We start from the raw sequence: 56,950 nt of genomic DNA on the forward strand, positions 1-56,950 counted from the left end.
CAGAGCCTTTATTTTATGGCTTAAAATTAAAAGGCACTTTCACATTTACTATTTCACGTGATAGTTTTTGTTCTAAAAGATACGTACAGAGTACATTGTAAACTGACCTCACAATTGCCACCAAAACTGTTAAATTTGTTTTTTATAACACTGTAAAATTGGTTTTAAATTATGTCTTTATATTGCATGCTTTACTGTCTTTGCATCTAGTGATGTTCACATCCTTACCATTTCAACCTCCACTCCCATAGCCACACCCTGAATCATGCAGAATTACTTCACTACTGATATCTTAAATTGAAGTAATCCTGCTTAATCAACAGAAATTCATTTTCTTACAATTCTGAAGGCTAAACATCTAAGATTAATTTTGCTGGTAGATCTGGTTTCTTCTTCCTTTTTTTTTTTTTTTTTTTTTTTGAGACACAGTCTTACTCTGTCAACCAGGCTGGAGTGCATTGGCACCCTGTCAGTTCACTGCAACCTCAGTCTTCTGGGTTCAAGCAATTCTCCTGCTTCAGCCTCCCAAGTAGCTGGGATTACAGGTGCCCACCACCATGTCCTGATAATTTTTTTATATTTTTAGTAGAGACAGATTTCACCATGTTGGCCAGGCTAGTCTCAAACTCCTGACCTCAGGTTATCCGCCTGCCTCAGCCTCCCAAAGTGCTGGGATTACAGGTGTGAGCCACCATGCCTGGCCCCAGATCTGGTTTCTTCTAAGACCTCTCTCCTTGGCTTATAGCTGGCCATCCTCTCTGTGTCCTCTCACGATCTTTCCTCTGTGTCTTAATTTCCTCTTCTTATTAAGATACTAGTCAGTCCAAATTAGAACCCACCCTAATGAACTCATTTAATCATAGTTACCCCTTTAAAGACCCTATCTCCAAACGCAGTCATCTTCTGCTGTACTAGGGGTTAGGACTTCAACATGGGAGTTTGGTGGGGAGCACAGGTCAGCTCATGACACCTTCATTCCTATCATATCTCATCTTTCACTTTACTGGGAAGATTCAGACCCTTAAACCCTGTTCTCAAATCTTCATTGCCTTCTTTTCACAGCTTAGGACTCTTGTCTTTCACTTCAGCTGCCACCCTCAGAGCAAAAGCTGCTACCCCACCATCCCCCTTCCTTTGAACCTATCTAGGAAAACCGTAACCTTAGACGAATTCACCTATTTTACTTTCTTCTCTGCTCCTAGATTACACTGCTCCCCGAGATACGTTACATGTGCATGTAGAATGCTGCTATTGCCCATGAAGAAGTTGTGGTCTATTAGAAATCTGTGTTCCTCAACCGCAACCAGACTTTGATACCCCAGGCAAGCCTTATAGGTAGTTCCTGCCTTTATTTAACACTCCTGAAATCTACTACTTGACCACTTACTCACTCATTCTCAACAGATGACTTTGCTCCCTACATTATAGACAAAAATAGAAGCCATCATCCAGGAAATTCCTCAACTCCACCATGCCTCTTTCTTTGAACCCAGCCCACCCATATTTGCCTCTACTCCCTTTCTTACTACCTATTCTATCAGACTGGAGATCTATTTGATTACAAAATTCATGTGTTCTATTTATATTGGGAATGGATATGGCAGAGGCAGCAGGAAATGGGGAGAAAGGGGAAGCTAGCAAGATAATTCTTTCTGATACGTAGTCAAGCATAAAAATTACATAAAATGTTGTTATTTTAACTCAAAGTCTGAATGATATGGTTTTGCTGTGTCGCCACCCGGATCTCAACTTGAATTCCCATGTGTTGTGGGAGTGACCCAGTAGGAGGTAATTGAATCATGGGGGGCAGGTCTTTCCCATGCTGTCCTCACTATAGTGAATAAATCCCATGAGATCTGATGGTTCTCTAAGGGGAAGTTACCCTGCACAAGCTCTCTCTTTGCCTAGTGCCATGATTAGGAGGCTTCCTCAGCCACGTGGAAGTCTATTAAACGTCTTTCTTTTGTAAATTGCCCAGTCTCAGGTATGTCTTTATCAGCAACATGAAAACAGGCTAATACACTTGTATTTATTAATTTTGCTTTATAAAATTTTAGTATAAAATTATATCCCATCAAGCTTTATTAAAATATGTAGGTTTCTTCTTTCCTAAGAGGCTATCAGAAGTTCTTACAAAAGTTACCAGTGAAATTAAAAAACCAAGGCGTATCTTAAGGAGTTGAGCAATGTGAGGCAGCGGGGGATCGGGGGAGGGGCATAAGTTATCCATCATATGCACTTGAAACAGATGTCTACTTGGTGGCTGCCCTAGAAGAATCATTTTCAGTTCCAAGGTCCAAGCCTATTAGACTAAGTATCAACTGTGCGAAGCTTGGATGAAGATTCAAGGCCTTCCTAGCATATTCTTTAAGGCCCTTCCTTTTTCAACTCTTTATCCAGTTCCTAACTTTTCTTAAAACTTATAAAAATAATTCATTCTTATATTCAACAGTTCCTTGTACTCAATTTTTCTCAGTAGTGATCACATATGAATCACATTTTATCTGCAGTATAGACAGCAGCTTAAGGATGTAGACATGAAATAATTTAACTGAACCATTATGTTAGAAAATTTTAAAATCAGAAGTTTAGCTGCAACCGTGGAGGAGTTTTTAGATTACATGTGTGGTGTTTTATCAATCTCTTATATGTATTTGTAATGCAAAAATCTTCACAACCAAAAATTATATTCATTTTTAAATAGTAATTATACATTATTGCAGATCTTTGTATCACTAACCTATGAAAAATCTGGCATGCTTTCTGAGGTCAATGTCAATATCCCTTAGATGTTTACATTTTTTATTGATTTTTTCATCCTGAAAGTTCTTTCTATTCATTTCTCTTCAACATGGACATATTCTGTGTTTATTTTCAAGGCTGCAGCCCTATCAAAGAGTATTAAAAACCCAGAATAAATATCTCAAATGGCTCTTCCACACCTTTCACAGTTATCCCAGGACCCCACATGCAGATTCCTCAGGCTAATACCACCGCACTGCCCCTAGTGCCTTTCCATTTTAAATACCTTACATGTGATATCTTATTTTATTCTTACAACATTAGCCTGAGGCACATTGAAATTGAGGAGGAACCTGAATCTAGAGATTCCAAGTGACTTGTTCATGATTAGCAAAATAGCCAGTGGGGAGAGTTAGGTCTTTCAACTCTAACTTCCAGTATTCGGTCAACTACATTAATATATCTCTAATTTGAAATGTATTATAATTATTATTTTTCATTGGGGTGATATCTTTAACTGGCACATTGTTAAATAATAAAGGGTAGCACAGTTCTAGACTCTAAGCCCCCAATGGAATATCTGGAGCAGGCTACCGTTTATTCTTATAAGTTAGAAAGTCAACAATTGTGGTTGGAGAGAAGTTTTATTTCGATATCCCAGAAATGGGTTAGGACCAGAGATGTGAGAACCAGAGAAGGCCAGAAAATAGAAATACCAACCAAGCATTATGTATACTAACCTGATACTTTTTTTTTTTCTTTTCAGCTATCTGTTGTGGTAGTCTGACTAAAACAAAAAGACATTTCAAAAATTAAAATTCTTAGCCATAAGTCTACTTATTCTTTACAATCCAATTTCATACACAAATTTTATCAGAGTCATGGTCTCCCTCTATTTCTGAAACAAGGTATTTGATTCAGCTCCCTTATACACTTTTATGGCACTCAATTGCTGGGGGATATTGAGAGGTATCTACTAGTCTATACACCCTAGGTCCAATCTGTGTAGCTTACTTTTAGCTTCAAATATGTATCACTTAAAAATATTTTCATTATATAAATTCTTTCCAAATACACATTCAAAAATATATATATACATTCAAATTATGATATAAACGATGTTTGAGTAACGAAGATGGGATGTCACAGAAGCCAAAACCCAACTGTGAGGGAGACTAAACATCCCTAGCATTAGTGCTACTCTATATTTCATTAACTCTGCCCACCATAAACTCCCATCTCTTCTCTTCATCAATCTTTTAGTATTTCCACCCTCAATCAATTGAAATTTTTATTGAGCACTTTTATCTGATTGGCACTAGGAATGCTCCATGCTTGGCATTAGGAATAGTACCATGAATGTAGGATGTATTTGCTTTCTCCAAAGAGTTTAAAAGGCAATTGGAAAAACAAGGAACACATAGAAAATTAAGTAATAATACAAGAGATCATAATAATGCAATGCGAAATAACAAGCAAGGTAAGTACATAAAAAGTGGCCATAAGTTAGGGAGAGAGAAAGAAAAAAACTGGCATTTCTGAGAACCTATTTTATGACAAGTTCTGTAAAAGTGGTTTTATAGATTATTGCATTTCTAGATGGAAACAGGCTTTGTTAATCAGCATTATATAAATGTTGTTTCCCTGAGTTTTGTCTATTTGAGATTTCTGGATCCTGAGTGTAATAGAAAGGATTCATTTAATGTAGGAATTTACTACTACAACACAATCATATTAATATCTTCATTTTATGAAAGAGAAAATTGAAGCTCAGAAAGATTAAATAATTTACCTAAGGTCAAACATCCAGTAGGTGGCAGAAGCAACTTTCAAATTCTAAACTTCATGCAAGTCACACAAGTTTTTAAGAGTATCTCAAACACACGCTCTGGGATAAAAACCAGATGGCCTTCACTATAGCTAAGTTAAGATAAATATAAGTAGCATTGGCCTAAAAAACGTGAAGCAGGACGCTGATATAAATGTCCAGTTACTCTTTGTTGAGGAATTGACCAGTGTAGTCTAAACCCCTAGCCCATGTGATCAAGGGTACCAAATCTGGTATAATTTGGTCTAGTTTGCACACTGGGCTCTCTTCATTTGTAAACTCAGCAATTCTCACAGTGAGGGAAGTTTGTTGCTTTCTTTGAGTGGTGGTAGGTGGGGAGAGTGTTTCAGGGGAAGTGACTCCTTTCTAGGCTTCACCCTTCATTTTTGACCCAGTAGGCTCAGGATGAGGCCTGATAATCTGTTTTATTTTGATTTGTAATCCATTCACATTAGCTTGCTGTCCACTATTTAAGAACCACTGCTCTCAAGCATGTTTCAGGGCAATACAGATGTGGTTTAGCTTAGTTTAAGTGACTGAACAAAGTCCACTTTAAGTAATTCATCTCTTATTTTCTGGAGCCGCTATGCTTACCTCTGCTAAAAGCTGCAAAACGTACCGCTTTAACCTACAAAAGCTTCTCTGAAACAGAAGTGTATATTTCTGTACCAATATTTTTCTTACCAGCTGTGCTTTCTTCCAGGGAGATGGTGCTTTGCCACTAAATGAGCCCGTGTGCAAAAATACTCTCTGTCAAGTAGAAACTTGCTGTTTCATATTCATCAGCTAATTTATTCCTGTGACTACCTTTTACAGTATCCCTATTTTACAGATTTTTTAAAAAAGCAAATTTAAGAAAGGAGATAACTTTCTCAAGTTCATGCAGCTGATACTCACTGGAGGTTGAGTTTCAAATTAGGTCTGCCTGATGCTAAATTTTTCTCCTTTGACTTTTCTCTGTCTTCATTTTCTCTCCTGCCTTATCCCTTGCCCATGTATTAAGTCCCATCTTGTTACCCACAAGCATACCTCAGTCTTATTCCTGGCTCTTAGTATTGAGGAAGTTGTCAACCTTGGCACTAGATAGGTTTTAAACTGGATGTTCTGTTCATGTATGAATTTTCTGAATAATTCACTGGTTTGGTGCCCACTAAAAGGACCAACAAGATTATTTTCTGATAATTTCAAGTTTCATTGTGAAGATTACACATAAATTTTTTCTACTCCTTATTCATTCATCTCATTGTTTAATGCCTGTGTTTTATTGTCAAGGTCGATTTATTTACCAGGAATATGAGGTCTCTACTTGAAAAGAAAATAGTTTTGTTATCATTTTTTTCCAGATCTCATCATAATCCCAGCAAAGATATACTGGTTAATGTTACCAATCAGTAAAGGTCAATGAGAAGCAGTAAAACAGTATTTGTCAATGTTTTATGAATTTAAGTGGGCTTAACTGTGGAGAAACTACTAAAAACCATAGTCTTCTCCTCTGTACTAGGCTTCCTATTCTAAAATAGGCTCATTTTTAAAACTTCTGACCATTCAGTAAATAATTTTGTGATAAACTATGTATGCGTAGGGCATCATGCTGAGTGCTGAGGAAAATCCAAGTTAGACTGTAAGATATGACTCCTACACTCTGTAAGAACTATCATCCATCTTCAGAAAGAAAAAATTATGCAATGATAATGATAACCAAGGAATTGTAGCTAATGGATAAAGTGAAAGTTCAGATGCCAAAGTAAACAGGGACTTGAGTTGAAGTAATTCCTAAGAATAAAGGAGAAAAATACCATTTTACTATAAAGTAGAGATTATATAACAACTTTAATATTCATCACAACAGAAAATACTAAGTTATGTGCTTGAACAAGTTTTTTGTTGTTGTTCTCTGGTGAAAAGATCAAAGAACATTTGAATCTCTTCCAGCACCTCATAGGTCAAGCCAACAAAACTAACTTACAAATATTCCAGGTCTCCTATAAACAAACATACGCTGCTTTTCTCCAACATGGCCAAGCTCAAAGGAAGCGTTGTGCAAGTCTCCATGACAGTTTTCTGGCTCTAGAGTGGAGAGGGTAGCGAAGAACAAAGCACTTGCAGGGTGAGAATCTGAATCCAGCCTGAGCTGAAGAGGAGAGGCTAGTTGTTGCCAATGGTGGTTTAGGTAATGGTGTGAGTAGAAACCAACTACTCCCAGTTTTAGAGAAATGTGGACTGGTGGATGCTCTCTTAATACCACCTAACAAGCCCTTCTCATTTGAAAGATACAAAACTACAGAAGAATCTAAGAGAGCCTATGTTACCCTCAATGGGAAAGAAATAGTGGATGATTTAGGACAAAAGATTATTCTGTATTTGAATTTTGTGGAAAAAGCACAATGGAAGGAATTGGGGCCTCAAGCCTTACTACCAGGCCTCATAGTAGTAGAAGAAATAATTTCTTCTGAGGATGAGAAAATTCTTTTGGAAAGTGTTGATTGAACAAAAGATATGGACCATCAAAATTTTCAAAAATGCTTGAAACACAGAAGAGTAAAGCATTTTGGTTATGAGTTCCACTGTGAGAACAACAACGTAGATAAAGATAAGCCTTTGCCTGGGGGTCTTCCTGATGTTTGTGATAGCTTTTTGGAAAAATAGCTGAGGGAGGGTAACATTAAACATAAACCTGAACAACTGACCATAAATCAATATTAAGCTGGGCATGACTGTCATGGATTTTAAGTACGCAGATGGTATCACAGTGCCAGTTATGTTGCCTTGTTGGAGTTGGCTGGTGATGACAGGAGAATCTAGATACCTTCGGACCCATGGGTTACCCTTTGGCTTATGATAGCCAGAGGAAAGAGACTCCTCCCTCATTTCCAGAAAGTGACAAAGAAACCTGATAACTAGAGCAAGAGTACGTCCATCAAGTTTATGAATAGGTTGCTGGGCACTTCAGCAGCATGAGACATACTGCTTGGCCACACATCATTGAGTTTTTGAAGGCTTTGCCAAGTGGTTTAATAGTGGCTCATACTGAATATGGTAATGGAGAAAGCACCTTGGCATCAATAAGGAGTTAGATTTGATTGGTTGTGATCAGAGTCAAAACCTTGTGAACATTTGTAGACTGAGACAATTCCAGGCCCTTGTTTGTGATGTATTGTCAGTACCAGTCCACAGTGGGTTTGGTATGCCTGAATCTCCATTGCTGTTATTCCCCATTTTGCAACAACAGAACATAGAGTGACAACTCTTCAAGAAGATGTTGGACTCCTGAAACCTAGTGGGAAGGCACTCATTTACGTCTGGGCAATGAAACAAAAATATATCATAATAAACAGAAGTCCAAGTAGCTTACAGGAAACAGAACTAGCCAAGGAAAGAGAGAGGAGATAAGCAGTTATACCTCAGTGCAGGGGATGCTTGTGAAGCAAATGCCTAATGTGGGCAGTCAAGACTCAGCATCTTCTGTCCCCTCCATTAATGACTCTTAGGAGGGAGGATATAATTCAAGGCAAGTTACTAATTCCGAGCTGCCTATTCATATTAACAGGACTTCTTTTTGTTCTCGGGTACTGTATTGGTTCCCTGGTACTTTACGGGAAACCCTGATAAAGATGAACCTGTTGAGCCATTTGGTCCCATATGATCGCATGGCCCAAGTCCGGTGTTTCATCCTTAGTTACATGTTCTGTGAGGGAGAATAGGAAGTCGCCTGCAGGACTGTGAGTGATGTCAGCATTCTGCAAAGCTACTATGTTCAAGAAAATGTGTGTGTGATTCTTCAAAAGGTTTGATTATTTACCTGAACATATCATATATAAAAAAGAAATGCTCATTTTCTTTCAAAAAAAGAATAAATTAATTATCATTTTAATTAAAAGCTTATAAGAAACTACCAAAGGAGAGCCCTTGAGAAAAATTTGGAAGTAGAGATTCATTAGGAAACATTCAGTCGGCTGCTGTTGGCTGACCTCATAAATGTAGGCTCCTACAACTTTCCTGCAAGAGAAGGTTTCTAAAAGCGATTAAAGTAATTTGTGCAGTGCTTGTAATTCTTGGGTAAGAGTCCACTGTTTCGAAGATAATCTTTTGTTATAAAGTGTTACTGAATGTACTAAATTATGTAGGATCTTAGTGAAGTAATTCTATCATATTTTAATAAAGGAAATATACCTGGTTAATAAAAAACAAATACATGCTAATCTTCAAATTAACTTGATTAATCTATCTATGAAAGCTATACTACTCATCACTGTAATTTTTTTATTGTAATATGTAACATTTTCATAAACTCTAAGGCAGACATGAATATCACACTAACATCAGCCATAGGGTGCCTGTTTTGCTGCCTCTTTTGCCTTCCTGTGTGTTCCTGGGTGGTCCATCACTCTCAGGTGCAGTATGTGGACTCTAAGAATGAAATGGTCAGATTCTGTGGTGTGAAACTCAAACTACTACCCTCATTCCTCATTTTTTCATTATACTGTCTCAGTGGCTTCTATATTACTTATGGGCCAATAAATGATGGGTATCCTCCTCTTGATGGTATTCTGAAGTCGGGAGAGTCGGGAGGGTGCAGTGAGCCATGATCACACCACAGCATTCCAGGCTGGGTGACAGAACAAGACTCCAACTCAAAAAATAAAGAAAGAAAAAGAAAAATTGCCTGGCCCAAAATGTCATAGTGAGATCATTCATAAATTTAATCCTTAAAGTTCTTTCAAGTTCTAAAATTATATGATTCTAAGTGGAAAGTACATTTTGAAAATTATTGTTTTACAATGCAGACATGAGTATCGGGCTAACATCAGCCAATAGAGTTTCTGTTTTGCTTCTTCTTTGGCCTTCATGTGTGTTCCTGGCTGGCCCATCACTCTCAGGTGCGGTATGTGGGCTCTACGAATGAAATGGTCAGATTCTCTGGTGTGAAACTCAGACTACTGTCCTTGTTTGTCATGGGTCCAAAACTAGCCTGGAAAGTCTTTTTGGCCCTTATACAGCAACCCAGTTCCAGCTGATAGAATACGAGAAATGGAATGGAGCCTAAAAGGCTATCTTGTCCCCTCACCTCTACTCGCTCACAATTACCAAAGCAACCAACACAAGGGTTCTTCCTCTAATGAGCCTTAAAAGTGATCTTTCTTATTCCATAAGGCTCCTGCTCTGGAAGGCTCTGGTAATGGCTGCCATTTTCCTGGTAACTTAGGGTTATTTATAACATCAGCAGCTGCCACGGAAGGCTCTCAGATGGGAACTCAGAGTTGTAAGATAAGCTCTCCTTCATTTATTTTCCTTAATCATGGCTCTCTTGGTTTTCCTGCCCCTGGGGCAATAGTGGCAATGTGAGGAGCAGAGACCTTGCCCCTTTGTAAAGGAACAAGTGGGGTGACCACTCTGGACCTATCATTGGACCTGACTTGAACTTGGTGTTTCTCAACAGGGCAACCAAATGTGAAAAACCACAGTGGTCACAGAGAAACACTGTTTGCACTTGCTTGTTAGTTCCAGGATTAAATAGACAGTCTTTTATTACCTAAGTTCTAAAATGTTTTGGTTTTATTTTTTTCCCATTACAATTTTTTTAGTTTAGTTTTCCTATTTACTTAGTCTAAGCTCTTTCATCTACTCACATATGACAACCCCCAAAGGTAAGGCATACTAACAACTGCTTATATATACATTCATATTTTTCTCCCTGATCAAAATCCATTACAGATCATATGTCTATGTGTGTTTGTGTTCACATTTATACAGAATTTTTAAAAATCAACATTCATTTTTGAAAAAAGGATCACATTATAAGCACTTTTTTGCATGTTGCTTTTTTCCTTTCCAGTACTTTAATGGGGTATTTCTCCAAGCTATCTGTTAGCTCTAATTTACACAGAATGATTTATTCATTTCTCTAACAAAAAGCATTCATTCTGTCTCATTTTTGATACTTTGAACAAAACTGAAATAAACTTTTTTATACAATTTGTTCAAGCATGCTTATATTTGTATTTTTATAAAATGTATTCCCAAGAGTAAAATCACCTGATCAAACAGCATATATTTTTTATCTCAAGAAAAACTGAAAGTACTTTATTTTCATCATCACCATCATCATTATTGAAGTTAACAATTGACAAGCCCATTAAAGAAAACATTTTACATAATTTAACATCACTGACTTAGAGCCCACACATACCTGACAAAGATAGCTAAAAACATAGAAAAAAATATATATCTTTGGAAATAAACACAGAATTCCTCTGGCTGTGAAACTAAAAAAGTTTGAGACACTTTTTGAACTTGTAGCAGAAGGTGCAACAGACTGTCAGCTTCATTTAGCACTGCCTGCACTAATTGTTGTTCACTCGACTCTTTACGAGATATTAGCTTCAGAATATGGACCCTAAAGAATCCACATCTTTGGAATGTTCCATCATAGCTTTGATGATCAAGTCTGGGTCTCCAAAAGCCACTGTCATTTTATAGAAATCTTTCAACCATTATGCATCATCAGACATGACAACATGTGTCACAAGACATACATGTCTTGCCTCCAGTAAGTCAATTAGAATAAAACAAAAATTTCTTTAAAATATAAAGAAAATGTAGAGCAAGACAGCAAAATGTGAAGTCTTCCACTCATATCCTCCAACTGCAACAATAATCTAGTAACCATCCAGGGATGAAAGTTTCTTCTTAGCAGTTTTGTGATTCAGAGGGGACAATAGAGAATGTCCACTCCCCCAACCAGAGCCTGGGCATCTGAGATTCTGAAGATTTAAAAAGGGCTCCAGGCTGGGCATGGTGGCTCACGTCTGTAATCCCAGCACTTTGGGAGGCCGAGGCGAGTGGATCACGAGGCCAGGAGTTCAAGACCAGCCTGGCCAAGATGGTGAAACCCCGTCTCTACTAAAAATACAAAAAATTAGCTGGGTGCAGTGGCAGGCGCCTGTAATCCCAGCTACTCGGGAGTCTGAGACAGAAGAATCGCTTGAACCCGGGGGACAGAGGTTGCAGTGAGCTGAGATATCGCCACTGTACTCCAGCCTGGGTGACAGAACGGGACTCTCTCTCTAAAAAAAATAATAATAATAAAAAGGGGCTCTGCGGAAAGCTGTGGCAAGCAAAGGATAGGCTAAAGAGAGACAGGACTAATAAATGTGTCTACTATAGATATATTCTTGTGAAGGACAGCAAAGAATAGGTGGCCTTTTCACCTCCTAGAGAGATGAAACATCGGAAGCCAAGGTGGAATTGGGTGTGTTCTGCCTGTCTTTAAATGAATAAGGCTGTAGGAATCGTACTGCTTCCTAAAGTATTCACAATCTTTTCTTTGCATTATTTTGATGCTATTTGTGTAGCATTAAAAACTGAAAAGGAGTTCTATGTAAAATGAGAGCAGAGAAAATCATGTCATCTGAATTGCAGTCCTAGAAAACTTCATAGACCTATGGCTTGTTTTTAATTTTTATCTACAAGTCAATTTGCTCATTTTTAACTACATGTCACATTTTATATGTACATATGTATAAACATATTTATGTGTACATGCCCTTTAATCCTCTAATTCTTGTTTTTTAAAAAAAAAAGCCAGACAGATAGTAATAGTATATTTATCCCTATTTTATTAATGAGTAAACCAAGAATTGGAAAGGTTAAGTGACTTGCCCAAGGCCACAGAGCTATACAATTCAGAGATGAAGATTACTGTCTTCAAAAGGCATGAAGGGTAATTCCTCAAAATTAGACATATACCAGTTTATGCTAAGTATCGCTTGCTTAATGAAGGGGTTAACTAGATAAAATGAGTGAGATGTTATAATTCTAAGTGACATCGAAATATAGTTGATAGGAAAACTGTTTTTTGAAATTTTACTATATTTCATGACTGGGAGTTAAGTGCAGTTTATTTTGTCTTACTGCCAACATAATTTTACCCAGTACTAATTTTACCTGGTTCCTGGTACTAATAGATCAATTTGTGGAATTTTGATCTTTTCTGTGACCACACACTGTACTCAGAAACAAGTAAATACAAGTTTGAGAAATACAGGCCTTTGACCCCAAAATTCCAAGACAGGACATGAAAAGAGAGCAAAGTCATCCTCCTTACTGGGCTATCTTAATTAAGTAGCTAAGTTTCTACAGTATTTGGAGGACTACTATGAGGTACCCACAAAAGAACTAGGAATAAGGAAAACAAGGTAAGCTTTGAAATAACACATAATGAAATGGAGTAGAGAACTGCAAAGTCACCTGGGAGAAACTGCTTGACTCCCAGGCCAAGGGTCCAAGAGTATAACCAGGAGCTTGTGTTTACTATAATCAAAGGAAAAGCAGAAACTGGGTGGCCATGGGAGACTGGCCTAGAGTCCCACCCATCACAGAGCTGGTGTGTGCTCACCCATTCAAGGACCAAGAAATGACTATCTCTTTAAGAGCAGCTCCTCCCATTTTCCAACAATCTTCCTAATATCTGGGCTCACTAGAACATTTTCTCTTTCAAACTGCCCAGACAGTTGGACAGGACATAGACATACAGAAGAAGAGAAGACAAAGAACAAGTAGAAAAATTAAAAAGGTAGGAGGCCAAGGCGGGTGGATCATCTGAGGTCAGGAGTTTGAGACCAGCCTGGCCAATATGGTGAAACCCAATCTCTACTAAAAATACAAAAATTAGCCAGGCATAGTGGTGCATGCCTATAATCCCAGCTACTTGGGAGGCTGAGGCAGGAGAATCACTTGAACCCAGGAGGCAGAGACTGCAATGAGCTGAGACTGCGCCATTGCACTCCAACCTGGACAAGAGCGAAACTCCGTTTCAAAGAAAACAAAAAAGAAAAGAAAAGAAAAAAAAGGGTAATATGGTAAAGGGTTGAGGGTGGGATGGGTAAATGAAGAAGGAGCATGCTGTAGTTTTATACCAAATATGGCTAGAATGAGAATGATATAATTCAGGCAGTTTGTTTCTAGAAATCACGGATCATGATTTTTATCATCCAAGTCTCTTTCCCTGCATAGCTATGTGATTTTGTCTAAAAAGAAAAAAAAAATAGTGAAAGAAGTAGTGGTAGAGCCTAAAGACAGTGTCAGGAACAGAAAAAAAAAAAGTTACGAAATGTACTTTTCTTAGAGGAGAATGGAGGTTGAAGATAGTGGGAAAAAACTGTAGGTAAGAACATGACTTTTATATCCCCCCCTCCTCCTCCCTGAGAGAAGGTCTCACTCTGTCACCTAGGCTAGAGTGCAGTGCTGCAACCATAGGTCACTGCAGCCTCAAACTCTTGGGCTCAAGCGGTATCCCTGCTCAACAGGAATATACAGTCCCAGAGTAGCTGGGACTATAGGTATGCACCATTTACTTGTCTTTTTAATTGAGAAGGTGAAGAACATTGTTGGTGGGGAGAAGGGGTGACTACCTGGCACACTGAAATACAGACATCTTCAGACTTTGTTCCTCATTATCTGTATCAAAGTAGAAAGAGGATACAGATTGTGTGTGTGTATACATATACATATGTTTCTTCATTCCCATATACAGGCATATGTATGTGGGTGGGTAGGTGGATATATCTACATGTGTTTTAGTTGTGAATCTTTTATTTCTTCTGCTTACCCTTTTTGGCAGACAGTAAATTACAAAGTCCAAAAGCAAAAAAGACAAATATGTATGCTGGGTCATCAGTCTCTTACTTTTGGAGAGTTGATGACTAAAAACAAAGTGTTTATTATTTTTTTTTTTTCAGAAGAAAATTTTCTCTTTAGAAATTAGAGAGAAATGAAAATGTAGTTAGATCACTAAAAGGAATTTGTTTTCTAGAGACAAGGTCTTACTCTGTCACCCACGCTGGGGTGCAGTGGTACAATCATGGCTCACTGCAGCCTGGAACTCCTGAACTCTCCCACCTCAGCCTCCTGAGTAGCTGGGAGTACAGGCACGCGCCACCACATCCAGCTGATTTTTTTTTTTTTTTTGGTTTGTTTTGTAGAGACAGGGTCTCACTCTGTTACCCAGGCTGGACTCAAACTCCTGGGCTCAAGTGATCCTCCCACCTCAGCCTCCCAAAGTGCTGGGATTACAGGCACGAGCTACCATACTCAGCCAGTGTTTCTTCAAAAGTAAGTTTTTATTAAGCCAAAGAGTGAAATCAAAATAAATAGATAAATAAGTAAATACATTTTCAGCAATGTTGTTACTGGAAATGTTCTCTGGGCCTTTGCACAGGTGACCATGGGGAAGAAAGTGGCCATCATTGGAGCTGGTGTGAGTGGCTTGGCCTCCATCAGGAGCTGTCTGGAAGAGGGGCTGGAACCCACCTGCTTTGAGAAGAGCAATGACATTGGGGGCCTGTGGAAATTTTCAGTGAGTAGCATGTTGTTGTAATAGACAGGGAAATAGGTTGGGAAGTGTATAAGAACATGCTCTGTGCACACAGGTTTCTAAACCTGCTACCATGGTAGTTATCATATCTGTTAGAATTGGAATCCACTAAGTAGTGTCAAGAGCAAGTTGGAAAGTAACCTCCTTGCAAGTCAGAAGTAAATTAGACAATGGCTTTGAAATTCTCCATTACAGAATTCTCCCTTGATAGATCATTAATAAGAGCCACTTGGACATAAAATTTGTGGTAAATATTTGTTAGGTTTGTGTAGTTATAATCAAGTTATTTACTTGTTTAAAACACAACAACTTTTCACTTTTTTCTTCCAGATTTAGGGGGTACAAGCGCAGTTTTATTACATTATAATGTGTAGCAGTTAAGTCTGGGCTTTTTGTGTAGCCATCACTCAAATAATGTACATTGTACCCATTAAGTAATTTCTCATACCTCAACCCCCTCCCACTCTCCTACCCTTTCAAGTTTCCAATGTCTATTACTCCCACACTCTATGTCAATGTGTATACATTATGTAGCTCCCAATCATAAGTGAGAGAACATGTGGTATTTGACTTTCTGTTTCTGAGTTATTTCACTTAAGATAATGGCCTCCAGTTCCATCCATGTTGCTGCAGAAGACATGATTTCACTCTGTATTATTGCTGGATAATATTCCATGGTGTGTGCATATATACATACATATATATGTATATGTAACTGTGTGTATGCATACATGTATGTATGAATATACCACATTTTCTTTTTTTAATCATCCTTGTTGGACAAGGTGGATTCTATTTCTTTGCTACTGTGAATGGTGCTGTGATAAACATATGGATGCAGGAATCTTTTATATAATGACTTCTTTTCCTTTGGATAGATATCTAGTAGGGGCATTGTTGGATCAAATGGTAGATCTATTTTTAATTCTTTGAGAAATCTCCATACTACTTTCTATAGTTTACATTCCGACCAACAGTGTTTTTTTTTTCTCTACATACTCACCAATATCTGTTTTTTTTTACTTTTTTTTTTTTTTGAGTTGGAGTCTCAATCTGTCTCCCAGGCTGGAGTGCAGTCGCACCATCTCAGTTCACTGCAACCCCCACCTCCTGGATTCAAACAATTCTCCTACCTTAGCCTCCAGAGTAGCTGGGATTACAGGCACCCGCCACCACACCCAGCTAGTTTTTGTATTTTTAGTAGAGACAGAGTTTCACCATGTTGGTCAGGCTGGTCTCAAACTCCTGACCTTAGGTAATCCTCTGGCCTCGGACTCCCAAAGAGCCAGGATTACAGGCATGAGCCACCGTGCCTGGCCTTTTTGACTTTGTAATAACAGCCATTCTCACTGGTGTAAGAGTATTTTACTGTGGTGTAAGATAGTATTTTACTTTTAATTTGCATTTTTCTCTGTAATTCATGATGTTAAGCATTTTCCCATATGTTTATTGGCCATTGGTATGTCTTTTTTTGAAAAATGCTTATTTATCTCCTTTACCCACTTTTTAATGGTGCTATCTGTGCTTCTTTAAAAATTGAGTTGCTTGAGTTCCTTATAAGTTATGGATATTTGTCCTTTGTTAGATGCATAGTTCGCAAATATTTTCTCCCATTCTGAAGGTAGTCTGTTCACTCTGTTAATTATTTCTTTTTATGTGAAAAATATTTTTAGATTGTCTATTTTTGTTTTCATTACATTTGCTTTTGAGGCCTTAGTCATAAATTCTTAGTCATTGCCTAGGTGAAAGAGTTTTACCTGTTTTTTTTCTAGAATTTTTGTAGTTTCGGGTCTTACATTTAAGTCTTTAATCTATGTTGAGTTAATTTTTGTATATGGTAAGAGATAGGGGTCCACTTTTGTTCTGCATGTGGCAATTCATTTTCCAAACACAATTACTGAATAGGGTGTCCTTTCCCCAGTGAATGCTGTTGTCAACTTTGCTGAAGATCAGTTGGCTGTAGGGATGAGGCTTTCTTTCTTAGTTATCTATTCTGTTCCACTGATCTATGTGTCTATTTTTATACCAGTACCATGCTATTTGAATTACTATAGTCTTGTACTGTAATTTGAAGTCAGGTAATATGATGCCTCTAGCTTCGTTCTTTTTGCTTAGAATTGCTTAGGTTATTTGGGGTTTTTTTTGGTTTTTTTTTGTGTTTTTTTTTGTTTTTTTTTTTGGTTTCATATGAATTTTTAGAATTGTTCTAATTCTGTAAAAATAACATTGATATTTTGTTAGGAATTGCATTAAGTCTTTTGGGCATATGGTTATTTTAATGATATTGGACCTTCCAATCCATGAGCATGAGATGTTTTACCATTTTTTTATGTCAGCTACAATTTATTTTATTCATGTTTTGTGGTTTTCCCCATAGAGATCTTTCACCTCTGGTTAAATGGGTTCCTAGATAATTTTTTATTGTTGTTGGCTTTTTCCATTCATTTGGTGAGGTTACCAAAGTGAGTTGGACCACGGATTTTAGAGTTTCAGGTGCTGACTTTGGTCTTGTGAAACTACATAATTGAGAATTGCTTTGAAGTGCTTCAATGCCCCTTTGTCCCATGCATTTATAATAAGGGTTCTACAGCAGACATGAATGTATGCACTCATTAAATCACTTCATGTGCTGCCAAACAGCATCAGGAATGGGGCTTCCCTATGTTCTCCACTCAATCAGTACAGTCTTCCAGCCTTATTGCCTAAGTCTTATTTTTCTTCTCCTGATAAACCCATTAGTATATATGCAAATTTAGGAAGATCAATAACCCTTTTAAACCACTATTTCCTCCTCAAATGCAAAATCAGTATTATATCATTTACCTCAATGAAGAAGTTGTATTTAATGAAACAGTGTCTGTAATGGCTCTTTAAATATTATAAAGACATGAGATATAATTCTTATTAATATAGATATTTTGCAAACTGCAAAAATCTCTTGAAACTACCCAGCATCTTATACAATGTTGTGGAGCCTACTATATGTTATTGGAATGTGTTGACAGGGCTACAGATTAACACACTGGTGATTCTTAGGGCTTTTTGGTTGTTGTTATTTTTGTTTCTTTGTGGTCAAACTTAGGGCTATTTTATCAAGCACGTTCTATATGATACATGACTTTTTCTATTTAATTAAATATTTATAATAATCCTATAAGCTAAGTATATTTTTTTCCTTTTACAAATGAATTTCAGGCTTAAAAAGAAAAGAAAAAAAATCATACAGCTGATAATGTTGGAGAAAAGATCCCAATTCAAGCTTGCCTTTCTCTCCATCCTATTCTTGACTCCTTTGTAAATTGCTGGTTGCCATTTCACCAAGTGGTCTATTGAGCTGACCATGTCTTTTTTTTTGAAATGGAGTTTCTCTCTTGTTGCCCAGGCTGGAGTGCAATGGCACAATCTCAGCTCACTACAACCTCCGCCTCCTGGGATCAAGGGATTCTCCTTCCTCAGCCTCCCGAGTAGTTGGGATTACATGTGTGCACCACCACAACCCACTAATTTTTGTATTTTTAGTAGAGATGGGGTTTCGCCATGTTGGCCAGGATGGTCTCGAACTCCTGACCTCAGGTGATCCACCCACCTCAGCCTCCCAAAGCGCTGGAATTACAGGCATGAGCCGCCGTGTCTGGCCTGCCATATTTTATACACAGTGATCTTAACCAAAGTCTCATACGCAAACTTACTTTGCAAGATGTTGCTGAAGATAGAACACACTGCTGATATGGCTATTGAGAGGAACACAGCTAAAGACAGCTAATTTGCCTTTCTTGCTGCTCAAGGAAGACTTTAAAATTTGAAGCTGGCATCATACATTGATAAAACTGAACTGCAACGTGTGCTACCCGTCAAGAAAAAGAAAGGATAGCCCAGAGGGTAGAGCCTCAGGCCCTGAGGGCAGAGGCTTAAGCCACAGCCTTCAAGCCTAATGGAATTTGTCCTGCTGGATTTCAAATTGTTTGGGATTCATGATTCTTTTCTTTCCTCCTTTTTCCTCCCTGGTTAAATGGGAATGTCTATAAGTGTTACCCATGCTTGTCCCAACATTGTATTTTGGAAGAAGATAACTTGTTTTCTAGTTTCACAGATTCACAGATAGAAATTTTGCCTCATCCTGGTCCATACCCAGAGTCTCATTTATACCTGATTTGGATAATTTATATGATGATAATATTTGGGACTTTTGAATTGAAAATATATAAATGAGAGTTGAAAGTTGATTTCATGCTGCTATGGGTTGAGACTTAGAGGATGCTGGGATTGGGTTAATGTATTTTGCAGATGGGATGGATGTGAATCCTTGGAACCAGAGGATGGCCTGTAATAGGCTGAACAATTGAACAATGCCCCCCCTCAAAGATATCGCATCCAAATTCCTGGAACTGTAAATGTTATCTTACTTACCTTATAAGAGAAAAGGATGTCAGCAAATATAATCAAGTTAAAAATCTTAAGATGGAGAGATTTTTCTGTATTATGTGGGTGAGCCCCAAATACTATAACAAATGCATCCTTAAAAGAGAGAGGCAAAGGGAGATTTAACACAAAGAGAAGAGAGAAGGTGATGTGATGACCTCAACAGAAAGAGAGAAATTTGAAGATGCTATGCTCTATCTTTGAAGATGGCCACAGTGACCATGAATGAAGGCATATAAGTGGGCTCTTGCCACTGAAAAAAAAATAAGAAGCCAGAAGAGGCAAGGAATGGATTCTCTCCTGGAGTCTTTTGAAATTAACCTGGCATTATCACACCTTGTTTTCAGCCCACTTATAGTGATTCCCGATTGCTGACTTCTAGAACTGTGAATCAATTGCTATTATTTTAAGCCATTAAGTTTGCAGTAATTTATTACAGCAGCCATAAGAAACAAATATCTTTGGTTTTTCAGTGTTTCCTATTTTACTACTGTGAGGGGGCGTATGGATTGCAAATGATGGAGTAAACAAGCAGTGCTTCTCAGATCACTAGAAGTATGCAGCAACAGGCTGAGTATTCACATTATGAGATTGTTTTAAAATTGTGTTAATTTTGTATTTGCCTTACCTTTGGTTTCTAACATCATCATTTTACATTACCTTTTTTTAAATTTCAGAGAGATCCAAACATTGGTTAAAACTTAACTAACACTAAGGGTGCATATAGTTGAAACTTTTGGAGCTGTTTACTACAGCACTTTCCTATGCCCTTCTAGTTCTGACTTCTAACCCTGATCTAGAACCACAATGATATATTTCTCTCACCTTCTTTGGTCACAGAAGGAAGACATTTCACCCAGATCTGTGGCCTAATCACAGGCCACATTTCTGATTAGGCCACAGATCTGGGTAAAATGTCCTCTTTTCTGAGGAACTCCCCAAACAATAAATCAGTAAATTATATGAAATTTTGCATGAAGTTTTTAGGAATAGAGGCTTTCATCTGGGCATACCACCCTTTTTTAACTTCTGATTTTTTTCTAGACTATATATCAATTTTTTCCTTTAATGTTTCTTCTCTCTTTATGCTGATTATCATCTCTTTAAACTTACCCAACTCACAGAAAGCTACAAATTCTTTCACTTCCCCATCCCACTTGCCTATAGCAGGGTCAACAAACCGTGTGAGCAGCAGAAAACTCATGCCCTATTTCAAGAACACACTGCTTTCTGAAGTGAACATGGCAACTAATCTGCCAATTAATTACTTGTCAATAATGAAACTGAAGCCACATTGGCCTTTGATGTGATTGTAATATTCCAATATTATACTAAAATTTCCTGTTCTGGGGGCCCTGACAACTTTGAGTTATATAAGCTCTAATTAGAAATTTCTAGTGTTCAGTACTTTCCACTATGAACTAGCAACTACACATAGTGATCTACAATCTGATCTTTCATCATGAAACTTGAGATGTGAATACCTTGGTGCTTCAACAGAGCTAAACTAAGGCTCCACCTCTTTCAAATCATGCTCCTACCAGTACCTTTTTTTAAACGTAATGCCTTTTATTCACTCACCAGCTTGCTTTGCAGAGCTCACAGCTGTAGCAGATATGTCCTATGGTAAGCTCTTCCACAGTAACTGTAGCTTGTTGGTCATGAGCTTCTATTTGTTGAACTCTACATTGTGACTGCAAACTTGGCTGCACCTTAGGATTACCTGAAGAGCTTTTAAAACTTCTTGTCAATTAAATTGAATTCTCTGAGAGTGGGACCTAATGCTCAGTGTTTTTTTTAAAAGCTCCCAGTTTGTTTCAGTGTGTGGCTAAAGAACCACAACACAATGTCCTAACCTTCTCATTGCTGATCATTCTTCTTTCAATGTCCTTTTTCTTTATTCATCATCACTTAACATTTCCTCTGAGGCTTTATTAGCATGGTTCTATAGTTCCTTAGAGTTAAAGCAAATTCAGATATTTTTACATCATTGAAAGCTAAAACTTTGTTACTTACATAAGTACTCAAAAGGCATGTGATACCCATAAATTCTGTGTAAGATTCAAAATAGTTAACCTTATTTTATACATTATAGAAATTCTAAGGTTAATTTTTTAAATATTAAATCTTAAGATTTACAAATCTGATCAATAGTTGCAACCTCCTGTTACTGTTTGCTTTTGTAAACTGACCATCAGATGCTCGTGCTCATGAGTTGACACACCAAAATTACGCAAAGTTGAATTTTGAAAAATCTCCGTCACCACATTAAATGGTTCAAGGGAATGAAAGGATTCTAGTTACATAGGCCTAAAGGACATAATGAAATTTAAAATTTGTTTCCCTTAGAAAAGATTAAGATTTATTTTCTTAAAGGATATTAAGAAAGGTATTCTTCCATATCCTAAGTTCATTTAATAAGTTTCCATGACTAGCAACAATTGTTGAAGTGAAGTTAATTTATGTGTGTCTTACTGAATTTACTGTGAATAAAGTATGACTCAAATAAGTATACAGTTGGCCATCTGTTTTTGCAAGTTCTGTATCCACAGATTCAACCAACCATTGATAAAAAAAATCCAAAAAAACTAATAAAAAATAAAAATAAAAATAAAATTACACTACAACTATTCATTTAGCATTTACCTTGCATTAGGTCTTATAAGTAACCTAGAGATGATTCAAAGTTTATGTATATAGGTTATATGAAAATACTATATCATTTTATATAAGAGACTTGAGCAATCGCAGATTTTGATAACCACAGAGGTCCTGGAACCCTCCATAGATACCAAGGGATGACTGTAATTACTTGGAACTAACCCTGACCATGATCAGTATACTCATTTACCAGTTCTCTTCCATTTGAAACTATACATTCACAGGACCATGCAGAGGAGGGCAGGGCTAGCATTTACAAATCAGTCTTTACCAACTCTTCCAAAGAGATGATGTGTTTCCCAGACTTCCCATATCCTGATGACTTCCCCAACTTTATGCACAACAGCAAGATCCAGGAATATCTCACTGCATTCGCCAAAGAAAAGAACCTCCTGAAGTACATACAATTTAAGGTAAGATGTTGTCAACAATTTGGCTCTTGTCATAATGCTGAAGAAGTCTATGTCTGCTACTGGATTCTCACTTGTTCCTTTCAGTATCCCTTACTAATTTGTCAACGTTTTTAACAGTGTGGCCTCTCTAACTCTAGGTTTACAGAATTATCTTCTTCTCAAGGATACATGGAAAATTCACAAAATTTGACCACCTATAGTTCTTAGACCAATTGACTACTAATTTAGAAATCAATACCAAAGAAATAAATGTAAAATACCTGTGAATTTGAAAATTAAAAACTCTTTTTTTCTAAACAACATATAGGTCAAAGAAGAAATTTCAATGGGAATTTGAAAATATCTATAACTGAATGTTAATTTAGTCTATGTATCAATACTTGTGGGAAACAGGAAGCTATATTTTCATGAAAATTAGAAATGTAAATGTTTATATTAGAAAATGAAAAAGTTTAAAAATAAGGTAAGAAAGTTTAAGAAATTAGTGAAAGAAAGGCAGAATAAACTCAAAGAACATAGAATGAAGGGGATATAAGAAGAAATTTATGAAATATAAAATGAAGCATATGTACAAAATTGAAAGTTAATTATTTGAAAAGACTAATAAAATAAAGAACAGTGGCCAAGTGCAATGGCCCATGCTTATAGTCTCAGCACTTTGGGAGGACAAGGCAAGCAGATCGCTTGAGTCCAGGAGTTGGAAACTAGCCTGGATGACATGGAGAAACCTCGTCTCTACAAAAAATCTGAAAATTAGCTAGATGTGGTGGCGCATGCCTGTGGTCCCAGCTACTCAGGAGGCTGAGGTGGGAGGATTGCTTGAGCTTAGGAGGTGGAGGTTGCAGTGAGCTGAGATCACGCCACTGCACTCCAGCCTGGGTGACAGAGTGAGACCCTGTCTCAAAAAATAAATAAAAAATAGATAAATAGTTGGCAGTTTAAAGAAAAAAAAATCAAAGGCACAAATAAATAATATTGAGAAGGAAAGGGTAGACAAAATGGATACAGATGAAATAAAAAATATAACAAGAATACCATAAAAGTGTTTGCCAAGTAATATTTTAAGTTAGTTAAATTTTCTCAATTTTTTAACAAAATCTTTTCAAAACTCACTCAATGATAAGTAGAAAGCCTGAATTGTCATTTGGTGATTTATAGTTCTTTTGACCTAGAAATTAAAAATCTTCCCATAAAGAAAATAAGCAGTTCCATGGGTGAGTACTTCCAAATTTGCAGTGAACAAATTACTTCAAAGTTTTATAAACTTTCAGAGATTTGAAAATGAGATATGATTTCCAAAGTTATTTTATGCCATTATTACCTTTACATCAAAGGTGGACCAGATCATACGAAATAGGAAAATTACAGTTCAATCTCCTTCATGAAAATCAATGCAAAAATTCTTCAAAAATCAATTTAACAGCTATTTGTGCTTGAAAGAAAAAAAAAGAAAATCAAGACTCTTGCCAAACTTAGAGCAGGATTGTCTTGAACCAGCAAAACATACACAAATATTATCTTAATCTTTATCTTAATTTATCTTAAATCTGCACTGTTCAGCATAGTAGCCACTAGTCACAAAACTGAGATGTGGAATAAGTATAAAATATACACTAACTTTCCAAGCCTTATTATTGAAAAGGAAAGCAAAATACCTTATTAATAAATTTTAATTACATTTTGAAATGCTAACATAACAGACAGATTTAAATTATACATTTCTTTCACTTTTTAATGTGACTATTAGAATTTTTTTTTTTTTTTTTTGAGACGGAGTTTTGTTCTTGCTGCCCAGGCTGGAGTGCAATGGTGTGATCTCGGCTCACCGCAACCTCCGCCTCCCAGGTTCAAATGATTCTCCTGCCTCAACCTCCCAAGTAGCTGAGAATACAGGCATGCACCATCATGCCCGACTAATTTTGTATTTTTAGTAGAGATAGGGTTTCTCCATGTTGGTCAGGCTGTTCTCGAACTCCCCATCTCAGGTGATCTACCCGCCTTGGCCTGCCAAAGTGCTGGGATTATAGGCGTGAGCCACCTTGCCCGGTCTTAAAAATTTTTAAATTGCGTACGTTGCTCATACTATATTGGTACTGATCAGTGCTGTGCTAAAGAATGAAAAGTTAGAAGCATTCACTGTAAAGTTTCAGAACAAGATAAGAATTCCTAATCACTATTTTCAATAGTAATTACTTCTTTTCAATAGTCTTAAGAAATTTAAGAAACAGTGCAGTAAGTAAAGAAAAATAAATGGAATGACAACTCAAAGGAAAGTAAAACACAGTTATTGAAGATAATGTGATTGTCTATATATTCTAAAAGAATAGATAAATTACTAGAATTAATAGCAATACAAAAAAGTTAGGCAAGATGGTGGTATATAAGATCAATATGTAAAAATAGATTGCATTTCTGTAAACCAGCAGCAAACAGAAACCCATACAAAAAAAGTTGACATATGCAATAGCGTAACTAATTAACTAAATAATCCCAGAGTTATTCTAAACAAATGATGTATTAGGTCTTATGGATCCATAAGTTCTCATTATAGTTCATAACTAACAAAAATGTCATATATGTGTTTGTGTGTGTATTCTTCTATATGTATGAAATAGTATATAATAAACTTTTTAAGAACAATGAATACCAAATAGAGATTCTTTTTCCAATATAATCAGAAGAATTGAAAGATTTTTTTAAAACAGGGAGCACACCAACAGGCAGCCATTTAACTGTGAACAAATATTTATTGATAATCTAGTCAAAGCTACTCAGTGTATAGTCCAAGTGACATCAGCATCATCTAGGAACGTGTTAGAAATTTGAATTTAATAGTTTTAATTTTAACTTCACAAATTTAATAATTTTTTGGATATTTTCATACGTTCTGGTTCAGTACATCTATCTTTGAGCTATCTTTGATGTACTGAACCAGAACATATGGGAATGTGATCCAGAACATTACTGGCCATCAGATTTTCTAGTATACGTGACGTATACCTCTTGTAAATTGTAATTGAAGTCACTGCCATATCTCCAAAGGGGTGTCACTCTTGTACTCCAGAAAATACTGGTTATGCACAAGAAATCATGCAGGGACAAATAGATAGACAGATACCATTTAGTGTTTTGATTTATTCTGAGGGAATTTTACATTTGTAATATGTATCTTAATAATTAGTTAAATATTTTTGCTAACCCACTTTCTCTTTTTTCATACTATTTCTGCCTAATCCATTTGCTAGCATAGAAAAAGGGGGTTTCTTTCTGTATTTCTCTTAGACATTTGTATCCAGTGTAAATAAACGTCCTGATTTTGCAACTACTGGCCAATGGGATGTTACCACTGAAAGGGATGGTAAAAGAGAATCGGCTGTCTTTGATGCTGTGATGATTTGTTCTGGACATCATGTCTATCCCAACCTACCAAAAGAGTCCTTTCCAGGTAAGGCCACAATTTAAGCTGCTAGCCACGTAACTGACAAAAATGAATATCTCCATAATGTCTTCTTTTTTCTAAAGGTACAAGCAGGTTAAATTAAAATATACTTCTGTTATATCTAATACGCTTGGTGTGTTAAAATAGCACATTATTGTGACTGCATCTATTCACAAGGTTGCTTCTGTTAAAGTCTTTGTTTAAATATATGACTCAAATTGTCATATATATCTCGCTTTTCACTCAGGACTAAACCACTTTAAAGGCAAATGCTTCCACAGCAGGGACTACAAAGAACCAGGTGTATTCAATGGAAAGCGTGTCCTGGTGATTGGCCTGGGGAATTCGGGCTGTGACATTGCCGCAGAACTCAGCCACACAGCAGAACAGGTACTACTAACCGGGTACTCAGGCGACTCTCCTTACTGACAGAAGAGTTATTATCATTGGAAAGGTGTGATAGGAAATGTGGGGGAGGAAGGAAGGGTATCTGATGTAAAGACTGAGTGGTATTTCACATAGCTGAGCTTCCCCAAGTAACAGCTGAGGTTTTAAATCACTTCAGAGACAAAGGCAGAACATCAGCAAGGAGTAATACTGTCATTCAACAATCTCCTTCTTCAGGACATTTAGTGCCTAGTGTCTCTGATCAATTTCTCTAAAACTAGCACAGATTTAGGGTTAAGGTTACGATTCTGAGACTCAGGCAAGTCCTTCAATCTCTCTGGGGCAGTTTTCTCAGTGGTGAAACAGATAAAAATAGAACCTGCTTCTGGGGCTTGTGATAAAGTTAAAGCTTTTGAACAGGATTTAAGCAATATAGAGTGGCTCATTTATTCATTCATTTATGCATGCATGCATACATTTATTCCATGACTACTTATTGAGAGCCTACTGTGTGCCAGGCACTGGCTTGGGTGCTGAAGAGAGTGGTGAACATAACAGGCATGACCCCTGCTCTGGAATAAGAGCTGTCACTGGAATAAAGGATAAACGAGTGATTCAGGCACTAAATGCTATGATTCCAAAACTGGATGCTTCACAAAGGAGGTAGAACTGAGCCAGTCCTTGAACAATAAATATAAATCATGTGACTGAAGAGGCGACAGAGGCTGTTCTTAGAATTGGAAATGCCTTGAGCAGAGGCATGAAGATAAGAAAATGAGCGCTGTATATTTGACTATTGTAGGTTATCGTTTCATCTTGCTGTAATGGAGGTTGTTTTTTGGGGTTTTTGTTGTTTTTCCCCCTTTTTTTTTCTTTTGTCTTTCTTTTTTGAGAAGGAATCTCGCTCTGTCGCCCAGGCTGGAGTGCAGTGGCGCGATCTCGGCTCGCTACAATCTCCACCTCCCCGGTTCACGCCATTCTCCTGCCTCAGCCTCCGGAGTAGCTGGGACTACAGGCGCCCGCCACCACGCCTGGCTAATTTTTTGTATTTTTAGTAGAGACGGGGTTTCACCATGTTAGCCAGGATGGTCTCCATCTCCTGACCTTGTGATCCGCCCACCTTGGCCTCCCAAAGTGCTGGGATGACAGGCGTGAGCCACCGCCCCTGGCTGAATGGGGGTTCTTAATGCTAACAATTTGTATGATGCATTATGGTACTCAAATACCTTCCTGTAAATGAGCTCCTTTGCTTTTGGGAAGAAGGTAGTTTTATTACAGAAAGGATAAATGAGGACCAGAAATGTCAATTGTCTTCTTGAAAGTCATCAAGAAAATTAACGTTTGAGCCACTGAAGGGTTACAGAACTGAAAGCCAACGCTTCTGAATTCAAGGAACAGTAGATATAGGATTGAGTTACAGGAAAGAAAGATTGGAATCAGGTTATATCACATGTTTTAAGAACTTGAATGACAGGATAAAATAATTAGATTTCTGCATAAATAAAGGTAAATCATTATTTCAGCTTCTTGGGTTCAGGAAATTTATGATGAACTCACAGTTTTAAGAGATTTGTATTTGAATATGTGATTATTTACGTATGTGATAAATTAGAGGGAAGACCAATTTCAGAGGCTATTTAATTAATTGATCCTTTAGTCTCTTTTTTTTTTTTTTTTTTTCAGGCAGAGTCTCACTCTGTTGCCTAGGCTGGAGTGCAGTGGCACAATCTTGGCTCACTGTAGCCTCCATCTCCCAGGTTCAAGCAATCCTCCCGTCTCAGCCCAAGTAGCTGGGATTACAGGCACCTGCCACCACACCCCACACCCACCTAATTTTTGTATTTTTAGTACAGATGGGGTTTCACTATGTTGGCCAGGCTGGTCTCAAACTCCTGACCTCAGATGATCTGCCCGCCTCGGCCTCCCAAAGTGCTGGGATTATAGGCGTGAGCCACCACGCTCAGACTCCTTTAGTCTCTTCTTATTTGTCTAGTTCCTCCTATAACAAATGCCTTGAAGTGATACGGTATATAAAAATTGGTTTTAAAAAAGACAAAACCTGAAAACTACACTATTAGGGATTAGCATAACAGAAGGGGAAGGAGAGGAAACTGACATTTACTGAGCACATACTATCTGCCAGGTAACGTTAGCCATGTGACATAGTTTATCACATCGAATTAACCCTTACACAAATTTCATGAGGCAAATTTGATTCTCTCCATTTTAGGAATGAGGGAACAAGATTAGAGAAGTTAAAGGAATTTTTTCAAATCCCATCATTAATAAGTAGGAGAGTCAGTGTTTGAGTGTGTGGTTTTCTGATTCCAAATTTCTCACCTTATTTCCAGATAGTAGCAGGCATTTTGTTTTAAAACGCCTATTTTGAGATCATAATTGCTTATTTGTAGACAGTAATAGCTAGATAAGCACTAGGGAAAACGTGACTAGAATTAAGTTATTAGTCACCTGTAGCAGAGATTGATTAAAATATGAAAATTTGCCTGCAGCACTATGACAGGGTGGCTGACCCTAAGATGCAGATGTCAAGTTGAGAAGTTTATTTGGGAGCAGTCTCAGGATCAATACTTCTGCAGGAAGGGAAGAAAGCTTCTGTTTACTTTGAAGCTGGGATGGTCCTTGGGCATTGCCCCAATTTGAGGTGAGGGACTGGGCCTTTATATGCCTGCATTGACCAGTCACTAGATGGAGGAAACTCAGAAAGAATAGAAGATGTTGGGTGAGGCCCCTCTCTTCAACCAAAACAACTGTCAAAGAGGACTGACAGATGAGAGATGCCTTCTGACACCACTTTCTGCAGCTGGGGTAATAGATCCATTCCTCAAGAAGGATCTGGGGAGCTCATCAGAATATCCACTACAAATGGTCACTAATTTCATGGTTGAATTGGTGTTTTTTAAGGTCGTGATCAGCTCCAGAAGTGGCTCCTGGGTGATAAGCCGCGTCTGGGACAATGGTTATCCCTGGGACATGGTGCTTATCACTCGATTTGGAACCTTTCTCAAGAACAATTTACCGACAGCCATCTCTGACTGGTTGTACATGAAGCAGATGAATGCAAGATTCAAGCATGAAAACTATGGCTTGATGCCTTTAAATGGGTAATGCAGAGTTAAACATGATATGCCTGCTGGCCTTTAGTTCAGTGTCAACAACCCTTAAGGTCCTGTAACTCCAAAACAAAAAAAAAATTAGCAATCACATCTCATCTATTAGAAGATAAAGAACTGCAAAAATTAAGAGTGAGTTCCTATTTTACAATCCTTGCTATATTGACACAGCTGGAAAATTATATAATGCCTCAAGAATTAGTCCTAGGAGTAATGATCATCAAAGTTAATCTCTTTTAAGCATTTTATACATGTCAGAGATTTAGCAAGACTCTGCTAAGGCTCTGGCATATATTATTTGGTTTTATCCTTACAACAATTATGAAGAGAGCTCTATTAGTATCTCCATTTTAGAGATGAGATAACTGAGTTTCAGTGTAGTTAATAACTTTACTAAGGTCCCACAGCTAGAAAGTAGAAGCAGCATTCAAAACAAACCCAGATCTGCTGATTCCAGAGCCTCTCACTCTTGGCCACTTGCTCTACTGCCTGTTATTTAATGGCAAAGTTAAGCACAGCAAGAGAACTTTTCCTGTCCTACCTTTCCCTTTCCATTTCATTACCCACTCCTTAATGGACCCTTCTCACTAAACACATACATGCCAATGCTTGCATCTTCAGTCTCCTTCCCATCTTCTCCTATAAGATCCTCCAAGCCAGCAAGATAACAAGAAATGACTTTGACACGAGTTGAAAAACCCAAGTTATGAGCTGTTTACAACAAAGTGAATTCATTAATTTGACAAACATTTATTACACGTTTATTATATGTCAGATCCTGTGTTTAGCCCTGAGGATACAGCAGTGAACAAAACAGGCAAAAATCCCTGTCCTCATGGAACCTACATCCTAAGTAGTGGGAAACAGACAACAAACAATAGCATAAGATCATATGGCGATGTGTGCTTTGGGGAAGAAAACAAAGCAGATAAAGGTAATGGCAAGTGCTGTCAGGACAATTTCCAATAGAGTCATCAGAGTATGTCTCAGAGAGGAGGAGACTTTTAAGAAAACCTCTGAAGGAGTTGAGGGAATGAGTCATGAGGGTCTCTGGGGAAGGATATTCCAGACTGAGGACACAGCCAGGGCATTGTCTCTTCACAGGTGGAGCTGGCATGATCAACAAACAACAATGGGGCTTCTCTTCCTGAGAAAAGAGAAGAGGGGAGAGTGCCAGGAGATAAAACCAGAGACATAAAAATTGTTGGATGGCATGGGCCTTGTAGATCATTGTAAGGACTCTGGCTTTTATGCTGAAAGCAACAGGAAACCACAGCAGGCATCTGAGCAAATGAATGACAAGACCTAAGTTAGCCTTGCAGAGATTGATCAGCTGCTGTGGTCATCATTCAGTGTAAGGGCAGGGCAAGGAAGGAAACGAAATGACCAGCTGAAAAGCTACTCTCAAAAACCTGCATAAGAGGGGATGTTGGTCTGGACCAAAATTGTTAGCAGTAAGTGGTCAGAATAGGACAGACTTCTGGATAGCTTGAAAGTAGACCCAAATAGGATTTTCTGTGGACTGGATAGAGGATGAGAGAGCAAGGAGGGGGTAAGAATGTCTGTCAAGACACTTGAAAAAGGATGACATTGACATATACTAAAATGTGAAAAACTACAGGAGGAACAGAAGTTCAGTTTTAGCCATATTAAAATTGGAATGCCTATTAGACATTCAGGTAGAAGAATGTTGACCAGCAGTGGGAAACACTGACTTTGAGGCTCAAACCAGAAGTTAAAACTTTGGAGTCATGCGAAAATTTTTCCTGAAGAAATGAAACTAAATGACATCTCTTGAATGCGTGTAAATGGAGGAGACTAAAGATCTGAGGGCTGAGTCCTGAGGTATGCCATTGTCAGAAGTCAGGAAGAGGAGAAGAAGAGAAGACATCTGTGGGAGACAGAGAAAGAACAGCCAGGAAAGTAGGAAAGGAACTGAGAGAGAGTGATGACCTGGAAACAAAATGAATACAGTGTTTCAAGAAAGAGAAAACCATCAACTGTGTTAAATGCTAAGTTGAGTAAAAGGGAAAGTGAGAGCGGACCACTGGATCTGGGAGCCTGATTCTGACGGCCTTGACAAGAGCTGTTTCAGTGTGGTGGTGGTGGAGGTGAAAACCTGAGGGCCACAGGTTTAACATACATGGCAGGTAATAAGTGCAAGTGAGTCAAGCCTTCTTCTAAGGTTCCAACCAATCTCGTTGTCCAACTCAGTTTGTTCTCCAGTAGAATCTGCCTGTAGCAGTCTCTCACAGCTCCCACAGCCATACAAGAACAGCACTCTTTCCTTCAACTGTATTGACATTCATCCCCGAGTTCAGATTTCTCTGCTCCCACTACAGATATTATTCAATAAAAAGTAGTCCAAAGCTCTCTCTTTGCAGATTTGCAGTCGCCAAAACCTCAAACTGGCACCCTCCCTCTGGCCTTATTTAAATTCCTGGGTGCTCCCTCCTTCACCTGACTGGTGCCTCTGTCTGCACAGGGCTCATACTTCATCCCTCAAGAGCCCAGCTGCAGCTTTCACACCTTTGACTTTCCTCCTCCTATTTGATCTTCTCCACATTATGATGACCACCTTAGAGTATACAGAATTAAGAACAGCAGTTAACATTTTCAAGCTCTATGTGCATGCTAGAGACTGTACAAAACTCTTTATATAATTTAGGGAACTTCTGAGGTAGTACAAACATTACTGACATTCCAGATGAGAAATGTGAGACACCAAGAATTTAAAAAACATAATCTTATCAAGGTTCCCACTGAATAAGTAGCAAATTAAAAAATGTAAACACTGAAGTACCCTCACTTCCGAGTTTTTCCTGAAACAGGCTTTAACAGGGAACTGGGCATAAGTCTTTATTCCGGGATTTGGAAAAAGGTCCATGGAAGAGAAGGATCACAGAAAATAGAGATGGAGCCAGCAAATGGCAACTTCTCTTACTTCTCAATGTTGCCTCCCATCAATTTTGTTCTTCAGCCATATTGGAGATAATCTATGGCTCAATAAAAAACTACTGGGCCATTTTTTCCTTATCAATTTATATATGGACCAATAAAACAAGAGGGAAATATTACACTTCTAATAATTATCTCTGTTTTCCATACAGAGTCCTGAGGAAAGAGCCTGTATTTAATGATGAGCTCCCAGCTTGCATTCTGTGTGGCATTGTGTCCGTAAAGCCTAATGTGAAGAAATTCACAGAGACTTCGGCCATTTTTGAGGATGGGACCACATTTGAGGGCATTGACTGTGTAATCTTTGCAACAGGCTATAGTTATGCCTACACGTTCCTTGATGAGTCTATCATCAAAAACAGAAACAATGAGATCATTTTATTTAAAGGAGTCTTTCCTCCTCTACTTGAGAAGTCAACCATAGCAGTGATTGGCTTTGTCCAGTCCCTTGGGGCTGCCATTCCCACAGTTGACCTCCAGTCCCGCTGGGCAGCACAAGTAATAAAGGGTAAGTCAATAAAAAGGCTCATGGATTGGGAAGATGAATGCCAGTGACAATAACTTTGTATCTTTGTGAAAACAATAATCCTAGTTACAAGGTCCCCTTCAGTTTTAAAAATTTACAATTCTACATTCTTTGGTGCCATATTTTATAAGCAATTTAAAGCATACCAGTTTGGATTATTATATGCAATAGTACAAGATATTATTAGAGGAGGTATTTTGTGACTTATAACTTCTTACAGCTGATAATTACCCAAGATCATTCATTAGATTTGAGACCACCAAAGCTTGCATCCACTTAAGACTAAGTGAATGACAACTTTAAAAAATTATGATTGCAAAACTCAGTAGAATTACATTGCTTGAAAAGTTCATAAGAAAATATGTTTACAAGCCAATATCCAGCCAACTTCAAAAGTCCACAGTCATGGAAAATATGATTGCTGGAAGGCAATGGCTTTTCTACTACTGTTTCTTCCCTGACAAAATAAGGACAAACAGTGGATCAATAGAGGCAGAAAGTGCTAAGTGTGGTAGATGATCAGTCTGTAATACATAAGAATGCTAAGTCCTTATATTTTACAAAGGAAACAACAAACTTGATTGGGGTCAGGCAAGAAAGGCAGGCAGCATCCCCCAGCAGCAGGTTAGAATATGGTTGTGGGAAGATGCAGATCATATGACCAGGTAGCCAGAAAGGTAAAGGCATGAAATTTCACTCAGGGTTCCACTTAGAGTTCAGACCCACAGGGGCTGGCATTAAAGGAACCTTTAATGGACCCTTACTCTATCTGAGGACAAGAGTTGTAACTTGGGCTCTGAAGAAAGGAAACAAGGCAATTTATGGGGAAAATTGATGTACAAGGCACAGGCTGTCTTAAGGGAAATGAGAGACAAGGCAAACAACCTAGATTTGGAAAACCAAAGTACCAAGACAAGAGGGGCTAGTTACAACAACCCAATGGCAATAGTTGGTGGGCTAAAAGACAGTCTCTTTCTTTTCAATCTCTTCCCCTGAAAAGCATGACAAGTTCCAAGGCCTGGAACCAGGCCACATCTATAAAAGCTGTTCAAGTGACCCTCCCTATAAGAAGTGTAGAAATGGGAAATTAAGCAAGCCATTATAGGTCTTGAGCAATCATATCTGGGCTGAGAGTTTTATTCTCTTTCAAGTTAATTCCAAGACTACCAAAGAAATCATCCTAAATATGAAGAATTTCTGGACACAAAAGCCTGTTTTGGTCTGGGTTTCAGAGAACTCTGCAAACCTATGTAAACCTGGATCCTGGGGCAGCCCCAAGTCAGAGCTAGTCTCCTGGGTCTCCCTTATGTCCTTGCTGACTTGTGGACAGTCTATATCCTCAGTCACATTCAAGAACTATTGGCTTTCCATAGAAAAACTTAGCCCTTCACCAAATTCTCTATCTTCTGGAAATTCCATTTTCTGGCAAAGCAGGATTAATGTCTATGAAGTTTTTTCTTCATAAATCTTGGAAAAGTGATGCCAATTCATCTCTGGCTATAATTTAAAATATAACATTCTTAAAACTGAGAATTTAAGAGAGACTGAGAGATTAAAATATATCTATGAAATTGAGTTTAAACATCTTGTAACCAGTTTAAGAGCAAAGCTATTTAGGTAACATTTTTTAATTATTATGACAAACATGAGTTCTGAGAAGACTAGAACTAAATTTGATGTCTGTCTGAAAATGATCAATTAATGTGATTCATAACTATTATTAAAAAGGGAAAATTGTAGGCCCCTCCTATGGCAGACTCATTTAACTACCATCATGTCTTTCCTTCTTTTTCAGGAACTTGTACTTTGCCTTCTATGGAAGACATGATGAATGATATTAATGAGAAAATGGAGAGAAAGCGCAAATGGTAAGAGTACCTATTGTAATAGGAGTGTAGAATTTCCATAGAAAAGTGAGAATCTGTGAAAAGCATAAAAGGAGAATTTGTGAAAAGCATAAAAGGAACTGTTTTAATCTTAAATGATCCAGAATGACGTCATTGGAATCACAGCTACAAGCTATATTTATCCATTCAACAAATATTAATTGAAGATCTACATTGCTTCTGACATTGTATTAAGTTCTTTTTAGTGCAAGGCACAGAGTGATTAATAGGATTGAGAATCTACATTACATAGTCAGTTTTAGCCCTCCATGCCTCCTGTAATATATCATAGAAAGAAGACCCAGAAAGGATTTGAAATCAGAAGAGTTTGGGAATACATGGATGTGGACTTCCATTCTCTAGCCCATAAATCCTCTAAGATGTAGAGGATATTTCAAAGGTATACCTCTAATGAAAATGACTTAGAAAAGTGAGAATGAATCTGGAGAACTGGCCTTCATTTCCAGTTGCCACTAATTAGCTCAGTGGCCATGAACTATTATAGAAGCATCACTTGAGCAAGAGACAATCTATCCATTTGTAAATAAGGATAAAAAATGTCTTTCTCAGGTACATTGCAGTGTTGGGGTATTTCCAAATGAGATCAATATGAAAGTTCTTTAAAAAACTACAAAGTACAGGATAAACAAATGATATTCTCCTTACACAAGAAATTGATGTTTTATGTCAGGGTAGTGTGGGAAGTTTTTTTAAAGAGAGAGAGAGACTGATGTTAATTCTTACTGATATAAAGTTGTGAGCCATTTTGTCTGTTCTGTTTCTACATAGAGTTTGGGTATCCACATGGTGTTTTCTCTCCCATCTCTAGGTATGGCAAAAGCGAGACCTTAGAGACAGATTACATTGTTTATATGGATGAACTCTCCTCCTTCATTGGGGTAAAGCCCAACATCCCATGGCTGTTTCTCACAGATCCCAAACTGGCTATGGAAGTTTATTTTGGCCCTTGTAGTTCCTACCAGTTTAGGCTGGTAGGCCCAGGGAAGTGGCCAGGAGCCAGAAATGCCATCCTGACCCAGTGGGACCGGTCGTTGAAACCCTTGCAGACACGAGTTGTCGGGAGTCTTCAGAAGCCTCGCTTCTTTTTCCATTGGCTGAAGCTCTTTGCAGTTCCTGTTCTGTTAATTGCTGTTTTCCTTGTGTTGACCTAATCATCATTTTATCTAGGATTTCTGAAAGTTACTGACAATACCCAGACAATGGCTTTGCTATTTAAAAATTAAAATTTTCACACCATCTACTTTTCTATTCAGCATCTTTTGCAGTACTCTGTAGACGTTAGTCAGTAGCACAGTGTTATTTCTAGGCTTTGAAATAGCTACTTTAAGAATCATATCATAATCTTAAGAGAGCACTAATCATTTCTGTTTGGGTTCCACTAACACTTCAAAATCAGAACTATGTTCTTTATATCTAACTTAAATCATTTCCTGAAACATTTTGACATGATTCCTTTTTCCCTTTAAACAATGTTTGAAAGATGTATTTTAAATCTAAACAAAGAGCAAATTAAGCAGAATAATTATAATATGATATTCTCAGGCTACTTCTATAAGCTATTTGCAGGGTCAAGGGGGGAGTTTGGCTATTATATGATTTTTCGTTTGTTTGTTTTGTGCAACATAATCCAGGTAAGACCTCCTCTCCCCTGCCCAAGAAACACAACATAAGGACCTGGTCGATACTGAAAGTTAACACAAAGTAATTTGTTTTATTTATATTCTCAATAAGGAAACAAACTTTTCAACTTCTAGCAGCAAAAGAATAACAACAATGAGTTTAGTACCAAATACACCTTTTTAGCTAAATCTTTTAAAAAATTAAATATTTAGCCAAAACCGTGATCAAAATCTAATGCTTATACAGACTTATAGTCTTATATAGTCTATCCCAATAGATTAAACTTCTGAGGTACCAGAATAAATCTAAAATTATATTTTATAATGTATTACATTTTATAATTAAAATTTTCATAATTATAATTTTTAAATTTTGACATCATAGGCAGATAAAACCATCTGTCAGAATCATCAGTCGTCAGAGGGCTCCACCAGTTATTATATTACGTATTTCTTACTAAACCTTCACTTCCAACTTAGATCAATGGAGCAAATATATATGTGTGTGTATATATATTCCTCTTAAAGGTCTGCCAGTCCCATTCCTGTGATAATCCATTAATTCATTAATCCATAAATGATGCTTCCATTTATTTAGGCAGAGTCCTCATAACCCAATCACCTCTTAAAGGCCTCTCCTTTCAACACTGCTACAATGGGGATTAGTTTTCAACATGAGATCTGGAGAGAAAAAACATTCAAACCACTGCATCATACAAAAAAAGGATATTAAAAATTGGATTATAGCAACTTAATCTTCCATTTTTTGTACTGGCATTTATAACATGAAGTAAAAAAAATTTTATGGGCTGTGTTTAATTTTTAGTTACTTCATTCCATTTAGGGCACAAGTTTTCAAGAAAAGTTTTGCTTCATTTGGGAATATTTGGGAATATTTCACATCTGGTAAGAAGACCTTAAAAGCAGAATGTTACTTTGCTACCATAAACAATTAGGAAAAGGAAAATATTTAAAATTGTATATAACATTTATGATAAATCTGAGCTTCAAAGATAAAAATATAAAGAAAGTAACAATAGAAAAGAAGAAAGCATTAGATAAAAAACGTGATCTTCTTCCTTTCTTCCATTTCTATATCCCCCATATGTGTGTGTGTGTGTGTATGTGAGTGTATATGTATTGCTATATATCATATTGAAAGGAAAGCAATATGAAGAGACATCTGCACTCCCATGGTTATTGCAGTACTATTCACAATGGCCAAGTTATGGAATCAACCTAAGTGTTCATCAATGGACAAATGCATACAGCACATTTTCTTTATCCATGTACAAAGAAATGACAAATGGTTGAGGTGATGGATATGCTAGTTACCCTGATTTGATCACTATTCATGATATACATGCATCAAAATATCACATGTACCCCATAAATTGTACAATTATTATGTGTCCATTCAAAATAATAAATGCAGTAAAAAGATATTATAGGTCAGTGGTTCTCAACACAACACAATTTGGTTCAATGCCCCCTTTTAATAGCTAGAATTTTGTAACACTTTATCTACAGTCCTGAAGTAAAATTAATGCACAAATGTGTTAAATGTGTATTTATGTGTGTATGTGTGTGTGTGTGTGACTGTAGCCCAATTGTAAAGTATAGAATCTTTTCAAGTTGTGCAACTGTAAGGACACATCCAAGAGGACTTTGTGTCCAATTATTTTGCAGGACTTCACAGAGCTTCTAATAACTAGAACTTCTCAATCATGCAACAACAAAAACTGACCCTGAAAATTCCAAAGATACCCTAAATCAAGTGAAGTACCCCAATGAGATTCACCATAAAATGAATGAAAAATCTAAGTCTCCGAGATTGTGATCCAAGAACACTAATCTAAAAAGAGTAGAGTTTGAACCCAAAGCCATATCTCTTGATATATACTGTAGTAAATTTGTTTAGAATGTCACAACCGCCTCCTAATTTAGAGTGGTTTTTCAGGGTGACATTGTCTGTCCAAGGTCTGTTGACTTTTAGAGACACAGAAATCATCAGCACGTAGTTCTACTCAATACAAAATAATGGACAATCTAACTTACTGACATTGATATATGATGCTAGCCCCATATAACCAGCCCTTTTTGTTGAAATCCAGAAGGGATTGAGAATGGACGAGAGGGTTCAAATTTATTTTTTTTTTATTTTTTTTTTTTTATTATACTTTAAGTTCTAGGGTACATGTGCATAACGTGCAGGTTTGTTACATATGTATACTTGTGCCATGTTGGTGTGCTGCACCCATCAACTCGTCAGCACCCATCAATTCATCATTTATATCAGGTATAACTCCCCAATGCAATCCCTCCCCCCTCCCACCTCCCAATGCAATCCCTCCCCCCTCCCCCCTCCCCATGATAGGCCCAGTGTGTGATGTTCCAATGGTGCTGGGAAAATTGGCTAGCCGTAAGTAGAAAGCTGAAACTGGATCCTTTCCTTACTCCTTATACGAAGATTAATTCAAGATGGATTAGAGACTTAAATGTTAGACCTAATACCATAAAAACCCTAGAAGAAAATCTAGGTAGTACCATTCAGGACATAGGCATGGGCAAGGACTTCATGTCTAAAACACCAAAAGCAACGGCAGCAAAAGCCAAAATTGACAAATGGGATCTCATTAAACTAAAGAGCTTCTGCACAACAAAAGAAACTACCATCAGAGTGAACAGGCAACCTACAGAATGGGAGAAAATTTTTGCAATCTACTCGTCTGACAAAGGGCTAATATCCAGAATCTACAAAGAACTCAAACAAATATACAAGAAAAAAACAAACAACCCCATCAAAAAGTGGGCAAAGGATATGAACAGACATTTCTCAAAAGAAGACATTCACACAGCCAACAGACACATGAAAAAATGCTCATCATCACTCGCCATCAGAGAAATGCAAATCAAATTTATTTATTTAAATCATCTGCATAAGAATTTCTAAAATTTCTAGATTTCCACATACCATTGCCTCCTTGATATCTTTTCTTGCATGTGCATAGGCATCTCACACATAAACTGCTACATTTACCTCTCAATTCTCCCCACCAACACCATTCCCATGTGGATCCCAAACATGTTCTTTCCTCAATCTTACTTATTCTGGTAATGAGACTTCTAAATACGCCATTTCTCAAGCCACAAAACTAGGCATAATCCTCAATTCCTTTAGCTGCCTCCTGTATTTGTTAGCCAGGGATGCCATAAGAAAGTACCACAGACTGGGTGGCTTAACAATAAAAATGTATTTTCTCACAATTCCTGAGTCTAGAAATCCAAGATCAGGGTGTCAGCAATGTTAGTTTCTTCTGAGGCCTCTCTCATTCGTTTGTGGATAAGTTCTTCTCCCTGTGTCTTCACAGTCTTCTTCTGTATATGCCTGTGACTGAATCTCCTCTTCTCATGAAGAAACCTATCATATTGGATTAGGGACCACGCTATGACCTCATTTTAACTTAATAGCCTTTTTAAGAATGCTCTCTTCAAATATAGTAACATTCTAAGGTACTAGGGGTTAGAACTTCAACATATAAATTTGAGGGTGACACAAGTCAGTCCATAACACCTCACCATTCCCCTACCTACAGCATCAGCAAATGTTCTCACTTCTGTCTGCCTCCATAGCCTCCACTTGGGTCAAATCCACCATTAAATCTTACCCATTATTCTAAGAGCCTCCTACTTGATTCCATTCTTGCATCTTAACATTCCATTTTGTATGCAGCAGCAAGAGTAAACTTTTTCAAACACAAATAGGATCTTGTCATCCTTCTTGCTGTGTCATGTAAGGACATGCTTCCAATTCCTTGCATGCTGCTGGCTAATCTTAAGACATAGGAGGGAAGCACCCATAATGCAGGAACTCAGCTGTCTATTAACAGTTCTCTTGGGTTAAGATAATAGTATTTAACAAAAGAAGTTCTGTCCACCCTCTTATAATTCTGAGATGGTTCCTACACTGCTCAAGCCTTTTCCTACAGACATTTATACCTGCTGTATTTGAAACTTCTTTTCATAGACTTGGTTACCAGATTTAAGTATGGATAAAGCCCTGAAAATAGAGAGCTTTCTAAGTTGGAAACATAAGTTGGTTAGGATAATTGCCCATCTCTGATTGCCAAAAGGATTAAGTTGTAATATTAGTCTCCACATGGAAATGCATAGCCTCCTGTTTGTTGTGTAACTGTAGAGTTATCCAACAAGTAGAAATTTCAGTTCTCTCTGTGTTAAGTTTGTGACACAGGTTTGTAGAAAGGCACTTCCTGATATTGGGAAAAACTATGGAGGCAATGAGGTTTACTGTGAAGTTACCAGCTTTCCCTTTCTGCTTTTGTGCCCCTTGGAATATTTTCATGTCACTCAAATAGCCACTGCCTTCACATTTCTTCTGCTTTCACACTAATCTCATTAAAGGATCTGTAATTTGTTCCCACTAAGAATGTTTTCCCATTAAGAAAACAGCTGAAAATGTCACCTTTCTTGAAGGGAGTACATTTCAACATCTCATATAAGTGATTACTACTCTAATTACTGATGTATGAGAATCTGGTACCTCAACTGTAGGCCAGTGTGAAAAGGAACATAGTCCAAAGTCATGCATACCACAGGCTTATGCAACTTATCTGACAATGATAGAAAGGTAGCAAATGATCAAAATTCCAGGGTCCAACTTGATTCAATTTATAGCTGGCATCCAAGAGGACGAGCTAGTGAGTTTCTTGGTTTCTCAGTCATCATCTCGTCTCAGGACAGGATGAGTTCGTCAGTTGTAACAAGAGTCAAAGTCTTACAAATGGTTCCAGAAGACCAATATCATTCTAGATAGCCCACACATTGGTGGAATAAGACTCCAGCCAGAAGTAAATGACATGAAGAAAAGATTTAGCTCCTAATTACAGGTAAGGGATACTCCTAAGAACCAGAGCGAATACCAGAGTCCCAATCAAGTGGCCTGGAGGTCAGAATAAGGCTCCAGTAAGTCAAGTCATAGAGCATGGGTATATTCTCTAAGAATGGTCCTCCACGGAGCATATGACAACACAGGACTGAACACGCAAGGAACTGATCAGGAGAAGACCTGTGAAAGATAATAGGAAAGGAGTTGGAAAAGACAGGGAGAGCTGTCAGACAAGGATGCAAGTATGACCCCAAGTAAAGAAGTGAGGGGAGGAGAGTTGGATGAAAACATTCCAGACTGCCAAGTAGTCTAGGAATGGTTTGGCAACGCTGTAAGGAAATGCCTGACCAAAGTTGTGCATCAGAGGAGTCCTGTGTCTATAAGGAAGAGGCCTGCCTAGGTATCTCTGCCATACTCAGTCATTGGCTGGGAATAGCCTGAATAAGTATAGCCTCAGTTCAAAGGCAGCATTCAATGAGCAGCTTGGATCCATTAGTCAATTATGCTCCCTGTAGTTTGGGTCCACCGGTCAATTATGGTCCCTGTAGTTGGAGACCTGCAACTTCTCATGACCACCAGAAGGAGCCAGCCCAGTAGGATTTACCAAAGGCTTGGTGAGGGAACAGATGCAGAGCTTATACCAGATACCAATATTACCAAAGCAAGACTAATTCCAGACCCTGTAGCTGACCATTGTTCACCTTCCACTTTGGTGCAGATTGGCTTAGTGATCAGGAACAGCAGACTCAGCAGACTGAAATTTCTCTGTGTTTAGGTGAAAATGTGCCTCTGTGTGAAGGCACAACTTGCAATTAGTAATCCTCTTCTCCCAAGCTTGAGTAAATTAAGGAGGGGCTCTAAGCTATGAATTGCAGCTCAGGACCTTCAAAGATAAGTGTTAAACTTCTGAAAATTTTCCAGCAAGATAATGGCAAATGGTTATCCAAATTTCACTATGTCATTTGCATCCTGTCAGATAACACTACTCCTGTCAGTTCTAGGGTACATGTGCATAACGTGCAGGTTTGTTACATATGTATACTTGTGCAATGTTGGTGTGCTGCACCCATCAACTCATCAGCAGTGTTTTATGTTGTTGCCCCAGCCTGTTTTCAAGCAGTTTTCTTCCTGTGGAACATAAGACAGACAGATAATAGTGGGGGGTCACATGATCTGCTTATTTTTAGGCTGCTGCTCTACTGCAAATAACTTTCCAGTGAAACTGTGTCTCAGCCCATATGTGCTGCTATAAAGGAATATCTGAGGCTGAATAATTTATAAAGAAAAAGGGTGTCTTTGGCTCATGGTTCTGCAGGCTGTACAAGAAGCATTGCAGTAGCATCTGCTTCTGATGAGGGCCTCAGGCTGCTTCCACTCATGATGGAAGGGAAAGGGGAACTGATATTTGCAGAAATTACATGGTAAGGCAGGAAGCAGTAGAGAGAGGAGGAGGTGTCATACTCTTTTTAACAACCAGTTCTCACAGAACTAAGAATGAGAACTCACTCCAGTGAAAATGACACCAAGTAGTTCATGAGAGGTCCACCCTCAAGATCCAAATACCTCCCACCAGGACCCACCTCCAACATTGAGATCCAATATCAACCTGAGACTTGACAGGGCCAAGCAAAGTATATCCAAATCATAGCACAGTATTAGGTCAAGAGATCAAGACCATCCTGGTCAACATGGTGAAGCCTTGTCTCTACTAAAAATACAAAAATTAGCCGGGTGTGGTGGCATGCACCTGTAGTCCCAGCTATTTGGCTGGCTGAGGCAGGAGAATTGCTTGAACATGGGAGGCAGAGGTTGCAGTGAGCCATGATCATGCCACTGTGCTCCAGCTTGGTGCCTAGTGACAGAGCATGACTCCTCTCAAAAAAAATAAAAATTAAAATTATTAGAGAAGAACATATCATGACATCGAATAATAGAAAATAAATGGCCTTAAAAGTTATCTAGTCCAGTCCTCTAGTTGTAAAGCAAAGCGACCCAGGAAACACGTGAGGCCAGTGTTTACCAACTCCCTTTGAGTCCCAGGTGTACTTTTTCTGGAGCTACTGAAATGATATTACTTACAGTGTATCAGCCCTAACCTGATGGATTTCTAGTCAATTTTTCAATATTCTGAAGTTCTATATTTCCCTAATCTCTAGTGCAGAAATCCAGCTGCAATTCCTTCTATTTTATCCCAGTAAGATCTCATTCTAAGTCAGTAGAATGCTCCTTTTTGGCATCTTCATTCCTTGTTGCCACCCCACTTTGCCTTCAACCAATTCATTCCATCATTTCATCATTTCTTATCTCTCTCTCTCTCTCTCTGATTTTTATGCTACCCATACCCAGACTCAATATTTCAGCCTCATTCTCTCTTCCCCTGGCTTGAATCCCTATTTGTAATCTAAGGATAGGTTCTATAAAGTCTACTTTCTACATGTCTTTTGCCTCTTTCCATCTTATAAGTCCCACTCCAGCAAATTAGATCTGGCTATCATTTTTTAAGTTTTGATATAGTATTATTTGTCTATTTTGCTTTTGCTGCCTGGGTTTTTTTATTTATTTATTTATTTTTGTTCATGTTTTATTTTGTTGTTGTTGTTGTTGTTGTTGTTTTTAGAGGCAAGTTTTTGTTATGTTGTCCAGGCTGGCCTGGAACTCCCGAGCTCAAGCAATCCTCCCATCTGAGCCTCCCGAGTACATGGAACATATCACCCCACTCCCAGCTATCATAATTTCTGAGACTGTTGGAATAGGCCTCTAACTTGCCAGTTAGACTTTAGTTTCCCTGTCATAATTTATCCTGTATACTACTGCCAGATTCATCTTCCTGAAGTGAGCCTCTAAACACCTTACACTTGCATAAAATTCTTTACTGGTTCTTTCTCCCCATTTAAATCTCATGCAAGGGGCCTCCCAATATGACTAAAGCTACTTTTCCAGTCTTATTTGTAACTATATGCCAGACAAACTATACTATTTAGAGTTTTCTCCCTGAATAAACCCACCTTCATGTATATATTTATGGTAATACATGAAATGTATAACCATATAAAAATGCCTGAAATCCAGGCATTTGTCAAACCCATCTTAAATCTAAATTATTTCCTTTGGGGTCAGACTTTGTACTTGTTCCCCTGGAGTATGCTGAGATCTAACTCTAGTCATTAATCTAAGGGCAGCAAACACTGGATTGGGGTACATCTTGAGAATAGCCATCCTTTCGCAAAGCAATTGCCACTGGTGGGGTTATTATAGGATTTTTCAGCATCCTCAGACTTGGGGTGGTAGGCTGCTTCCACTAGAAAGAGAAGCTCAAAGTGATTCAAAGGTTTGAGATTCTCAGCTTCATTAAAAGACTTGATGGGGCTGGGTATTCAGCATAAGTTGTCATTCTGAAACCTGCAAAATTAAAATTTGTTCTGATTTTCAGACAAGTTGAACCTTTGTTGCAACAAATAAAAGATTATTTTAAATCTACCACAGGAGCACTCTGGCTGTCTGGCATGACTTGAGCCAAGAGTTGAAAAACCTGTGCCTGTCATCTTCTTTCTTAAGTGCTTCAGTGCACTCAGAAGTTACATCCCTACCCTTGATCTTGTGGTCATTACTGTCATCATGTAGCAGCCACTTGTCATCTGCCCTATCCCGTCCCTGCCCCACCAAGGGTCTTGCTTCAGTAGGCACTTCCTCACAATCAAAGACAGATGATAATGTGGTTGTGATGCCATTGCTTGCATGGATTACTGTATCACAATTCACAATTTTTAAGGAGCTCAGCACTGCATTCAAGTCCAAGGACACGACCAAACCAATCCCAATATCTTATTTTTAAGTGCCCATTTTCTTGGACCATTCCTGGTGCCAACTTCTGTATCAGTTAGGATGCTTTCAGGAAAGACAAACCTTTTCAATAATTTTAACATAGAGAATATTGATATCATTTTGCTGTGTCCCCAACCGAATCTCACCTTGAATTCCCATGTGTTGTGGACGAGACCCAGTGGGAGATAACTGAATCATGGAAGCAGGTCTTTCCTGTGCTGTTCTCATGATAGTGAATAAGTCTCATGAGATCTGATGGTTTTAAAGAGGGGAGCTTCCCTGCACAAGCTCTCTTCTCTTGTCTGCTGCCATGAGAGATGTGCCTTTCACCTTCTACCATGATTTTGAGGCCTTCCCAAACACGTGGAACTGTAAGTCAAATAAACCTCTTTGTTTTGTAAATTGCCCAGTCTCTGCTATGTCTTTATCAGCAGTGTGAAAATGGACTAATACAAATATAATATTTAAAAGCATTAGCAAGGTATCAGAGAGTCTTAAAGGCAAAAAGAGAACTCAGAGTGTCACACAGATAGTTTCTACAGAAGGAGCTGCCTCTCCTATGCCTGAAGAGAAAACAGAAACAGGTTGGTATTATTAAAACTTAGAGACTTAGGAGGAACTTGCAGAGCTGGAATCTCATCTCCGAAGAGGGTGCCAGCTGGCTGGTGTTGCTCTCCCTGAAGTCACATGAAGAAACTTGTTCTAGGAGTTTGGGAACAACTATAAATTGGAACTAGCTACAGCACCAGCATGGCTGCAGAGGTGAAGACCTTTTTCTGCAACAATACTGACATGAACAGGAAGCAACCAGGAAGGAGCGAAAAGGAATGAGGTTTGTGGAGTCCCAGCCCCAGCAACATAAAGCACAGCATAAAAGAACATGTTTGAAGTTGAGAGAAAGTAATTTAATCAGGAAGCCTTTAAACACATCTCAAATGGGTTTAAATCCTTGTCCTTTGAGGCTTTCTTAATTTACTCTCCATATATGTGTTTTTCTCTCTCCTTAGAATCTTTACAGCAACTTAGATGCTTTTTGGTGTCACTTATATTTTGCCCTGTACTACAGTTATCCCTATAGCTGTCTTAATCTCTCCCCTTTTCATTGTCATCTTTCTCCATACACAAATACATATGTATTAGAAAAAAATCAATGAATGCTAGAACAGTATTTCATTTATTTCCATATTGCCTCTGACTTCTCAATAGCTAGTTGTTGAACTTGTTCACTGCTGAATCCCCAGTGCTTAGAACAAGACCTAGAGTATAATACATCACATATGTATGTGTATGTGTGTATTTGTGTGAAAATGAATGATTAAATTATTTAATGAATAAATGTAACTGAATTGAATGTCAGTCCAGGAAGTCAGACTTGAATGATAATAGGGGATTCTGAATATGGGAATGCTTCGATTAAACAGTAATGCCCACTTGAGGAAATAAAAGAAAATATATTTTTTTTACAGTGATTAACCTAATCTCAAACTTGAAAAACTTCTCAGCATCTAATTCACTGCCTTCCTTCACTCCTCCCCTTGACCATGTCAAAAGAAAGATTTAAGTGGATCCAAACCTGAAGCTGTTCCCATAACACAACAAATGTAGAGAATGTGTTTTGCAACCAGTAGTAATGACCAAAAAATGTATTTGACATAGACTTGCCTGAAAAGATAAACATGGCATATTATATTCAAAACAAAGGAAAAATGGCTCTTAGCATTCCTGTGGTAAGAAATAAAGTCTGTTCCAAATCCCAGGGTACCAGAGAGCCTAAAATCCCCTGGCAGATAAATTTAATCACTTTTCTGTGTTATTAATAAGAAAACACTAGAGAGTGTCAGCTGGTGGAACAGGAATTTCCAGTGCTCATTCTCTCACAGTAATATCAATTTTATAACCATCCACAACAAAAATAACTGCACAAGACCAAAGGAATCCAGGTGAGAGATTACAGCACCTGAATGGAGCACAGAAATAAGAAAAAAACACATAGAAGAGGATAGGAGAGACAGTTTCACACTACCTGCATCACCTCTCCCCCATGCCTAGGCAACACAGTCTGGAGACAGATGCCCTCCTTTTAAGTAAGGAGAAGAAAATGAGTAGGCAACTTTGCTCTGGATCCTATTACCAGACCCCAGACACCAGACTGACCACTGAGAACCCGGGTTTTAGGCCCACCCCAGTACCAGGCCAGCCCCTGTGGACTTGGGCCTAAGAACTGCCCCAGTGCAGGATAGCTCCTGTAGACACAAGCTTCAAGCCCATCCCCATGAACAGGCACCAAGCCCACCCCAGTGGACCTCAGAGCCATGCTGGCCCCTGTGGATGCAAGCACCAGGACTGTCCACATGGCTGCAGCTTCAGACCAAGCCAGGCAGACCCAGACTCCAAGTCTTTCCCATGGACCTATGCATCAAGCTGACCTCTGTGAACCTAGGCATCAGACCTGCTCACCTGCTAACTTAGGCACCAAGCCAACTCACCTGAGGACTTCAGTAGCACACCTGTCACAGACCTTGCATGTCAGACTGCCAAGAATCTCTGCCCAGTTGGACTGCAAAGGGATCTCCCTGCCAAAACCTGTCTCTAACAACTAGAAGAGGTCCTTACTTTTTAAAATCTGTAGACAGAAGTTCAAGACCACAAGATCACAAATAATCTGGGAAATGTGACACCACCAAAGGAACAGAATAAAGCACCAGTAAACCAACATTAAAGAAATGAAGATCTACAAACTCCCTGAAAAAGAATGTAAAGTAATTGCCTTAAAGAACTCCAGTGAGCTAAAATAGAACACAGATAGGCAACTAAATGAAATCAGGGGGAAAATACACAAACAAAATGACGAGTTTAACAAAGACATAAAAATGATTCAAAAAACACACACAAAAAAAATCTGAAGCTGAAAAACACAATTACAGAACTGAAAGATTCAATAGAGAACTTCCACAGCAGACTTGATCAAGCAGAAAAATAAATCAGCAAACTTTAAGACAGATTAGTTGAAATTAAGATAAACAAACAGAAAAAAGAAAAAAGAATGATAGATAGTAAAGGAAGTCTACAAAACAATTGGGAAACCATCAAGTGAACCAATGTATGCATTATGGGAACCCCACAAAGAACAAAGAAATAGAGGTAGAAAGCTTATATAAAGAAATAATGACAGCAGACTTTCCAAATCTAGAAAGGGAACTACACATCCAGATCCATAAATCCCAAAGAACTCAGTTAGATTAAACATAAAGAGATCTTCACTGTGACACATAATCAAATTAACAAAAGTCAAAGACAGACAAGTTTAAAGGCACCAATAAAAATGTGATTCATCACATACAAGAGAACACTAATAAAACAATCAGTAGATTTCTCAGTAGAAACTTTTTAGGCAAAAATGGAATGATATACTCAACATGCTGAAAGAAAAATAAAATGCCAATCAAGAATACTATATGTGGTGTGTTAGTCTGTTCTTGCATTTCTATAAAGGAATACCTGATGCTGGGTGATTTATAAAGAAAAGAGGTTTTATTTTTCACTCACAGTTCTTCAGGTTGTATAGGAAGCAGAGTGCCAGCATCTGCCTTTGGTAAGGGCCTTGGGAAACTTGCAATTATGGCAGAAACTGAAGAAAAGCAAGCATGTTACATAGCCAGAGGGGGATCAAGAGAGAAAGAGAGGAGGTGGCCACTCAGATCTTGAGTGAACTACCAGAGCAAGAAATTACTCATGACCAAGGGGATGCCAATAAGCCATTCATGAGCAATATGACCCCAGGATCCAAACATCTCCTACCAGGTCCCACTTCCAATATTGGGGATTACATTTCAACATAAGATTTGGAGGGCACAAACACTGAAACTACATCATTCCCCCACACCTAGCCCCCAAACCTCATGTCCTTCTCACATTGCAAAATTAGCCCTTCCCAATAGTCCCCCAAAGTCTTAACTCATTCTAGTATGAACTTAAATGTCCCAAGTTCCGAGTCTCAAGTCCAACATCTTATCTGGAGATGAATCCTTTCCACCTATGAGCCCACATTTGTCTCAAGTGCACACAGACTACTCTCCAGGATAGATAATATGTTAGGCCACAAAACAAGTCTTAACAAATTTAAAAAGACTGAAATCACATCAAGTATCTTTACTGACCACAATGATATTAAATCAGAAATCGATGACAGAAATAACTTTGGAAAATTCACAAATATATGTAAATTAAATAATATTCTCCTGAGCAATCACTGGGACAAAGAAGAAATCAAAAAGAACATTTTAAAATATCTTGAGAGAAAAAAAAAATACCCAAACTGAGGGATGTAGCACAAGCAGTTCTATGAGCAAAGCTTAGAGAGATAAATGCCTACATTTTAAAATAAATGAAAGAAGAGACATTATAATGGATGCCTCAGAAACAAAAAAGATCATGGGAGACTATTATGAACAATTATATACCAACAAATTGAATAATCTAGAGGAAATATATGAATTCCTAGAAACATAACAAACCAAAATTGAGTCAAGAAGAAATAAAAACCTGAACAGATAAACAACAAAAAAAATTAAGTAGTAATTTCGAATCTTCCAATAAAGAAAAGCCCAGGACCAGGCTGGGGATGGTGGCTCATGCCTATAATCCCAGCAGTTTGGGAGGCTGAGGTAGGTGGATTGCTTGAGCCCAGGAGTTTGAGACCAGCCTGAGAAACATGGTAAAACACCATCTCTACAAAAAATACAAAATTAGCCAGTTGAGGTGGTGTGCACCAGTAGTCCCAGCTACTTAGGAGGCTGAGGTGGGAGGAATAGCTTTAGCCAGGGACGTGGAGGTTGTGGTGAGCAGAGATAGCCCCACTGCACTGTAGCCTGGGCAACATAGTTAGATCCAGTCTCAAAAAAATAAATAAAGAAAATAAAGAAAAATAAAAAACCCAGGAAAAGATGACTTCATAGCTACAGTCTAGAAAACATTCAAATAAATAATATCAATCCTTCTTAAGCTCTTCCAAAAAATTGAACCAGAGGAAATCAAACTCATTTTGTAAGGCCAGTGTTATCTTCAAAACAAAACCAGACAAGGATACTATAAGAAAAGAAAATTCTAGGCTAATATCCCTAATGAACATAGATGCAAAAATCCTCAACAAAATGCTAGCAAACTGAGTTTACAACACATTATAATGATTATACATTATGACCAAGTACGATTTATCCTTGGGATAGAAGGAAGGTTTAACATATGCAAATCAGTAAATGTGATACATCAACTTAACAAAAAAGAAAGACAAAAAAGATCATCTCAATCGATGCAGAGAAAGTGTTCGACAATTCAGCATCCTTTCAAGATGAAAACTCTCAACAATTACATATACAAGGAATGTACCTCAATATAATGAGACCATATATGATAAGCTTACAGCTAACTTCATGCAAAATGGTAAAAAGCTGAAAGCTTTTCTTCTAAGATCAGAAACAAACCAAGAAAGCTAACTCTTACCCCTTCTATGCAATGTAGAACTGAAAGTCCTAGCCAGAGCAATCAAGCAAGGAAAAAAAAATCAAATCAGAAAGGAAAACAGTAAATTGCCTTTGTTTGCAGTTGACATATTTTATATAGAAAGCCCTAAAGACTTCACCAAAAACTTTTATAACTAATAAACACATTCAGTAAAGTTGCAGAATACAAAATCAACACTAAAAAAATTGATTGAGTTTCCATACACCAACAACAAACTATCCAAAAAAGAAATTAAGAAAGAAATTCCATTTAAAATAGCATCAAAAAGAAAAAATACTTAGGAATACAATTAGCCAATAAGGTGAAAAATCTGGACATTGAAAACCATAATCTTTAAGGAAATTGAGGAAGACACTAAAGAATGCAAAGATATTTTGTGTTCATTAATTGAAAGAATATTGTTAAAATGTCCATATAACCCAAAGCAATTTACATATTTAATGCAATTCCTTTCAAAATATAAATGACATTTTTCACATAAATAGAAAAAAGCATTCCTAAAATTTATATGGAACCAAAAATATCCCAGATAGCCAAAGCAGTCTTGAGCAAAAAGAACAAAGCTGGAAACATCAGACTACCTGATTTCAAAATATATTACAAAGCTATAGTATTCAAAACAGTAATGTACTGGCACCAAAACAGACACAGACCAATGAAACAGTATAGAGAGCCAAGTAATTACCCCACACATATACAGCCAACTAATCTTTAACAAAAGTGCCAAGGACACACATTGAGAAAAGGATAGTTTCTTCAATAAATGGTGTCGGAAAAAACTGGGTATCCACATGCAAAATAATGAAATTGGACCCTTAGCTCACACAATATGCAAAAATTAACTCAAAACATATTAAAGACTTAAATTGTAAGTATAAAATGTATGTAAAACATGAAACTGTAAAACTATTAGAAAACAAAAAAATAGAGACAAAGCTTTTTGAGATTTGTCTGGGCAATGATTTTTTTCAGATATAACCCCAAAACCATAGGTAACAAAAGCAAAAAAAGGACAAATGTGAGTGCTTCAAAATAAAAGGCTTCTATACAGGAAAGGAAATAACAGAGTGAAGAGATAACCTATAGAATGACAGAAAAGATTTGCAAACCATGCATGTGATAAGGGGTTAATATCAAAATATATAAGAAACATAAACATGTCAACAGCAAGAAAACAAATAACCTGATTTGAAAATGGGTAAAGGACCTGAATAAAGATCTCAAAAAAAATGGCCATATGAAAAAATGCTCAACATCACTAATCATCAGGAAAATGCTAATCAAAACAACAATGAGATATCACCTCACACCTATTAGGATGGCTATTATCAAAAAGATGAAAGATAACAAGTGTTGGTGAGTTTGTGGAGTAAGGGAAATCCTTGAACACTGTTCATGGGAATGTAAATTAGAATAGCCATTATGGAAAACAGTATGAAGGTTCCCCAAAAAAGTAGAATGGAACTACCATATGATTCTGCAATCCTACTTCTGGGTATATATTCACAGGACATGAAATCAGTAAGTCAAAGACATGTCTGCACTCCCATTTTCACTGCAACATTATTCACAATGACCAAAATATAGAATCAACCTAAGCACTCATCAACAAATGGATAAAGAAAATGTGGCACTTACCTACAGTGGAGTATTACTCAGGCTTGAAAATGGAAAACATCCTGTTGCAACAATATGGATGAACCTGACAGACATTTTGCTATGTAAATTAACCCAGGCCCAGAAAGACAAATACTGATCATTCTCACTTACGTGCAGAATCTAAAAAAGATAAACTCACAGAAGCAAAGAGTAGTAGGGTGGTTGCCAGGGGCTTGAGGGTGGGGGAAATTGAGTAATCATGGTCAAATGGTACAAAGTTTCAGTCATTCAGGATGAATAAGTTCTGAAGATGTAATATACAATATGGTGACTATGGTTAAAATACTGTATTGTATGCTTCAAATTTGCTAAAAGAGTAGATCTTAAATGTTCTCACTCAAAAATAATGGTAACTATGTGAGGTGATGAATATGTTAAATAGCTTATCATTTCACAATGGGGATATATATACATATACACATACACATATTCACTATGTTTTGTGCCTTAAATATATACAGTTTTTGTCATACACCCCACCTCATGCTTTGCATTCTGCACTCTGCCCAACTCTGTGTGTGCACTCTCGGGTATGTGCTCTTGCTCCCATGGTCCCTGTAGCTGACAACACGTTGCCCCCATTTCAAACCACACATTTTTCTTCATTCTTCAAGTCCTTTTTCAAACACTGATGCAACTGCAAATCTTCCTCCAGTCCCCTCCCACAGAGTAAATTTCTCACTCTTCTAGGTTTAAATAGCTCCTTTTAAGCCTTTGTTACTATGTGAATCATGGTCAAAACTGTAGCATCGTTAACAATGTATGTGTCTTCCTCCCATCTATCTGCCCTAATGCTGTGACTAATACCTATTAAATATTTGGTACATAATAATTCATTCTCCTTTTCTTTTCTTTCTCTTAAGGGGAGGCAGCGCATCTTCATAGCCTGCCACATGTTAGTTGTATCACTGTGCCAGGTTAACCTGCTAAGTCCCAGTCTTTCTTCAGAAAAATGGCCACGTAATACTTGCCTTATAAGGTACTTTTGAAAACAAATAACATAATGTATCTAAAGTGCTTAGCTTAGTGCCTGGCACCCAGTGAATGCACATTCTAAAGTGATTGTTTTTAGTGGTATTTCCCCCCATCACTTTCTAACTGTGAGGCACAGTCTGAAGCATTTTATATACCATGTCCCAGAGTCTGTACTAGAACTTAGCTTCCTAGGGGATGGTACTCTGTCCTTTTTTGTTGCCACTGTATCTCTAATATTGCAAACAATGCCTGGCATGCAGTAAATGCTCAACTAATACTTGTTGAATAACCCTCTGAAGGTTCCATACTCTCTAAAGTAAGAATATCTTCTTCATACTCTCTGAAGTATGTCTTCTCACTATTCCCGTTTATAGGGTATTGGAAAAAACATAACATCAAGTCATCAATTTTTGCTGGTTTAGCAAATTTGAACAGTTCAGTTTTTCATTAGTATATTGAGGATAATAATAATATCTGCCTTACAAAGTTAATGGAAGAAAATACATGAAAAAACACTTTCCAAATTCTTGTCAGCATTCTGAAGATGTTCACTAATCTCAACCTATTCTTAATCCTATTCTTGGAGTGACTAATGTGAACCATTGGGGGCTGCCAGCCTCAGTGGTATGGCCTAGAGAGCCCTGAGCTGTAAGGGAAAAGCACGGAGCTTTAAGTACAAGGAGACATGGAAATGCCACAGACAGACAGAACTCCCAGCCGCGGGGTAGGTAGGGGAGCTCTGGAAATGACCACCTTTCTCCCTGGCCTTAACATGTCTCTTCCTCCTGGGTCCTCCATAGTGCTCAGGACCAGCCCAAAAAGGGTTCACCGGTAGAGAGCTCCTGGCACTGAGGAAGAAGAACAAGACACTGTGGACAATGTTCTCCCTTTGTTTCATGGTCTTGCTCACTTTGGCCTATCAAATAACTCCAGGGGCTTCACCTTTTAGTTGATTAAATACCTGGGATACCACATTCTTATACCTCTGAAGACACTGCCAAGCTGCGAGAATGCAGGGGGAGGCAGAAGACCCACAAGGTCTGATTTTCCTGATCATTTTTGAGTAACAAGCCTTTCTGTGATCTCATTAAATCACAAACACAGTCTCAATCCAGAAAATAGATCCCATTATATGTGATAATCAAAACCTTGGGCTTTCCTTTCAGTTGTAATCTTTTCGGTATTACCTCCAGCTGAGCCTGCAGCTAGGGGAAGCCTGAGGTCCTGGAAAGGAAGCAGGAGGCTTTTCTCCTTTATCACCTTATGCTTCCACTCCTCCTCCCCATGATGCTGATGGAAAAGTTTCTAACCCTTTCAGAAAATTATATTTTCTGTATTTGAAAAGCTTGACTGAGGTATATGCATGAAGTTAAGAGATTCACAAAATGTTGAAGGGACATTAGTAATTAATTAATCCTATTTGCTTATTTTACAGGAGATCTAAATTCCTGCAAGAATTATCAGAAAATATACAAAGAGATGAATAACTGAGTTTTTAACTATAATATTAGATAATAGTATGAATATTTCTTAAATTTATAAGAAGGCAGAACTGGCTTTCATTTAATATATGTATTACAAGAATTGGAAAGCTAAAAACCACATTTCTAAGACTTTGTTACAGTCAGGGCTTGGATGCAATTAGTTTTGCCAGTGAGATAGTCATCTAGGCTCAGAAAGCAAAGGAAAGCTAAAGCTAAATTTTCGTGATAATGTTGATAGGCAAATATATTCCAACAGGTGTGCTTTCATCAGCTGAACTCCGTGTTCCACACTTTAGCCCCCCAATTTGTATGTTGGAGGCATCTGCAGTGATAGAAGCAGTTTCCTGCCCTCTGGATAGTAGCTCTAGTGGTGTAGGTCTAGGAGGTTCCTGCAGCAATCTCCTAGTTTCTGCTATTTCAGCTCTTCGACCTTTTGCAAGCACCTAATTCCCTGTATTATACACCTTTCTTCAGGAAATATAGTGTTTTTTATCTCCTGCACTAAATCATGAGCATATGCATATAAATCATAATATGAAATCTTAAAAAACAGAAGTACTTTTGCTGAAGCATTAAGCATATAATCAGTCAGCAGGTCCCCAAACATCTAATTCCTGAATATCTCATATATCCTGTCTCTATTATCCATTCCTCTGATGCTACTCTAATTTAAGTCCTCAGCCTCTCTGGCCTAGATGGTTGAAATAACATCCTGGGTTTTTGGTCTCCTTGATTCTAGTCACCATCTGCTCCTGCCTCCATGTGAATCTGATCTGGTCTGATGTTGTCACTTCCTTGTTCAAAATTCTCTAATGGACAACCATAATCCAGAAGGTGGTATCCAAACCTGTGATTGTGGCATTTCAGTATCCTTCATAACCTGTGTCCTGCATGTTTAACCCATTATTCTGCTATTCCCATCATTATGGTCCAGCAAAACTGAACTAATTATAGTTCCCCCGTCATGTGTTCTTACTTTTCTATGCATTTGCACATATTTTTCTCTCTGCCTGTTTTCTATTTCTTGTCCCTTATCTGTCTGGAAAACATCTATTCTTACTTCAAGACTCAGTTTGAAGGAAGAATGATAGAAGTTCATGATTTAGTGCACTCTTCTCACACTCCTTGAAGCCTCTCTTATTCTTCCTCCAGGTGGACCTAGATTTTTCTTCCTACATGCTAGCACTACACTGAACCATACTTCCACTGTGACATTTATCACCTCTCTCGCCACTAGACTTTGTGGTTCTGGATGGAAAGCACTGTGTTTTCTCATCTTCGAACCCCCCAAAAGACTATTATAATGCATGACATATAGAAGGCTGTCAGTACAGTGAAAGGAATGGCCAGAGGAAGGGAAGGAGGGAAACAGAAGCAGGAAGCACAGGTATAGAAATGTGAGGGAGCCAGAGACAAGCTTCAAAGACCACCATTCTGTCTTTTGAGTTCACTAGTTTTACAAGCTCCTCTACTAGAGTTAGTTCAGCAACTCAGATCAGGCCCTCCTAAGTTTCCAGAAATCTGAGCTACTTTTCACTGTTGGCACAACAAAACATTTCATTATAGTCCAGGTGCATAGCCTTTGTTTATATATTCTATATTTCCAAAGCAAAAATAAATGAAAGAATCATTGTTCCCCTAATCTCCCAGGAGTTTCACCTTACAGCTCCCGTGGCCATGGCAGTCACTGTTTTATACTTTTTGTAACAAGAACCAGGGACTTCATTCTTGCCCTTTTCCTATGCCTTTCTTTTTACTCCACCCACCCCTCCCCTGTTCTTCTCTTATCCCTACCACACTCAATCCTTCTCTTTCAGATTTTACTAGGGTTCTATACCATTAAAAATACAAGGAAAAAAAAGGAATTTTTACTTTAAGAATAACTCCTCCCCCTTTCCCAATTTTTACATCAAAAGATATTGTTAAATGCCATTCTCTTCCACATTTAGAGAACTGCAAATTCTCTGGGGAGAGAAAGGTGATTGCTTAAGAGGTGAAGCACCTTAGAGCATTCAAAATGAGGAGTGATTTTGTACAGAGGATGTCATGCAGCAGGCTGAACGTCTATTTCCCATTCCTTTATTTGTTACCTCTGAGACCTTGAAGAAGTAGTTTCTAGTCCTGGCATGCCAAAGCTTCATCTGCAATTGAGAGCATTGGATTGATGATCTTCAAGGTCCTT

The 56,950-nt window shown here is 37.9% G+C and overlaps 1 protein-coding gene and 1 pseudogene across 3 annotated transcripts; both read left to right on the top strand.

The window, feature by feature from the left end:
* The first annotated feature begins 4,203 nt into the window (after positions 1–4,203).
* LOC105526446 lies at positions 4,204–7,300 on the top strand (annotated as a pseudogene).
* A 5,708-nt stretch (positions 7,301–13,008) lies between these two features.
* FMO3 (flavin containing monooxygenase 3) lies at positions 13,009–36,311 on the top strand. 3 transcript variants are annotated; one of them, XM_011962282.1, is made up of 9 exons: positions 13,009–13,142; positions 14,787–14,924; positions 22,247–22,435; positions 25,718–25,880; positions 26,122–26,264; positions 29,184–29,383; positions 32,503–32,858; positions 34,672–34,744; positions 35,592–36,311. In XM_011962282.1, exons 2-9 carry the CDS (start codon positions 14,793–14,795, stop codon positions 35,932–35,934), a joined length of 1,599 nt encoding a protein of 532 aa, XP_011817672.1. In that variant the 5' UTR covers positions 13,009–13,142; positions 14,787–14,792; the 3' UTR covers positions 35,935–36,311. The 3 variants fall into 3 exon arrangements, with proteins under 3 accessions (XP_011817672.1, XP_011817674.1, XP_011817675.1); XM_011962284.1 differs by having other exon boundaries at positions 13,041–13,125; XM_011962285.1 differs by lacking the exon at positions 22,247–22,435 and having other exon boundaries at positions 13,072–13,142.
* The last annotated feature ends 20,639 nt before the right edge of the window (positions 36,312–56,950 follow it).

The sequence above is a fragment of the Colobus angolensis genome, unplaced genomic scaffold (assembly GCF_000951035.1).
Source record: "Colobus angolensis palliatus isolate OR3802 unplaced genomic scaffold, Cang.pa_1.0 Scaffold59, whole genome shotgun sequence".
Taxonomy (NCBI): domain Eukaryota; kingdom Metazoa; phylum Chordata; class Mammalia; order Primates; family Cercopithecidae; genus Colobus; species Colobus angolensis.

Coding starts and splice junctions, on each gene's coding strand:
- FMO3 (XM_011962282.1), top strand. CDS start 14,793: ATGGGGAAGAAAGTGGCCATCATTGGAGCTGGTGTGAGTGGCTTGGCC. Junction 26,265..29,183: donor TCAGCCACACAGCAGAACAG/GTACTACTAACC, acceptor GTGTTTTTTAAG/GTCGTGATCAGCTCCAGAAG. Junction 29,384..32,502: donor GGCTTGATGCCTTTAAATGG/GTAATGCAGAGT, acceptor TTTTCCATACAG/AGTCCTGAGGAAAGAGCCTG.